The sequence below is a fragment of the Amblyomma mixtum genome, chromosome 3 (assembly GCF_055824585.1).
Source record: "Amblyomma mixtum isolate Tamu chromosome 3, ASM5582458v1, whole genome shotgun sequence".
Lineage (NCBI taxonomy): Eukaryota > Metazoa > Arthropoda > Arachnida > Ixodida > Ixodidae > Amblyomma > Amblyomma mixtum.
In genome coordinates, this window is record NC_143014.1 from 373090418 (window position 1) to 373162327 (window position 71910).

At 51.1% G+C, this 71910-nt stretch overlaps 1 protein-coding gene across 1 annotated transcript; it reads right to left on the reverse strand.

The window, feature by feature from the left end:
• Window positions 1-27374: 27374 nt before the first annotated feature.
• On the reverse strand, window positions 27375-32803 carry LOC149356786 (uncharacterized). Its single transcript, XM_089584321.1, has 2 exons — window positions 31170-32803; window positions 27375-28294 (listed from the first exon to the last, which is right to left on the reverse strand). The coding sequence occupies exons 1-2, from the start codon at window positions 32524-32526 to the stop codon at window positions 27621-27623; spliced, it is 2031 nt and encodes a 676-aa protein (XP_089440447.1). The 5' UTR covers window positions 32527-32803; the 3' UTR covers window positions 27375-27620.
• Window positions 32804-71910: the final 39107 nt, after the last annotated feature.

Below are 71910 nucleotides of genomic sequence, written 5' to 3' on the forward strand. Positions count from 1 at the left end.
TCGTCCCGTCTTTTGCGCTAAAATATGCCTGTGAAGACCGAACCAACATCTCGACAGGAACGTCACGTTGGTGCGTGATGATGCTGATGCGGCCGTTCCCTTTTGTAGCGGGGATCTCAAAGTTCTTCATCAAAACTTCTTTTAGGGCTAGTTGGTGCATTTTGAATCCAAGAAAAATAACAGCGCTTGTGGGAATCCTGGCTTTCCGCCGTTGCCTTTGCGCGGCTGTGCCGGCTTCCCGCGTTGTTTCTCCTCTTTCCCTTGCTCCCGCCTCAGGCGGTGGAGAGGCGGCTAGGTGACTAATCACTGTCATTTGGCCACAGCTCCGCCCCGGCTCCCCAACGGCCTTTGCCATCCTTTTGGCGGGAATTCGGGACCCGCTACGGGCGGCCGCGCACGGCGCGACCGTCCGAGCGGGGCCCAGGGAGAGAGATCCATCGGAGACAGCGTAAGGTGCGTACGCTACTGTTTTGTCCGTGCCGGCCTTTGCCGTTCGGACCAGTGCATACTCGAGCTCGCCCGCACGTGTCCTCTGACCTGCAGCGGCTCGAGCCTGTCTAGCGGGGTCCAGCGACCTCCGACAGGCGTACCTTGCGTTTATTGCCCACTCTCTCTCGCAACCGGCCCAACGGTGACACGAGAGGGAGATCACAGCACTGCCGCGGGGACATTCTCCTGCAGCGGCGTGCTAGCGGCGCGCATTGCTCGAGTCGCTTCGTGCGCGCAGCGGAGCCTTGCTCCTCGCGCGCCCCCGGGACGGGGTGACGATTGAGTGTGTGTGTACTGCTGAAGGACGACGTGAATAAACGTCTCCTTTGTGAACTTGGAGGCCTATTTCTTTGCGGCGAATCGCTCTCCTCCCAGCGGAGGTTGAGTGCGCTGCAGCGGTGTCCCAGTGTGTGTGTGGTGACGGCTGATCGGGGCCCTTGGCTCGCGCGAAGCTCGAACCCGCGGTGGGTGGTGGCCTGCGTCCACTTAGAAACCCATAACTGGCGCCCAACGTGCTAAGTCATTGGCGCTTACGCCTTCGATGGCACATTAGCCGAGCAGGTCGCCTTGACGATCACGCTTGCGCACCATGTCTAACACCCCCAGCGGGGCACTCGGCAGCTACATGTCGGCTCCCTACGGAGTTGTAGCGTCGTTTTATCCGCTGGCTGCTGTTCCTTCGAATAGCTAGACACCATGGTTGGCCGCGGCCCCCATTGGGGTTTACGGCGACACAACCCAAAATGTCGACCACGCGGCTCCCATTGGAGCTGTATCGGAAGCACCCTGCGGTGCATCCGCTGGTCACATGCCTCAGCTGCGCACGCTTTCCGGCCAGTGCGAAAGCAGTTCGTGTCACGCTGCCGCAACCGGCAGTTTCGAACAACAGCAGCCGTGCCCCGCGAGCAGTCAATTCTGCTCTGGGAACGGCGAGGCGCTGGCCCGGTTCCCTGTGGAATTTGCGCCGCTCATCGAACTAGGAGCCTTGCCTCCCTCGTTCGTACAGCCCGTCCAAGCCTCCACTGAGGCCGGGGCGCAGTTGCTGAGGCCGGGGCTCCATTGAGCCAGATGCGGAGAAACTACGAGCCATACTCAAATTTCCCGCGCCCAAGGACGAACGCGGCCTCCGCCGTTGTCTGGGAATGGCCAACTTTAATCGTCCTGTGCCCGCGTGCAGGCACCCTTGACCAAGCTCTTGGGAAAGACTGCAGCGTGGCGATGGGGGCCCGAGCAAGAGCGATCCTTTCGCCTCCTGTCTAGTGCCATTGCCGAGACAGCGCAGCTCAGGCTACCCGACCTGACCAGACAGTTCGTAGTCCAGACTGACGCGAGCGATCTGGGTTTTGGAGCAGTTATCCTACAGGAATTCGATGGCGTGCTGCAACCGTTGGCCTTTGCCAGGAATTATTCCGTGACCGAGAAGGAGTGCCTCGCCATCGTGTTTGCACTACGCAAATTCGACGTCTACCTTGATGGAACGCAATTCGTGGTGCAGACAGACCACAGTACGCTCAGTTGGCTGATGCGGCTCCGCGAGCTTGCGGGTCGGCTGGCGCGCTGGGCTCTCCTGATACAGCATTACGACTTTTCCGTGCAGTATCGAAAGGGGAGCACGAACGTGGTAGCTGACGCGCTATCCCGTGCCCCACTCGCCAGCGGCGCCTTGACGCCTGTAGGCGGAGGGGGCGAAACAGCGGACGAGCCGCCGGGCGGCAAGGAGGGAGAGCCCGCAGACGGGTTAACCCATTCCGCTAACCAGGCAAGCAGCGCTTCGCAAAGAGGACGAGAGGCAAAACTCTTCGTGAGCGCCTCGGAGGTGCCGACGCGAACAGAAATTTTGGCTGCAGACCTGAGTGGGGACGAGACCATGCTCCCCTCTGGGATGACTGGAATCGTTTTCAGCCGTAAAGAGCTACTGAAAGCCCAGCAAAATGACCCCTTTTGTCGCGAGGTGAGCGACGGTCTCAGGGAGACGGAGCGCCGTGACGCTACTAGTATTGTAGCGGGCGCAGGGGGGCAGAAGCCAGCGTGTGTCGCGGCTAACCCCGGGGATTCATATTTGCTGGACCATGACGGGCTCGTGCTGAAGTACATAGCCACCGATGACGAGTCCATCGACCCGTTCAAGGTGGTTATCCCCAAAAGTCTGAGAGGCGCACTTTTGCGATTCTCTCATGACGAACCCCTGGCCGGTCACCTGAGTGGCTCCAAAGTTTTTGCAAAACTGAGTCATTCGGTGACGTGGCCTGGCATGAAGCGTGACATTTTCCGCTATTGCCGTTCCTGCCATGTCTGTCAAGCGGTGAAGTCACGGGGCGGCAAGCCGCCTGGAATGATGAAACCGATTGACAGTGTGCGTCCGTGGCAGATGGCCACCTGCGATTTGATGGGGCCTTTCCCCAGGAGCAAGCAGGGGTTCATAGACCTGAAGGCCTACGCGTCACGGTCTGACGAGCTTGCGCCGATACCCATTGGTATCAAAGGCAAGCGCAAAGGCACAGCTGGTGCTGCGGAACGCAAGCGTACGGAGCACCGGTACAATCTGAGGCGACGGTCACCGGTGTGATTGATGCCGGACGGCGGACTTTTCCGCAACCGAAGGCACGCAGCCTCAGCTAGCTGGCGAGCTTTCTCGTCAGGCCCTACCCAGGCGAAGCACGGTGTGTTATTTTTTTTTTGCGGCATGCTCAGTTCCAGCCTTGTGTGTTTATCTGTTTATTTATTTGTTTGCTTGCGTCAGTTTCTAGCCACTTTCGTTTCCTGCTTGTACGTCTGTTTTTGTTCTAACTTACCGAGATGTACATAGGTAACATGCGTTTGTGTTGGCGTTCAGTTTTTTTTCCCAGACTTGTACATAGGCAAACTTCAGCCCGCTCGGGCTTGCTCTTATCTGCTAGAAGGAAAAGATGGGTGTCGTTTGTACGGCGCGCCTTTTCTCATTTCCGGCCCCGCCGTGGGTGGTTGGCTCGTTAAGGAGCCGTGTGTCGCGGTGCGAGTTTTGTGCGGCCCGTATGGAGGGGAAGTTGGCGGGGCGTTTGGGGCGATGGGGGGCGGAAAGTGCACCCTTTGACCCTCGCCGCGGCGCCTCTGGACGCTTCTGATGAGGGGATCGTTGTCGCCGACCAGCGTCCGCGCACGTGCCGGTGTATGCGTGTTTGTGGCTGTGGCTGTGTGCGCGCGCAACCATGAGCCAAGGCGACGCCTGTGAGTTGTGCCGTTGTGTGCTTCTGCGTGAGCGCGAGGATGAGAAGGACCCCTCGCTGTGGCCAAGGTTACACATCAGGACGCCGCCGAACGTCCTCGCCCGTTTCAGCCGGCGTGAAGGGGGTGCACTAACTGTCTTGTGCCGAACGTGACGTCGTGTCCAGGGGCGCGAGGTTAGTGCTCTGCCGCGGCCCCGTCGTCATCAACGGAAAGAAGACCACCATCAGTCGTCGGCCCTCCCAACCCGTTCAACTTGAAGTCTGCGAGCGATGAGTCGCCGACAGGCCCACTGGGCCGCGCCATCGAACTTTGAGGCTGGCATCCACATGTAACATAGCTGTACAGATGTATTCACATCTCCTTGTGAACCGTGTATAGAATCTGCACGCTGTTTTGATTTCTTGAAGCGTATGCCAGTGTTTGTTTGTTTGCCTTGTTTTTCCTTTGTCTGTGTGTTTTTTTTTACGTTGTTCTGGCTGGAACTGAAGTGTAGCTAGTTTTTTTTGTGTATTCATTTCTTTATTTTGGAACTGAAGTGTAGCTAGTTTTTTTATGTATTCATTTCTTTATTTTGGAACTGAAGTGTAGCTTATTTTTTGTGTATTGATTTCTTTATTTCGGCCGCGTGCTTTGCCGATGGGTAGGAGGGCATTTAAGGAGAGGGGGATGTGGGAATCCTGGCTTTCCGCCGTTGCCTCTGCGCGGCTGTGCCGGCTTCCCGCGTTGTTTCTCCTCTTTCCCTTGCTCCCGCCTCAGGCGGTGGAGAGGCGGCTAGGTGACTAATCACTGTCATTTGGCCACAGCTCCGCCCCGGCTCCACAACGGCCTTTGCCATTGGCGCCTTTTGGCGGGAATTCGGGACCCGCTTTGGGCGGCCGCGCACCGCGCGACCGTCCGAGCGGGGCCCAGAGAGAGATCTCTCCGAGACAGCGTAAGGTGCGTACGCTACTATTTGTCCGTGCCGGCCTTTGCCGTTCGGACCAGTGCATACTCGAGCTCGCCCGCACGTGTCCTCTGACCGGCAGCGGCTCCAGCCTGTCCAGCGGGGTCCAGCGACCTCCGACAGGCGTACCTTGCGTTTATTGCCCACTCTCTCTCGCAACCGGCCCAACGGTCGACACGAGAGAGAGATCACAGCACTGCCGCGGGGACATTCTCCTGCAGCGGCGTGCTAGCGGCGCGCATTGCTCGAGTCGCTTCGTGCGCGCAGCGGAGCCTTGCTCCTCGCGCGCCCCCGGGACGGGGTGACTATTGAGTGTGTGTGTATCAGCTGGAGGATGACGTGAATAAACGTCTCCTTTGTGAACTTGGAGGCCTATTTCCTTGCGGCGAATCGCTCTCCTCCCAGCGGAGGTTGAGTGCGCTGCATCGGTGTCCCAGTGTGTGTGTGGTGACGGCTGATCGGGGCCCTTGGCTCGCGCGAAGCTCGAACCCGCGGTGGGTGGTGGCCTGTGTCCACGTAGAAACCCACACGCTAAAGCATGCAGCTACTTCTGTGGTTGCATGCTTAAGCGCTGGTATTTTTCTTAGACAGAGTTCTGGATCAGACCAAGAAAAAACCCACATAAAAATAGAGAGAAAAAAATATGCAGTGGCTTAGCTCTGGTTAAGCCTGGATATACAAGCGAAAAGCTGCATTTGTGCTTTGTTTGACGTCATGGCTGTCGCAGTTCGCGCACAAGGCACTGGTAGCACCACGATAGCGGTGTAGATTTTGAGCGAACTCCCTCGCTATCACTCCTGGGTCTTCTTTTCTTCCTTCCATGGCGAATGTCTGCGCCTCTTCTACGGCCGCCGCTCACGCGTTATCGCAACGCCTTGCGAAATAACCTCTTGGGACTGCGGCGGAGACCGCGCGGCAGCGGCGAAGGGTAAACCGGTGGCGAGGAGGAGAACGGAGGGGATGGCGAGGAATTAAAGGGCGAACCACGGCGGCGCCCAGGGGTGGCCCACGCGAAACGCGGTGTTGACGAGCCTAGTGAAGCTTTTCGCTTCAAAAAACTCCATACCAAATGCCATGCATTGGCCCAATAGTCAAGAAAAAAGGAGGGGGCTTCTAAACAGGCTTCTAGGCTACGCCACCAGTCCTCAAGGCAGCGCTTTGTCGCCTCCACTGCTCTAGACTCTTCGGGTAATGCCAACCGCAGACCGAGTTCTGTCGAGTCTCCATCGGGGGCGTTGTTGCTGTTGTAGCGGGTGTGTGTGTGCGTGTGTGCGGGGAGGGGGGGGAGGTGCGCAGTTGTGGGCAGTCGATTACAATGTGCTGGATGGTTTCATCGGCTGCGCCGCACTTGGGTGCACTGGGCATCCAAGCCTTCGGTACGTATGGCCTCGGTTGTCTTTGTGCGTAGAAGACCATTCCGTGCCTCGCAGAGCGCGTGGCGCACGCTGATGACGATGTAGACACAATGCGGAATAAGGATCAGGAACGGGCATGGTCAGGGGCTAGTAGTCAAACAGGCCTGCTCGCAAAATATGCGGCACTAATGTGTGTGGGGATTGGGCCTCTTGAGCCACCCATGACGCGCGGCCGTGCTACCGCTGTTATCCCCCGTGGGGTCTTTATGAGCGAGATGCGGGCGGGCGCGGTGCTGGTCTCCATCCGAAGGGTGACCGTTGTCGATCACCCTCCTTTCCTTCCATCCCTCTTCGGCCTCACGTCCCCGCTGGGTGACCTTTGCAGCGTTGTTTCGGCCAGAGGTCGGGAGCCGCAAACGGACGGGGAGACCGCCACTTCCTCGGACAGCAGAAAGGTGCGTAGTTTTCCCTCCCTATGCCCCGGCCTTTGCCTGGGGATCAAGAACGCGTGTGATTTAACGCGCGCACCTAATACGTATGCTAGAGTCCAGGCCCGAATGAAATCCTCTCACCCAGCTGTGCGGCGCCTGCACTCCAGATTCGGCAGTGCCTGATTTGGATGGTTCTCCGTCACCGCCAGCCATTGCCGGTGGCGACGCGCGAGGAGTCATGGACGTGTGACCTGTATCGTCCGAATGAGCTCCGTTCCGTGCATCCTCTTGTGTTGTGCCATGCTTGCGGCCCGCGATCGTCCTGAGCTGTGCCGTCACGCGTGTGTAGTCCTTACTCTGTGCGCAGGGCGCCACGGTCCAGCTGTCGGGTGCTGATGCTGGGCTGTGTGTTGTACTGAGGATTAGCGCATTGTTTTGTAATGCAGCTGACTGTGGGATAAACACTTGTGCTCTCAAATAACAGCGCCTTCCTTCCTTCGGAGCGAGAGCGCAGCCACGCGGTGAATGCCGGCTGCGCCCTCAGCTCGCTCTGGCCGGAACCCGCGTTGTGTGGGTGCAGTGCTACCTAATACACCATCATTGGTCACCCCACATAAATAGCGCCCAACGTGGGGCAGCTTCTGCCTTTGTTGCAAGCGGGAGAGCCACCTAAGTCAGCTTGTTACGCACATTCGTCTCCTTTCTTTCCTCCATTGCGGGTAGCTATAGGATCTGTCATCTAGCCTGCTGCTTCGTAGCTTCGGGTATGTGGATGCGTGAGAAGGGAACCTTTATTCGGAATTGAAGCGTGATGCATGCAGCCAGCCGCCTTTTGCATGGATGCCATCGCGCTGGCGCCGAACGGGACTACGACCATCCCCACGCCGCGCCGAGGAATGGCAGAGAAGCGGCCTGGCTTGGTACGACGCCGTATAAGGGCTGCAAAACTGGTCAAATCCTTGGGAGCAGCTAAGATTATTTCCTAGAGTCTTGATTTGGGCTCGTTGGTCAGAATGCATAATGAAAAGAAGCAGCGCGAATAGATAACGACGAACACAAGAGAACAGGACTGGCGCTTATCATGTCCTGTTCTGTGTTCTTCCTTGTCTCTTTTTATTAAATATTATTTCCAGCCCGAAGAGCTTTTCAGGGTCCAGCGCGGTGACCCCTTTTTCGTTGAGGGTGTATTAAATCCTCATGGGCTCTGGGAAAGTAGAGATCGGGCAGACTGGGCAATGCTTGAATGCGCGCGCCTCAGGAAACACATTGCGTGTGGGAACAGGGAGAAACCTAGCGTTGCATTTCAAGGACTGTATGAATGTTTGCCTTTAATTGTTTCACCGAACGAGAATTAATAGCAGGGGAATTCCAAGCGCGACTTGGAGCATTTTTAATCCGAAATAATGAGTGGTCCCGCATAAATATTTTTGTCAACTGTGCAGCTGGCTCGGACTTGAAGAAAGTAAGGCGTAATTCTATCAGTACATATGTTGTATACCCTGTGATGGTTATAAGTGCTTTCCTCCAGAGTGACGCATTGATCTGCCAGAGCTGTCCAGTTGAATGAGGTGCTTCTAATGCCCTCCACTTCCAGGCCTGCCATCTTAAGGCTGCCTAAATTGGTTTATGTGTCGTTGCCTGCTGATCAAAGCTTAGCCTTGAGGAAATCTGATGTGCAGCCATACCATATCTCGAGTTTTAGAAAATAAGGACAATTTAAGCATTTTTTGTCTTTTACCCTGAGAATCAGGCAATATAAGTCAATTGACAAATTAAAGTACAGTGACTACGTTGCTTTCAAGTGCTAAATGCAGAGGTAACCTCGTGGATAGTTGCATCGACAAAAGGATGATGGAATAAGGGAACAAGACGGTGCACCTTTTCAACCGAGATTGCGAAATTTTTCCGCAAGCTGCGATATTGTTCAGCGGTGAGCTGTCGTCGCAGCTTGTCAAAGCCCATGCCTTGCTTGCCACGCAGCAAGAGGCAGGTTAAAGTTCATTGTGTTGTGCATGACTGTTAAAATACAACACAGTTCGGAAATGAAAGTTTTACACATGTCTTATCTCTATATTATAGAAAAGAGAATTATTTTTTTTTGTTTCATTCAGAAGTATGTAATTATGGCAACAAAATTGTTCCTTGTCATTTTTTGGCTTGGTGTGGCCCTTTTCTGATGCCTCCATATTGCGCAATTTTGCACACATTCTTCATGTATCATCCTTGTATCAAATTTGGCTCTACATTATGTTCCGTTTTTCAGATGCCAGGGTCCATGGATGTTCTTGCGAGGAAGCACCTAAGGCAACAGAGGGAGTTAGCAAGTTTACCGCTTCTTTTTCTATTTCGGCAACTAATAAAGCACTGATGAGCAATAAATGCCTTGAAAAGATACCATTTTTTGTAGCGTCTTTCATAAGACATTGTATAATCCAAACAACTTTGACTTCAGAGTTGAAACAAAAGATAGAAGCGAGCTTGTAGACTACCAGCATTCTGGAAACCCTTGATCAAGGAGCCAGAGAAAATCCAAATGAAAGACAGAAACTACAGTTGAGATCATTTCCAGAACGGTGAACACCAGCTTCTTAGGCTTTTAGTAACATACACAAGTATGGACCATAACTGTAAAGAATTGTATATGGACTGTGAAGAAACGACACCAGGCTGTCTTAATAACCTATTTGTGTTTGAGATTCACAAAGAAAACTTGGAGGATATTGAAATCTTTGCTTGCGTGTTTGCATCTTTATAATAATGGGTAACACATTACAATAAATGGATCACCGCATGGTATTCAGCTACAACCGCTAAATCATTTATAATTCAATTATTACTGTCTTGGTTTCATCAGCCAATTGATTGACTGAGATAGCTTACGATCATCTTCCTGTGTTCCAGAGGCAGGTTCTGCAGCATCTGGTTGGTGATGCCGTCGGTACCTGGTGCGCCTCGACTCCGCATGCCCTGAGCGCTGTCTGAAGCTCTCCAAAAGTGAACGGGGCATACATAACAGATGTCGACGCAGCAGGCAGAGTACAGGAGTGAAGTCCTGAACTTGCACGCACGAACGCATGAGCAAATTCCTCTGCCTTGCATGCGAGAGGTTTCTGCTTTTGCGTTGCGAGCGCTACGAAAGGCTTCGTAGGGCGACAGACACCAGCAAAAATGTCAATAACTCGTCATATTTTCGTCATCGGTGAAAAAACAGTCAAGGTAAGGATGCCCACTGCGACCTGTAGAGGTTGTTCGTATATCGGCGAATGGCAGAGTTAATCCTAATCGCTGCGTGGTTCACTTTTTTTTTCGTTCGCTTCAGTGTGTGCGTGTCGGCCGTAACGTTCAGCGAAATGTTCGACGCCATTTTTTTGTAACTGGTGAAGGTGATATTTTTATTGTTTTGTTTTGTGGTATTTGCTACATGCGCATTTTTTTAAGTACTTGTTCCTAGCCATTTTTTTCTCTTTTTAACTTGTACCTGGCTTCTTAACTTGTTTGTTTCTGTTTTCAGCCGTTTATATTCTGTGTTGTATATATGTTAAGTTTTAATTGATGAGCCCCCCCTCCCCCCCCCCCCCCCCCCATGTATTGCCCGCATTGGGTCTTTATAGTATTGAAATAAATAAATAAGAAGAATGTCGCCTTTAATGCTTTGTCGTCCTTTTTACGTATCAGTTGTCGTTCCGCTCTTGGACGCGCTGCGCAAAGGTTCCTGAGTTTTAAATCCGGAGTCGGGAAATGATGAGAAAACTTGACCGCCGTGGTTTCTGCTGTTTCACTAGAAATCATTTTGTCTATAACATCACGAGAAGAACTTGCTAAGTGCTCCCTGTATTTGTCCCAATTATTAACATGACTGATTTTAGAACCCCACATACGGAAGTCTCTAGTAAACAGAAAGATTATGTAATGGTCACTTAACATGCGGTCAGGTGCCGTGGACCACTTCACACTGACGTCAGGAGAATGCAGAGTTAGGTCTACAGCTGCGGCTTAGGCTGGGGGCCGAAAGAAAGTGCGACTTCCGTCATTGGCCACACACAGCTAGGTCCAAACTGTCGATAACTTCCACAAGTTTGCGTTCGCAGGAATCTGTGTCCCTGTCATCCCAGCCAGAGTGGTGGGCGTTGCACTCACCGCAGATAGTTCTTGGCGCTGGGCAGCGGTCACAAAGCTGCTGTAAAAACAAACCCAATGATACCTTCGTCCACGGAGGCACATATACTAATGCAACAGAGAGATTTCGGGAGCTGAGGCGTATCATAGCAGCCGCTACCGCAATATCCTCAGTGCAAAGATCAGTCGAAGCCACATGAGGAATCTCTCGGCGTATGTAAAGCGCGGCACTTCCTGCAGGAAAAGTCTTGATGCTGCAATTTTTATGGGAGACGTGTCCAGTCAAAGATATCCCACTTGGCAGGCCAGCCTCCGAGAGCGCCAAAATGGGAACACATGTGTCTTTCAAAAATAATTTAAGCTCTGCTAAACGACCTACAATCCCAGCGAAGCTCCGCTGCATAATAAACGGCACTTTTGGTGGCTTTCAGCCGCACGAGGATGAAGACCAGCCATATTAGCGGGTAAAGTTCGCTGCGAAGGTGATAATCATGGGCTCAAAGGAAATTACCAACTGGAGAAAGTTCTTCAGGGTGCCAGGCTGCATCGCTCGGACATGTGACCGCCGGGCTTGAAACAAAACGTGCAGAAGATCGGACACAACCCGACTTTTGAGCTCCTCATTTTGCGCGACGCACTGACTCGCAACTTCGACAAAAGATGCGGACTGAGACGCGCTGTTGTCCACTGCAGCTGTTTTCTCGTCTCTTTTAGCACATTTTAATTTTGTTTCCTTTCCAGCTCCATTGCCTAACAGCTAAACTCACATTCTAGGCGCTGACAATAGCAACTCTACATTATGCCTATGCACTAATACCAGTAATTAAAACAAATAGTAAAATTAAAAATAATTGCGCTCACCGTGGAGCGACTTTGATGGAGGTACGGTTTCAGCAACATGCTGAATATCGATGGCGATATAGATAATTTCAGGAACGGTTGTGGTTAATGGTCTCAGGCTATGAGAGACGCCGTAGTGAGGCCTCCAGAAATTTCGTCCATCTGGTGTTGTTTAACATTGACTGACATGGCACAGTACACGGGCCTCTAGAGTTTCGCCTTCATCGAAATTCGACCGCAGCGACCGGGATTTCAGGAACATTACGCCTTTTAGGACGCACGTATTGTCAGTCTAAATGCCGAATACATGGTGTCGGCGTCAATCATGAATAAAAAGAAAAGAAAGCGTCTTAAGAGCTCAGTCTGTACATGGCTGAGCCGGGAGACACCCGCAGTGTGCTGCAATACCCCAGTGGCGAGACCAAGTGCATGAGAGGGACATACGCTATGCCTGTAGACAGTGTAGCCAGATGTAGCGATTCTGTTGGAGATCCCCATTTTAAGTTGTTGTGACATTAATAACTTGTAGCTTTTGAGGAAAGGAAATGGCGCAGTAATTGTCTCACTCCTCGGTGGACGTCTAAGCCGCGCAGTCAGGGAACTGAGGAATCAGAGCGAGATGGGCCGTAGTGGAGGGGTACGCATTAATTTCGACCACCCAGGGATCTTTAATGTGCACTGCCATCGCAAAGCACACGGGCGTCTTCTGCGTTTCTCGTTCATGCAAACGCGGCTGCCGCGGCGAGTCCACACACCCCAAAGCAGAAGCAGACGCCGGGACCCAAAAAGGCCCAGACGCCCACGGCCGGACCCAAGCAGGCCCCGGGGCCCAAGCCCGAACCCAAGAAGGCCCAGTCCGGGCCGCCAAAATTTGTGAAGTCCGGGAACCCGACGAGGCCACCGGTCCTGAAAGCCGAGGATTTCCCACCTCTGGTACCGCGCCAAAATCAGGTGAGCAGTTGGAGTGGGTTAGTCTCTGGGCCCACCCCCCCTCCCTCCTCCCCCACCGAATCCGCCCTACAGCGGCAGGTAGAGGAGCTCAGGCGCCAAAATCAAATTCTCGCCCGTAAAATTCAAGAATTAGAAGCTAAGCAGGCCGGGCAGTCCGAGCCCATGCAGAATGCTGAGCCCGAGGATAGTGATGACGGATCCTCAGTATCATCTTGCCTAACTAGCGTCTCGCGGCAAACCGCGGACACGGTGGTCGATTCGGCCCCCGCGGACGCCGGCCGCTTCGAGGCCCTGGAGCGTAAAGCCGAGCAGTTGGAGGAGCGGGTGGCAGCGCTCCCGAACCAAATTATGATTGCGGTCCGCGAGTCCTTTCAGGACATGTTCAGTTCCGCATTTGCTACAATGCTTCCCGACATTGCGGCCCAGGTGACTGACTCTGTCCTTAAGGCGGTGCAGCCCTGGGTCAGCTCCCAAATAAAAAATTATCTCTCCTGCGACTCCCCGCAGCTAAAACGTAAAATAGCTCCTCGACAGGCAGCGGAAGAAAGCGGTTCCGGGCCGATAGCCGCGGCGTTGATGCAACCCCTACCTGGGGCTGCGCCGGCCTCCGAACCGAGTGGCTGCCCAGCACTGTAAAATAAACACATCAATATGGCTGGCAAACCTTCTCAGAAAGCTAAAAAATTAGACCAATTCGAAATCATTCAATGGAACTGCAGGGGTTTCAGAGCCTGCAAAAAACGGTCACATCTCCAGCTCTACCTGCAGTCCCTTGGTGACATGCCGGCGCTTCTTGCTTTGCAAGAGCCCGGCAATGATGCTAAATTCTCTGGGTATAGCTCGTTTCAGGGGGGCCCCTCGACCTGCATCCTGGTGCATAAAGCATACACCGCGATTCAGGTCGATCTTGATCTGGAGACTGAGCAAGAATACACCATGGTGAGGGTTCTGCCTCTCAGGCGCCGCGACCCGTCAATACATGTGCTTAATGTGTATTGCCCCCCGCATAAGCCGCGTGTTACTTTCAGCGCAATTTTCTATCGTGCTCTCAAGTCGGCTGACAATGAACCCCTGGTGATCATTGGGGATTTCAACGCACCCAGTCTACATTGGGGCTATCACTTCGAGAAATCCAGGGGACGCAAGCTGGCGGAGCTCATCTCCACCCTTCGTCTTACGTTGCTCACGGATCCGTCTTGCCCCACACGTGTGGGCAACTCGGTCACCCGTGACACGTGTCCTGACTTATCTCTGGTTAGGAACACTACAAACGCCACATGGGAGAACCTGGGGGATACCCTGGGCAGCGACCACTGCCTTCTCCGCATCACGCTTTTGGCGAAGGCAGCCCGTAAAAAATGGGGCCAGGCGAAAATAACCAATTGGCACCAATTTCGAATTCAGGACGTCCCTCCGGTACTATTCTCTGACGGCTATGCGGAGTGGGCAACACAGGTCACCAACATACAGAAACAACACACGCAAACACTTCACACCACCGACGAGATCCCCGCAGTGGACAATCACCTCCTGCATCTGTGGGAGGCGCGCCGGAGCTTAACAAAACGATGGAAGAAACACAAGACGAATCGCAAGCTTAGAGCTCGTATTGCACAACTTACGGAGCAGGCTGCGGCATATGCCGCCCAGCTCACAGACACCAATTGGATAGAACGCTGCAACTCGGCAGCGCGTCAGATGAGCTCGAAGGGGACTTGGCGTCTCTTGCGCAGCCTCATCGACCCTTCTCAAACGAAAGGGGAGACGCAAAAACAGCTCCGGCGGGCTCTGCACGGGTACCAAGGTACGACGGCGCAACTTGCGGACACTTTGTGTGACAGGTATCTCTGCCGCACAAACGACCCGGTTGGGCCCGAGTACACGTACTCCGGCAAGCCAAATCAGGATTTAGACGCCCCTTTTGAGTTGCATGACCTTAAGGCGGCCCTGGCTAAAATGCGCCGAGGTGGGGCACCGGGTCGGGATCGCATAACAGTGAAACTGTTGGCGAACCTCTCCGACTGTGCATATCTCCATTTGCTACAATACATAAATCAGATCTGGGATGGGTGTCCGCTCCCACTCGAATGGAAAACATCCCTTGTAACGTTCATCCCCAAAGCAGGTAAAGCCGTGACTACGGACAACTTGAGACCCATCTCATTAACCTCGTGTGTGGGAAAGCTCATGGAGACGATGGTTCGGGATCGCCTCTCTCCATACATGGAGGGTAAGGGCCTCTTTGCAGACACTATGTTCGGGTTCCGCCCGCACATGTCTGCACAGGATGTCCTACTCCAACTACACAGGGACATAATACGACCCACAGCCATGCAACAAAACGACAAGGCCATTCTCGCCCTCGATCTTAAGGGGGCGTTTGACAATGTTAAACATGCCACCATACTCTCTAACTTGAACACCACTAACTGCGGGGCGAAGGTCTTCGCCTATGTCAGAGACTTCCTCTCTGCGCGTCAGGCACTCCTCCGGATCGAGGACGAGGAGTACGGCCCGTACTCTATGAGTACACGAGGTACACCACAAGGGGCGGTGTTATCACCGCTCCTTTTCAACATCGCCATGATGCACCTGCCCGGCCGACTGGCTCAGGTAGATGGCATAAAACACGCACTCTACGCAGACGACATTACAATCTGGACCACCGAGGGGAGCCTTGGGGAGATAGAGGACCGCCTTCAGCAGGCCGCCACCATAGTCGAAGCATATGCTGCCGACTGTGGTCTCCAATGTGCTCCCGCCAAATCAGAGCTTCTACACGTCAGGACAAACCACAAGGACAACACGTCTCTACACATATCTCTGTCAGGCGGTCCCATCAGAGAAGTGGCGGAGCTCCGGATCCTGGGTCTGTTCATCAATAACAAACTTAGGCCGGACTCTACTATAGCGAAACTCAAGAGCATAGGTGAACAGGTAGGGCGCATGATCCGCCGTGTTTCCAACAAGCGGGGTGGTCTGCGGGGCAGGGACGCGCTACGGCTCGCCTATGCCTTCGTGACCAGCCGGATCCTCTACGCCGTGCCGTACCTACGCACCACCAAACAACAAGACGAGCGCATTGACGCCATCATCAGGAAGGCAACAAAGCGAGCACTGGACCTTCCGGTGGCTACCTCCAACGCCAAACTGAAGGCGTTGGGAGTGGTAAACTCCTATCAGGAGTTGCGGGAGGCCCACCTCGTGAACCAATATACGCGGCTATCGCAGACGGTGCCTGGGCGCCGCCTGCTAAACCGCTTACACATCCAACACACATGCATACCAGAGGGGACGGAGAACATCCCGGTGCTGTGGCGCTACATGCTCTTGGTCGCTCCGCTCCCGCGTAACATGGACATGGCTTCACATGAAGGCAGACGACAAGCGCGGGTTCGCACGCTTGAGAGGCAATATGGGTATAAAGAGGGCGTCTATTACGTGGACATCACAGGGCCGTCGCCCGCGGGATTCTTCACGGCTGCCGTAGTCCACCGGGGAATGAATATCGATGGGCTATCTTTTCGGGCCCCAAATTCAACACGAGCGGAGGAAGTCGCAATAGCTCTCGCTGCCGCCGATCCAAAATCGAAAACGGTTATTACAGACTCTCGCCGGGCCTGTGAACATTATCTTGCAGGCGAAATATCACCTCTGGCCTCGCAAATTCTAAGACGCGCTCTCGCCGATCCAACTCGCACAAAAGTGATCTGGGCTCCTGGCCACCAGGGTCTACGAGGCAATGAGGCCGCTGATGCGGCCGCCCGAGCGCTCACACACCGGGCTCCTCATCCTAGCTCTCATGGCTCAGAAGCTCATAAACCGCTTCTGCGGTTCCGCGAAATCCTAATTTATTATTGCGACAGCCACCGTCTCTACCCGGCACCTGCCAAGGGGCTGAGTAAGGCGGAGGAGCGAACTCTGCGGCGCCTGCAGACAGGAACCCTTCTCTGTCCTGCAATAGCAAAACACTTCGATCCGAACACAGATGGGCGCTGCCCGCACTGCGGAGAGATCTGCGATATCTTTCACATGGTGTGGGCATGTACTCAGAATCCTCACCTTCCCCCCTCCCCCACCCCCACCCGAGAGGCATGGGAGACTGCCCTCCTCAACTGCTCCACACTGGAGTCCCAAAGGGCTCTGGTCAAGCGGGCGCGAGACGGGGCCTCGTCATGCGGTGTCCCGGACTAAGGATACCGACCATGCAGCAGGGTTATTTATTTTTTTTTTAACCCTCAAGCTCTCTTTGATTAAAGTTTTTCACCACCACCACCACCGCGGCGAGTTGTAGACGTTTTGCGAAGGGATCAAGGAAGGAGGCAAAGAAGGAAGAGCGTGCACTGACATCGCACACGGGCGTCTTTTGTGTTCTAGCTCCACCGAAACGCAGCACTGAGCAGGGACACCGTTCCCGTCGCTATATCGACCTTCGCGCTGTATATACAGACGCATTTCGTTTTCTTTTTTTTCTTTTCTCTATAATTGCCTATATTTAATTAACTAATCACTCTACAGTCATGAAACTCGGCGTCGGGGTTACATTTTGTCCCCTCTACCTGATGATACCTTTCGTTTTCTCCTATCCTCATTATTGCCGCGTTATTCGTGGAAGACAGCGTTACACCGGACGTGACCTTTAGCGCGATTATGAGTCATAAAAGGCTTTCGCCTTAAAAAAAATGCCGACGTTTACGTTACTTCCTAATGCGAAATTTGAGCTCAGCTCATGAGCTTTTTCAGCTTTTCGGTAGGTTGAGGCAAAGAATTCGAGCAAGACATGTATGTACTATTACCGACAGCTTGTCATTTTTCGCTCATTTTCCTTCTTCAAGAAACACTCCACTAACAGTTCTTGATTATCATGAAGGAAGCTTTGTGGTCGGAGAAATAGATGGATATATGCTGGACTTGCTGCGCCAATGCCTGGTTCTCAAAGAGGAGGTCTATGCAAGTATTTCGCGAGGTGATCACAGCCGTCGGAGGCGTTATGAGCGAGAGGAACGGGATTTTCTCCCGAATAAGTGGTAAGAAATTCCTGTTTGTCTTTATATCTACATTAAAGTACCCGCCCAACCTGCCCCCCTGCCAGGTGGCAGTTAATGATCGCGAGAGTTCGCTCAGACTTGTCAGCACTAACGCATACAGCGCACATCTCTCTCTTATCATCCCACGTACCTGTAAGCGCGATTCAGGCGTCCGCGGACCCCAGGAGCCAGTTATGCACACTTCCTTAGCTTCAAATGATCGGAGTGCAAAACGTTGTCAACGCCAGCGCCAATGAACACAATGAACGCAGACGGAATATGGCTTGAGCGCCGCGTTTCTGGCACAACGTTGCCAATGCCTGCAGCCTCCATCTCTCTCTCATCACCCCACGTATACCTATAAGCGCGATTCAGGCGTCCACTGACCAAGAGGGGGATGGGGGGGGGGGGGCAATTATGCGCACTTCCTTTCCTTAAAATGGCACAGCTTTGTCAGTGGCAACGCGTGCAGCGCACATCTGTCTCTCCTGCCACTTAGGTTAAAGGGACACTGAGGAGATCACTATTAATATATTTTTTATAGCAAAATCCGATAGTTCGGCATGTCATGGCTTTGTTGCAACTTGGCCGGCAGCGAAAAATGCATTTATTTCTAAGAAATTTGGATTCGAAGTTGAAAAGGTTTTTCCCGCCGCTGTGATTCAAACTTGGGATTCGGCTATGACGACAGAGGACTAAGTGACGTGAAACATGACGTGACATGACGTGATGCAGACTCCGTGATTTCTGGCGGCCAGCAGTGCGGCCTAGCAGCAGCCGAAAAGAAACCTACCGCCGGCCGCACGTTGAAGGCATCTATTGGCTATTGCGGCCGTCGCTACAGTCGCTTCGCTTACGTTTGCACCGGCGTTTTGCGAGCGTTACGATGGATCTCGTTCTAGAAGTCGTCAACGAAGTTCTCGCAAATAGACACCTTTAGCATACCGTGTACCTTGATACCGCTAGCGGAATACCGGGAGCCCGCCTAACGCCGGCGAGCAGGCGCTGATTGGTCCCGATGCTTCAGGCGAGCGCGTAGCTGCCCGGCACGTGGCGCCATCTGGCGACGTCAAGGAGATTTGCGCATGCATTGGCTGCGCCTCAGTGATTTGTGCTTTTCGTGTTCTAGCGTTGCTAGAACCATTAGTTCTAGCAACACTGTATTGTTATATGACGTCATAACGCTTGCACTTGCGAGTTTGGCCTGTGGCGGCGATACCTGTATTTTGGTTCTTGCTCTTTTCTACGTTACAAGAGCTTTGTTGTCAGTATGTGTGGCGTTTTTGTAATCAGGAGCTGGTATTCTGTCGATACAAGCCAACTTCAATTTCTCCTCAGTGTCCCTTTAAAGCACAACTGAGGTATCCACTGTTCCAAGAGGGCAGTTATGCGCCTTTGCTTTGTTTTCCAAGCTCCCGCTCCATTGATTTCGCAGCTTAAAGCGCGACTAAGGTGTCCACTGCTGGTTACAACGGCGACGCCGCGAAACGCAGAAACGGGCGCCAAAGAGCTGCGCTCTGAAAAATGGCCTGAGAAGACGAAAACAACTACACCTGCACAAACCGACCGCAGTAAAACTACACGAGGAGGCCAAAAACACTTCGCATGCCGAGTTCGAGTGGCGCCAAACGCTACGGCCTCGCGATAGGTCATCGGTAGTTTGACGTTTGCAAACGGCAGCCAATCAGAGGGCCGCGCATTTTTTTTTTTTTTTGCTCCTTAATACTCTATCCTCTCCCCCTAATTCACGCCGAAGGCAACTCTTCTCCGAATGACGCTGAGGCACCGTCAAAATTGACAAAAGGACGACCGTCAAACCCGGGTACGAACCCGAACGCGGCGGCCGCGTTTCGATGGAGGCGAAACGCAAGAGGCGCCCGTGTGCTGTGCGATATGTCATTGCAGGTTAGAGATCCCCAGTTGGTCGAACTTATTACGGAGGCCTCCATTACAGCACCTCTTTCTCTCTTTCTTCTTTCACTCCCACTTTCCTCCCTTTCCTTACGGATGTCCGCCGAGATATGAAAGAGAGATAGTGCGCCATTTCCTTTCCTCAAAAAACCAATTTGCCAATTTCACCGTCAAAGTTGTGCTGGGATCGTTTGTTCATGCTTGCGTGGCGTCAGCAGGCATCGTCAGCTGCGACTGCGATAGTGGATCTGTGGTCATGTGACGCGAGTGTATAAAAGCTGAGTGCAATAATAAAAACGGCTTCTTTCATCGCCTGGGTACACGGTGTCTGGACTGCTTCCTCGGACAGCCCTCAGGCGCGCGTTCGGCTACGCCCCCCCCCCCCCCCGGCTTAACACGATAAAAGTGACGGCTATAGTAAAACGTGGTGCTGGTCTAGTTGGTTATACATTCTCTGAGATAGGTAAGTCCCCCAAAAAAAACACAAACACAAGGCGAGAGGGCCTTGTGTTCGTATTTTCTTTTGACGCTTACCTATCTCAAAGAAAAGAAAAATTCAGGGGGCACTTTGTTGACCTAAAGTGCGGTGAGGCGAAATCCTTAAGCGCGGGGTTGCTGCTTCTGTCACTGATAACGCGACAGCGTCTTGCAACGCTGCCAGGGAGTCCATGGAACGCCATCGCCCGTTCGGCTCTACGCCTCGCTCGTCGGTAAATTGGTTTTTGAGGAAAGGAAATGTATCTGTCTCGCATACCTCGGTGGACACCTGAACCACCCCGTAACGGGAAGGGAGGAAGATGGGAGTGAACGAAGACACCGTATTCACTAGACGCGCCTTTGTTCATTTGGAACCATCGAGCTGGCATGGCGCCAAGTTAGTTGGGCCGCATCAAACCTGCGGCATCAAAGGTCTCAGCATTGCCGCAAATATACATGTTGCACGAAGCGTATTAGAATGCGTTGACGCGCTTGGCAGTCAAGTAGCTATGATGCAGCTAGATTTAGCAAATGCTTTCGACCGTGTTTCTCATGACATTCTTTTCTCCATTCTAGAGCATGCCAACCTGGGTAGCGTAATAGTAGAAGGGGTAAAAATGGCTTACGCAAATTGTAGGACGCGAATTATAGTTAACGGCGAACTTACCAACACTCTCATGGTACGCTCGTCGGTGAGACAAGGATGCCCGCTCTCTCCCCTGCTTTTTGCAGTATATCTCGAGCCGTTGTGCTTGGCCATTCTTAACAGTGGCTGCATTTCTGGATTCAAGCTTCAGGCAGCCGAAGTGAAAATCCTTGCATACGCGGACGACATAGCGGTATTTTGCACAAACAGAGATAGCATTCGTGAAGCTACGAATGTGGTCGAAAAGTTTTGCGACCAAACTGGATGTCAGGTAAACTGGGAAAAAAGCTCCGGGTATTGACATGGGGAATGGGATGTTTCACGAGATTTTTTTTCTCGACTGCAATGGACTGACTTGCCGACGCGGTACCTTGGGGTGCCCCTAAAAAGTTATCGCGATCCCAGCACACACTGGAACGAAGAGACGTTAAGGGCAAGAGAGAAAGCGGACGCGTGGCAAGGAAGGCAGCTGTCAATCTTTCCACGTGCCTTTGTGTGCAATGTTTTCTTGATTTCTAAGATATGGTACGTGATGAATGTGCTCTGTGCGTCGCGCAGCAATATTCAAAAAAATACATCGAGTGTTTGCAGTTTTTCTTTGGGCGTCGACCTGGGAGAAAACCAGGCGAACAAACTTGTTTATTTCAGTCAAAAGTGGTGGCGTTGGACTGGTTCATTTGTTTTTGCGTCAAGTGGTGTCGCGCTTTATTTTCCTTCGTGATCAAAATGACATATTTTTGAGAACTGTTATGCAAATGCGGTTGCAAAAGCTGCTCCCCGGAATCATAGTGTCATCGTGTGAAAACATGTGTGGTGCTGTAAACGGATATTTGCGTGAGGTTGTCCGTACCTTCAGGTTGTTGGAAGTACGTTTTTCGCTAGAATACCTGTATAACGTTCCCAAAAAGAAGCTGTATAAGGATCTGGTTGATATTATGCTGCCGCCACATTTGTATCGTGCACCTTACCGTGGAGGCCCAGGGTAGCATATTTTAAAACGGGTGAAAAAGATGCCGGTCCGGCCGACAGTGAAAACATCCTTTTTCAAATTGCACTCTAATACACTACCCGTTAAAACCTGGCTCCATGAAAAAGGAATCTTTGTCCCATGGACAACAAATTGCCTGTTATGTAAGCAGCCGGAGACAATTGAACATGTTTTCCTAGACTGCTGGGACGCCATACTTTTCTGGGATGTCCTGCAGAGAACCATCAAGAAAGAACAACCACTGCACCCTTATGGTATCAGATTTCTACCATGCAGTTGATCGCAAAGAGGTACCCTATGACTTATTGTCGTGTCCGGTCGCTGTGTTGAATGCAGCGAAAGACGCACACGGTACTTTAAGACTTCGTTTATTTAAAGCCGATGAGGGTGCGACCAGCGTCGACCGAGGCAGGAGCCGAACTGGCCGCCCGAAGAAAGGAGGGAGCGGAGAAGCGTCCACGGGAGGGAGTGGCTTCCCAAAACAGGAGGAGGGTGCGGGGGCGCACCATGGGGGGGCATCTGGCGACAGCGTGCGACGAAGGGCAAGTGGTCGTTAGGAGGAGGATGCGAGTGGTCGTTAGGAGGAGGACGCGGGGGCGCACACACACAAAAGCAATAAGGGGACACAACACTTCCTTCCCCCTTAGAAAGTTGCCTGGTATCGTGCAGGGGGTCGGCGCTCACGCGTGGAGGCGCGCTGGCTTTGTGCGCTCGGGGGAGAAACACTTGTAGGCTGGCTGTTGTTCGCTGTGTCTCCTAGGTCTGTCCTGGGCGAAGTCTCTTCTTCCGGGAAGAGGTGCCAGGCTATGTGGGAAGATGGTGCACGTGCTCTCTCCGCTGGCGGACAGCTCTCAGACGGCGTCGTAAATCTACGCAGCTGGTTGAGATGTCGGCGTGCTACTGTGCCATGTATGTTGACGAGCCAAGAGCGCAGGCCTATGCGTCTGACAATTGTAGCTTCCTCCCAGCGTGGCTTTTTCAGAAACTGTCGGGCGAGGACGCGCTGCCCCTCATTAAGCGTGCCGCAGCGCTGAATTGCTTTTTCTTCCCGGAACGTCTCTGCCTTTGGCTCGGGGAGGATGGCTGTGAGCTGGGTTCGCATTTCACGCTCGAACATCATTTTCGAGGGGGTCTCGCCTGTTGTGCTCTGAACCGTCGTGTGCTGCTTGAAGAGAAAGCGCGCAAGGCGGCGCTGCAGCGAGCCTGTCTGATCTCTTTCAAGGGCGCGTTTTAGCTCGGCTACGTAGCGCTCGGCTTGTCCGTTTGTCGCTGGGTGGTAGGGGGCCGATGTAACTGATGAGATCCCGTTGTCGCGATAAAACTTGAGGATCTCCGCAGACACAAACGGTGTTCCGTTGTCCGACACTACCTTGCGCGGCAGGCCGAACGTTGCAAATAGTGATCGGAGGTTGTCAATGACTGCTGCCGAAGTCGTCTGTCCCATTTGCCTTATCTCAAGCCACTTTGTGTAGGCATCTACGACCACAAGGAAAGTGCAGCCCTCAATTGGTCCTGCAAAATCAATGTGCAGTGTGTGCCATGGTGTGTCTGGCTTTTCCCATTCTGGGACAGGAGCTTTCGGCGGGGCGCTCCGGCTGCTCTGGCAAGGCTTGCATTCTCGCACCACTGTTTCGATGTCGTTGTCAATGCCAGGCCACCACATGTAGCTTCTGGCACACTTTTTCATTGCAACGATGCCCCGATGTCCGGCGTGGATGAGAGACATAGCTTGTGCGCGTAGTTCTCTCGGCATCACAACTCGGGACCCAAATATGATGCAGCCGCGATGGGTGCTCAACTCTGTAGCTCGCCTGCGGTAAGCGTCGAAGTTGTCCTCTTTGAGTTTATGCACGTTGCCTTGTTGAACAGCTGTGTAAACTAGCCGGAGAGCTGCGCACTTCTGCGTAGATGCTGCAACTGTGCCTGCTGTAAGCGGAGGTTCTGGCAGTGCTTCGAACATCAGAACGTGTCCTGGTGGAAATGGTTCGTCAACAGTTGCGTCTAGTGGCAGACGGCTTAGCGCATCGGCGTTTTGATGTTTACTCCCATTGCGGTAGACCAGAGCGTAGTCGTACGCTGAGAGTTTGATGCACCAACGTGTCATTCGCGGAGACAAAGTTGGTGGCATAGGCCTTTGTGGTCCCAGAATGCCCAATAGCGGTCGGTGATCGGTTATAAAGGTCACCTTCCGGCCGGCAATGTACTGGTGAAAATGTGTCGCCGCGTAGACGATGGCTAGCCCTTCTTTGTCAAGTTGCGCGTAGTTGCGTTCTGCTTGCGACAACGTACGTGAGGCGAAGGCGATGGGAGCTTCCCTTCCTTGCTCGTCAGTTTGCGATAGAACCGCGCCGACTCCGTACGGTGATGCGTCGCAAGCCAAAAGCAGAGGCTTCCTTTCGTCGTAGTGGCGGAGGACTGTACATCTTCGAATCAGGTCTTTCAGGGCATCGAATGACTGCTGATGGCGTGGCGACCATGTCCATGTCACATCTTTCCGAAGGAGTTGGTATAAGTCGTTGGCCACGGTAGCTCTTTGTTCCAAGAACCGGTCGTAGAACGTCAAGAGTCCGAGAAAAGCATGTAGCTCCTGCTTGTTTGTTGGAGCTCGTGCTTCTGTGATCGCTCGCACTTTGTCCTCGGTAGGGTGAATGCCTTCCGCATCAATTCGGTGTCCCAGAAATTGCACCTCTGGCACCGCAAAACAGCACTTCGATTTGCTTATGCACAAATTAGCGTTTGCTAGCCTTTCGAGAACGAGCTCTAGGCGCACTGCATGCTCTTCAGTGGAAGTGCCACTGATGATGACATCGTCAAGGTAGACACAAACTCCTGGGATGCCCTGAAGCACTGTCTCCATGAATTTTTGAAATATGGCCGGGGCTGCAGCTACGCCAAAAGGCAGTCGCTTGACTTTGTACAAGCCTTTCAGTGTGTTAATTGCCAATAATTCAGCAGTTGACTCGCTCACCTTCAGCTGCTGATACGCCTGGGTGAGGTCCAATGTGCTGAAGACTCTTGCGCCACGTAGTACACTGAATACTTCTTCAGGTGTCGGTAGCGGGTAAGAGGACGCTTTAGTCGCAAGATTGACGGTGCTCCGGTAGTCTCCGCAGAGGCGTATGGTTCCGTTCTTCTTGCGAACTACGACAAGTGGTGTGGCCCATTCTGAATGCTGCGTCGGCTCGATGACACCTTGCTGCTCCAGTTTGTCCAACTCTTTTTCAACTGAATCTCGGAGAGCAAACGGCACCGGCCTGGCCTTCAGAAATTTGGGTTGCGCGTTGTCCAACAACTCCAGTGTGACCGGGGGCCCTTCGTTTCCTGGAATCTCTTCCGAGAATACTCTTTCGTATTTCTCTTGCAGTTGCTCAACCATGTTCTGGCTCGGCGTCTGGTGTATGCCGCATATCATCACGCCTAGTGGAGAAAACCAGTTTCTCCCTAGAAGGCTTGATCCTGTGCCCTTCACAACAAGCAGAGGTAGCGTATGGGTCTGGCCGTTGTAGTTAACCTGCACGTTGGCAGAGCCCAATAGTGGCAGATTCTGTCCTGACCACGTTCGCAGGTGCGTGTCGTCTTGTTGCAGGGCGGGTGCGTCAGATGGCCATGAAGTTCGGAACGTGTCCTCACTGATCAGAGTACAGGCTGCGCCGGAGTCCACCTCGAACTTAATCAGCTGGTGATGTACGCTTACTTCTGTAAAAATCTTCGGTCGCGTGCCGAGATTCATGGTGTTCAGGTCGTACAACACAGATGGTGTTGCTGATGTTGTTCCATGGAGATCAGATAGCGGCGTATTCTCTGAGACGTTGACGCTGTGATTAGGCTGGGAAGGTGACTTTATCTTGGCAAGTCTCCGTTTCGTAATGCATGCTCTTTCGATATGCCCTCGCTTGTGGCAAAAATTACACGTGGCTGACTGGAATCGACATCCCTGGGGGTTGTGTTGGTCGTCACACCGCCAGCAGCGTTGTGCCTTTTTGACCGATTTTACAACAACAGAAGGCTTGCGCACCTGGTTGCTTGTCTGGTGTACCGGCTCGGTGTTCCGGCGAATCCCTCTCTGCTGGTGACCGGCGCTCTCCGCTCGAACGGCGATGTCGTAAGCTTTGCTGAATGTGAGGTCCTTCTCAGCGAACAGGCGCTGCTGCAGTGACTCGTCACTCAGTCCGCACACAAATCTGTCGCGTAACATCACGTCCAAGGGAAGCATGGTGGTGTTAGCAGAAGAAGCTGCGTCTCCCTCCTGCCCGGTAGCTGTTGTCGACAGCGTTCCAAAATTGCAGTCGGCAGCGAGCTTCTTGAGCGCGGCTACGTAGGCGCTCACAGTTTCTCCTCCCAGTTGATCTCGTCGTTGGAAGCGAGCCCGGCTGTAGACCTCGGATGGCCTTGGGTCGTAGTGCTTTTGCAGCGCTTTTACGATGTCGTCGTAAGACACTGCCGCTGGTGTGCTTGGCTGAATAAGGGCGCAGACAGTATCGTAGGTCTGCTCCCCGCACAGCGTCAGCAGGTTGGCCCTCTTCAAGGCTGTGTCTGTGATGTTGTTAGCTTCAAAGTAGAACTGAAGGCGTCCAACCCACGATGACCACGATGAGCCGTTGAACTCTGGTATCTGATTGGGAAACCCTCGCGTAGCCATGGCTTGTCAATAGCGTTGCGTAGCGCGGGTCGAATCCACTTTCTCGTCGCCACTGTCGTGTCCGGTCGCTGTGTTGAATGCAGCGAAAGACGCACACGGTACTTTAAGACTTCGTTTATTTAAAGCCGATGAGGGTGCGACCAGCGTCGACCGAGGCAGGAGCCGAACTGGCCGCCCGAAGAAAGGAGGGAGCGGAGAAGCGTCCACGGGAGGGAGTGGCTTCCCAAAACAGGAGGAGGGTGCGGGGGCGCACCATGGGGGGGCATCTGGCGACAGCGTGCGACGAAGGGCAAGTGGTCGTTAGGAGGAGGATGCGAGTGGTCGTTAGGAGGAGGACGCGGGGGCGCACACACACAAAAGCAATAAGGGGACACAACACTTATTAATGCTTCTTGGCCTCCACAGCTTGTGGAAAACGCGAATGCAAGTAAGGCATGCGGATATAAACACTCGTAGTACACGTGAGAACTTTGTTGAAAGTGCTGTTTATCTGCGGGAATGTTACCAGGCGCAGCGTGGCCCACCCCAGTGGGTAACACTACTAGATAATCTAGTGAAACTTAAGAAATTTTAACTTCACCCGTATCAGCTCAGCCGCCGCGGTGGCTCAGCGGTTATGGTGCTCGGCTGCTGGCCCGAAAGACGCGGGTTCGATCCCGGCCGCGGCGGCTAGAATTTCTTTGGAGGAGAAATTCTAGAGGCCCGTGTACTGTGCGATGTCAGAGCACGTTAAAGAACCCCAGGTGGTCGAAATTTCCGGAGCCCTTCACTACGGCGTCTCTCATAGCCTTAGTCGCTTTGGGACGTTAAACCCCATAAACCAAACCAAACCGTATCAGCTCAAGTGTAGCTGAAGTGGTCTTATTGTTTTCATGTCAATCTCGAAAATAAAGAGAAAAAGAAAAGCTGGCATGGCGAAGTGGTTAGCATGCTCGTGTCGCACTCCGGAGACCGGGGTTCGATTCCCGAACTCGACCGATTTCCTTCTCGGTTTTATTTATGTGGTCTCACTAGCAAGGTTAATTAGGCTAATTGGGTAACTAACCAATTAACTAAACTCAGTCCCACTTACTTGGAGCATCACTATACCATCCCTTTAACTGGTTGCATGGTTTCTAGCCAAAGTACAACTGGGCCGTTTGAAATTCGCGCACTGTGACGTCACCGCCATTTCGGCCAATTGAAAAGCGTGACATTTCTGTCGACAACTGCCGCTTACAACGATGAGGCATTAAAGGCTTCCTCCTTAATATTTTACACTGTGCACGCTGCTGAACTTTACAACGTCATTTCATCCGATTCTGAAACAACGTGTTATTTTGAAGCACTGATCTAGTCACTACATTGAAGAGAAGTTTATTGGACTGATTATTCATACAAAGGGACCATAGTCCCTCACAAAGACAAAAACAACAAGGCAGCGACTAGTGTCGCTCGGTACAAACAAGCTATGAAACAAGAACACGACGGCGACTGCTGTCGCCGTTCACACAAAATCATTCACAGCAGAGAATGTTCAAAGGGTCCATAATGTCCAGGCATCGCGGGGGGAAGCACGCTCACTAAATACGATGAACGCGCACCGACACCGCGCACCACACACTCAATACGGCAGGAGCCGCACCGTCACGCGGCCCCCGCTGGCGGCGATGAAGCGGGTGCTCCACCGCCGCAGGAACTCGTCTTCTGGGAGGGTCACATGATCTAAACACGCCTGTTGAAACAGGCGCGCCCGAACCCTCTGCAGCATGGGGAACATGGCGCGTTGAGGCCGGCCCTGCAAGGAAGCGACGCCTCTCTGGCGCCACAAAACAAAGGCCCCGACACACAGCAAGAGCCTCACAAATGCGTCGCGCGGCCTGGTGTGTGAGTCGAGGCTAACAAAAAACATGCGCGACATGAGCCTCCAAAAAGTGCGCGCTACGACGCACTCAAAAATCGCGTGTTCGAGGGTCTCTGTCGCACCGCACTGCGGACACCGAGAAGAAGGAGCGATGCCCCACGCGGCGATGCGGACCCCCGTTGGGAGGACTCTCCAGCCTCGCAGCCAGCCGAAGTCGCGGACGTCTGGTGGTATCGAGTGCGACGTCAAGTCTCGGCACCGTACCCGCCTGCTCCGCTCTAGCTGTTCAGGTGTAGCCTCCTGGATGGCAAGGAGCTCGCAAACGCGGGAGGCCTGCGTCTGAGAGACGTCGACTTCGGGCAGGGTGGCGGTGAGAGACTCGGCCGTCCGACAGACATACCGGAAGAACGCCGGCTGCCGTTCGGCTGAAGGACCTACGAGTTCACCAAAAAAGAGGCGCCGCGAAGTCCCGAGAAGGTAGGCGAGAAGCCCTCTTCCCGGGTAGTCGGTGGCGTCGACCAGGTCGCGGACGCCTCTAACAGCAAGCACGCTGCACATTGTGCGCAGGTTGGGCAGGCTGAACCCGCCCATGCGCGTGGGAAGACGGAGGAGCGCGCGAGCGACGGTCTCCGTTTTTCCCGCCCAGAAAAAACTGCCACAGAGAGTGGCCAAGCGGCGCGTAAAGGTTCGCGGCGGACAAGCGACGCGAGCTATATAATAGAGCGGCGCGCACACCGATGACCTGATGATAAACGCGCGTTCCGACAGCGACAGGCGGAAACGCGCTGCCACTGTCAGGCGTCGCTCAGCGGTCGCTCTCAACTCGGTCCACGAGTCGCGGGCTACCTCCCCCGAGGAGAGGAACACGACTCCAAGCACCTTACAAGCCGGGACCCACTCCACCTCGCCCAGCAGGTCCGACGCGAAGGCCCCGAAACGCAGAGCCTTGCTCTTGCCCCTGTAGAGGAGGGCGCCGGACAGCTCGCTGTAACTGGAAAAAAGCCGTACAAACGCTACGAAGCTGTCCGCGTCCCTCAGAAACAAGGACACGTCGTCAGCGTACGCTGACACCTTCACCTGGCCCTGGCCAGGCAAAGGGAAACCGCGAATCGATGGAGACTCTGCTACGCGACGCAAGAGCGGGTCTAAACATAACACGAAGAGCATAGGTGACAGGGGACAACCCTGGCGAATACCGCGCTCTATCCCGAAACGTGCGGACAACGCCCCGTTGAAGAGCAAGCAAGCTGTAAGATCGGAGTACAGCCGCTCCAACCGCTCTACGAACTCCGGCGGAAAGCCGAAAGCCCCGAGAACTCCAAAAAGGTATCGGTGCTCGACCCGATCGAAGGCTTTAGCCTGATCGAGAAAGACAAAACAACCCGGAATTCCTGTTCTCGAGGTGAACGTGAACAAGTCACGCGTTAGTGCGAGAGACGAGAACACCGAGCGTCCAGGCACGCTGCAGGTCTGCGCAGGGCTTACGAGCACCGATAAAACCTTACTCAACCTTTTAGCCAGCAGTGACGCCACGATCTTGTAGTCTGCGTTTAGCAGAGTGATCGGGCGCCACGCCTGCGGGTCAGATCGACACCCGCCGGGCTTCAGGATGAGCACTACGCGGCTCTCTCGAAAAGACTCCGGCCTCTCGCCGTCCCTGACGAAGGCGTTCACCATCCGGAGGAGGTGATCCTCCAGGACGGTGTAAAACCTAGCATAAAAGCTGATGGGGATGCCGTCAGGGCCTGGAGCTGAGGCGGCGTTCATGCCCTTAACGGTGGCGAAGAGCTCTTCCGCGCCTACGGGAGCGCTCAGCTGCGCGCCGAGATCGCTCGGGACCTGCGGTAGCGTAGCGCAGAAACTACGGAGGGAGTCCGTGAAAGAGGCGTCGTCCCGCCTTTCGGCCTCGGAAGCAAACAGCTGCGAAAAGTGACGCGTAAATGCGTCAGAGATGTCAGCCGCGCTGCTGCTCCTGGTACCGTCCGGCAAAACTACCTCCTCCACGCGGGCCTGTCGCTCCTCGTCATGGCTACCTGCCCGTACTTGGCGTAATACGGTCGAATCGGAAACCGGTCGGCCCTGTACGAGCGCCCTACTTGCTGTCCGCGATGACTGACGCAGGAGTGTGTGGTAGCGCGCCTTCAAGATGTTCAAGTAATCGCGCATGGCGAAAGTAAGCGGCGCGCCACGCTGCACGGCGCGTATACGAGCGAGAGTGATGTTAATTTCGCCCGTTATTCGCCTGCGGCGTTGGCGCCCTTCGGTGATAAGGAGCGCGCGCCATGCCGCTTTTCGCTCGTCCCAGGTAATGCGCGTCGCGTCGCGTCCACCCGGGTTCCCCAGCGCATGTTCAAGGGCTATCACGCTCGACCAATCTGTCAGCAGACATGGGTCCATACGCCACGCTTCCAAACGTGGGGCGCGCTCGCCCATGTCCAGTACTGCTGACAGTGGTCGATGGTCGCTAATGCGCGGTGTACCCGGGGGGAACGCGAGCACATTGCAGGCCACTAATAAACACTCGAGCTCTCGAGGGAACAAGAACTTGTCAATTCTGCTCGCTGAGCTGCCCCGCTCCCAAGTTCCACCAAAACAACCATCGTGAAGCTTAACCCACGCGTCGGTCAAACCAAACTGAATACAAATATCCCGCAGAGACCGGGCCCCGGCGTAGGGTCGCCCCTGGCCTCGACCGCGAACGTCTCGTACGGGATCCAGAACACAGTTAAAATCGCCAACAAGAAAGCAAGGGTAACAATCTAACATAAAAGAATCTAGCGAATCAAAGAAGCTAGAAGAGTCGGAGTGGCGGGCTGGAGCGTAAACCACCAACGCTCTGACGCGCATGCCACCGAGGAAGAAGTCGACCGCGAGGGTGCGGCCATCCACGCCGTAGGTGCAATGCGCGCCAGAGCGAAGGGAACTATTGACAAAAACGACGCCAACACCGCACGAAACAGAACAGGTTAACGAAAAAAAAGCTTCAACACAAAAACGCGACTTAAAATCAGTGACCTCGCGTGGGCAGCGTAAGTTACACTCTTGCAAAAACAGGATGTCGACGCCCTGTGCGCGGGCGAAGTGCATCACCTCTCTCTGCTTGTCCGGCGATCGAAATCCCTGAACATTCAGGGAGAGGAGATGCACTAACGCCATTATGGTAAGACAGGGTGCCGACGTAGTGGTGACACGTCTAAGTAGCCCCGCCATGAGCGGAGCTGGGTGTGGACTTTTTTGCGTGGGGCGGGGCAGCGCCATCTAAGTTATCATCAGAGCTTTCCTGCCTGGCGTGCTTCCCCGCGAGCTTACCCGTGTCCATATCCTCAACGGGGGGCGCGCGCAGGTCAAGTGGCTGGCTCATCGACACTGAAGCGAGCGGTGTTCCGGATGCCGACTCCGACGCGTCGGGGGCGTTCGAGGCGGCCAGGCTGGCGGTTCGTCGCCCGTCCTCCTCCCCGGGCGGTGGTCGACGGGGCGTACGACGGGGCAGGCCCTGGTCGGTCGACGTGGTGAGGGCCGCGCGCTGCTCACAGGTGAGGTCCCCCGTGAGGCGCAGCACAGAGCCGCTGTCGATGGGCCCACCCTCCTCGGTCGAGGAGTTGGAGGACTCGGAGTCCCGGCTCAGCTCGTCAGCCGAACCGAAAGGTGCGAGCGACTCGGGAGAGAACGCCCCCGTTGTGTCTGAGACGGTCGGGGACGAGGGCGAGCCGAACGCGAAGAGCTCCAGGGAGCCCTCCGCCTGCGCGCCGGCAGCCGAGGTGGTCGGGCTGTCTGCAGCAGGCACTGCGGCTGGGTCCTCCTCAGGGGTCTCGGCCAGATGGTGTTCGGCCTGGACCTCCTTGGGGGTCTCGGCCGGGGTGGTCTCCACCCGGTCCACCTGGGGGCCGTCGGCAGGGCGGTGCGAAGCGGTGGGCTGCTGCTGGTCGTCGGCAGCTCTCTTGGGCAGCTCGGGCCGGGAGGTCGCTGGTTTCCTGGCGGCAGCCGCGTCTGCGTAGGAACGCGGCCGCAGGCAATCGGCTGCTGCGTGGGGGCCTCCGCATCGCCGGCACGCCGCATGGCAGCCAGCCGTATCGTGGCCAAACGCCTCGCAGCGCGAGCACCGCGGCGTGCGGCATGTCGCGCCAACGTGGCCCTCCTGCCCGCAGCGCGAGCACACTTTCCGCACGCCACGATAATCACACATGGCGCGGTGGCCCAGCACCGAGATGAATTTTGGCACGGGCTTGCGCATTTCCATGCGCACGAGGCGCTGGCCGTTGCCGACGTGCCGCCGGCCCTTGAGAACTGGGTGGCTCACCTCGAGCACTTTCCCGTAGGGGCTGAGTGCCGAGGCGAGCGAGGCGTCACCAACGAAGAGCGGCAGCCGGAAGACGGTGATGTTGACCACGGCTGGACCCACGCAGGCGACCGGGACAGGGGTGCCGTTGATGTGAAAGGCCCCCTCTGCAATCAGCTTCTGAGCCGCCGCAGCCGAGGCTACGGCGACGCAAAACTTGAAACCCCCTTGGTGCTGGAGGGACTCCAGCCCCTTGGGGCCAACGACGGCCTCGATGCCGTCGACAATGTCGTCGGCCGAAGCCTCGGTTTTCACCTCGAAGTTGAAGCAGTGCGCCTTCGGGGGAGGCGCTCGAAAAGTCGGTCCTCCGGGGGGACCGGTTGACGCCATGCTTGTGCCGGGCACGGGACCGGGTTCGGTAAGCGGGACGCTGGTGGGGGGTGGGGGGCCGCTGACAGCACCTCCACCAGGCTCCTGGGACGGCAGGGGGGCGGCAGGAATTCCCGGGCAGCCGGCCGTTAGCCGGGCGTCCGGGCGGCGGTCCTCCAGGGGGGCGACGCCTCCTGCTGGGGGCGGGCTGGCGGCGTCCAGGGGTCCGCTTCGCTTCGGGCTGGGTTGTGCGGCTTAACCTACAAGCACGCTACATGCCAGCGAGAACGCGTGCAGGAACGCAGAAAACGGAGGCAATGCGAAACGTACACGGCCGCATCAAGAAGTGTAGTATAAGCAAGCAGCACTCCATACGTTTAATTTCGTCACTACATGACCAAGCCGATATGCAAAGCACTGCAATGGAATCAAATCACCCCTGTTCGCTTCCAGCACTTGCTTGAAGAGGACACGCGCAGTTGCGCCGCCCTGGTTGCGGTTCGAGCCTCGAGTTTTCGTTTCTCGCGGCTCGCGCAAATATCGGCCCGTGGCGGCACTGATCCGAAGGACGCGTTGCGTTAACCCTTTAATCTGGGGAAATAGATGGCACACACATGCACATGGTTCGCGCAAGCGGGCGAACGAAGGCACAGGAATCCGCGTGCGTGGCACAGAAATTGTTTTGAAGGAAAGGAGCCTGTAGGGGGACGTCAGAAAAAGAGATCAACAACCCGCCGAGCTGGCACAGTGGTTAAGCCGCTCGTTTACTGAGCCCGGTTTCAAACCCCACCGGTGCGGTCCCGTTTCCATGGGGGCGAAACGCAAAAGGTGCCCGTGTGCTGTGTGATGTCAGTGCACGATGAAGATCCCCAGGCGGTCGAAAGTATTCCGGAACCCTCCGCAACAGCCCCTATTTCTTCCTTTGTTCTTTCACTCTCACCCTTTTCCCTTCCCTTACGGTTTACGGAGCGGTTCGGGTGTCCACCGATATGTTTCAGATAGTTACTGCGTCATTTCCTTTCCTCAAAACCAATTTTACAGAATGGACGCTACGAGCGCGAGGCAAATGCTACCGGCAGTGTGCGTCCACCTGGTTCGCGCGTGAGAATTGTTGCAACACAAGCCGAGGTGTCGCGCAACGGTTGGAGATAAGGCGTGCATAAAGCGAACAAAGCAAAACCCCGCAGCTCCAAGTAACGTGGAAAACCATGGCACAATTTTATTTTGTTTGCTTTTCAGCTCCTCTGCTCAACAGCTAAATCTACAGACTAAACATCGTGAAATAGTAACCTGTATAACACCTATGCGGTAATATTGTAATATAAATAAATTGTGCAGTGAAGGAGTAGTTACGCTCACAGTGGAGCTACATTGTTTATTCCTGGGAACGCGGGGGAGAGACGGTTGCATTAGGGAGGTGTATTTCATTATTAGCGGTACAGATCATTTAATTTCTCTGTACCTTTGTATTGCCCCTTCTGGTATGGTTTAGGTGTACTTATAGGGCAACTTGGACGTGGTCAGCCTTCCCGCATTAGTAATTTATAGCAACACATGCACTCCGTAATTTTCTGTCTATTTGGCCTGTAAGTGACCAGCACTCCTGTCACCACTCTTTTGTCCTGATCGTTTGGAAGTCAATAAACTTCTCTGTGTGTACCTTTTACGACGCACGTTTTGTAGCTATTAACGCCGAATACATGTCGCCGTGTATAATGAATGGAAAGAAAAGAACGCCCCTTGTAAGCTGAGTCTGTATATGGCTGTGTCGGGCAGCTTTTGGTGAGCTCCGTCACAAGGTTAGAGCACAAGTGAATCAGAAGAGAGAGAGAGAGAGAGAAACATTATTACATGAAAGAAGTGCTTATGTTCATAAGGCCCATAACACTGGCAGTTCGGCCGATGGCGATTGTCTGCACGACCGGGTCCTCCGAGCGCAGCATGGTCTCCCAGGTCTAGAGAACTTACGCAATTCCTGCTTTTTACCTTCAACGACCTTCAGCCGTTTCGCAGCTGCGCCGAAAGGGATGAAGAGCGGGAGATTCAAAAGCAAAGGAAAAGCGCATAACTCGCCTTGGACACCTCAGTCGCGTTTTAAGCTGCGCGGCGGTAGCGACAGATGTGCGCTGCATGCGTTGGCATTGACAACGTTGTGGCTGAAACGCGGCACTCGAGCTATAGACCGTCGCCGTTGATTGAGGTAATTGGCGTTGTCGGTGACAACGTTCTAGACACCGATGATTTTGAGGAAAGGAAGGGCGCATAGCTGCCTCTCTGGGTCAGGGGACCATTCTCAGGGGACGATTCTCCCGTCCGTCCGTACGGCGTTACATCCAGCGTCTGGGGTGACTCATCGACGAGCGCAGCTGATAGAAGAAAACGAATAGTAGCCTCAAATAGAGGGGACAGAATGCAACCCCGACCCCAAGTTTGATGACTGTAGAGTGAATAGTTGATAATTTAAAGCCAATTATAGCGAAAAAAACAAAAAAAAACCAACGAAATGCGTCATATAGCACGGACGTCGTTATAGCGACGGGAACGATGGGACGAGCACAGTGAAAATTCTCAGAATGGGCGGAAAAACGCCGGATTTGAGTCAAATTAGGTTGAAAATTGCGTAATTAAGCCTGATTAGTATTTAAGATCACCGAAACATCTATAATTTGGGTAAAAATTGCTCAAAAACGAGGAAAACTGGATGATGACGTCATATCAGAAAAAAGGATGTCGAAGCAGTGTGATCCGCCGCCAAGCAACAACTGCCGACGGGCTGCGCATGCGCAGCGTGACGTCACCGCTTCCTCTCGCTACCCTCCTCTCCTCTGTCGTGAAATAAATTCAAGGGGGGCAAATTCAAATCAGTGCAATGAGTCGCAAACGGCTTTCGCCTTCCCGCACTTGAGAGATATATTAGTGCCTCCAACGAATTGTTATGCGCACGCGGTAATATTAGTAATTAAAACAAATAGTGAAATTAAGAAGTTATTACGCTCACACTGGAGCGACTTCGCTAGCTTAAGAAGGAGGTACAGTTCCATCAACATGCTGAATATAGTTTATGGTTAATGGTTTATGGCGGCTTAACGTCCCAAAGCGACTCAGGCTACGAGAGACGCCGTAGTGAAGGGCTCCGGAAATTTCGCCCAACTGGGGTGACACCACAACCCCAACTGGGGTGACTGACACCACACAGTATACACGAGCCTCTAGAATTTCGCCTTCATCGAACTTCGAACGACCGCAGCGGCCAGGATTTCAGGAACATTATGCCTTTTAGGACTCACATATTTCCCTCTAGATGCCGAATGCATGTTGTGGGCGTTAATCATGAATAAAAAGAAAAGAAAGCGTCTCACGAGCTCAGTCTGTACACGGCTGCGTCGGGAGGCGCACCCGCAGTGTGCAGGCTTATTGTGAGCTGCACCACTGTGCTACAGTGACCTAGAATATTGGACTGTGCCGAGACCAAGTGCATGAGAGGGACATACGCCACGTCCGTAGACAGTGTAGCCACGCGTAGCGATTCTTAAGTGTAGAGACCCCCATTGTGTTGTGACATTAATAATGTGTAGTTTTTGAGGAAAGGAAATGGCGCAGGAATTGTCTCACTCCTCGGTGGACGTCTAATCCGAGCCGTCAGGGAACGGAGGAATCAGCGAGATGGGCCGTAGTGGAGGGGTAGGCATTAATTTCGACCACCCAGGGATCTTTAACGTGCACTGCCATCGCAAAGCACACGGGCGCCTTTTGCGTTTCTCGTTCATCGAAACGCGGCGGCCGCGGCGAGTTGTAGCCGTTTTCTGAACGGATCAAGGAAAGAGGCAAAGACGGAAGAGCGTGCACTGACATCGCACACCACACGGGCGTCTTTTGTATTTCAGCTCCACCGAAACGCAGCCTACTGAGTTGACAGCGTGTTGTAGTCGTCAGCGGCCGAAAGCCATAATTTGTGGTTTTTAAGGAAAGCAAATGACGCGGGAGCTGTTTCATTTCTCAGTGGACACCTTAAATGCGCCGTGAGGGAAGGAATTGGTAGGTGGGAGTGGAAGAAGGAGCAAGGGGGAAGAAGTGTCGTAGTGGAGGGCTCCGGAATGATTCGACCACCTGGATTGTTCCGTTCTGCCCAAAATAAAACGCGGCCGCTGCGGAAGGAACTGAACCGGGTTTTCCGGTTCGATAGCCGAGCGCCTCAACCACAGAGCCACCAAAAAAAAAGAAACCAGAGAGACAAGGAATCAAAGCAGTTCAAAAAAAGCAAGAAGAAAAGATATAAAACGCGAAAAATTGGCAAACGTTACATTCATGAATGCAGAATATTGCGCGAAAGCACTGTTTTTTTCAGCTGTAATTCAAAGCCACGAATCTCCAAGCGATATTGAGGTGTCCACTGACCCAGGGAGAGTTATGAACCTTTCCTTTCCTCAAAATCCATGGAGTCTACAACATTATTGTCAACTCCAACACTAATGAGCGACGGCTGCAGGCAATTGCAAGTGAAATGAAAATTGGTTTTTGAGGAAACAAAATGGGGGAGTAACTGCCTCACATATCTATGTCGACACCTGACCCTGCTGTAAGGGAACACTGCTTAAAAAAAGTTAGTAAAAAGGTTGTAAGTGCCGCAGTTACTAACTCTCAATTCGTTTTACAACTTTTTATCTGCTATCTGCTACCTTCTTCAAGGTATAGGTAGTAAAAGTAGCCCTTGCTACCTCTTTACTAACTATGGTCGCTAGTTACTACCTAGTTTGTAAGCGTTCCTTTAACCCTAAAATAAAGTCAAAGAATAAAAATGACACAGACTGTCGTGCCAATAAACTGGTTTCATAATTACACATTTCTGCACGGGCACATAAAGGTAGACTAGCTGCTTCTACAATCTCAACTTCATAATTAATGCTGGTATCTTAGCGCAACCGGTAAGATTCACTAGCCGGTAAATGAGAGTCTGAGTTACGGTGTATATAAGAATGAGAAAGATCTACCTGTGCACGCGCAGTGCGCGAGTGTGACTCTTTCTCATTTGTGCTTTTCCTGCATTCTGAACCATTGCGTGCGCACGGTAAGCTTGTTGATGCCATCACCTCCCATAATTTGTACATGCAATGCGCGATAGGCTTAAACCTAAGTGTGTGATTTACGGCCAGCGCGCTCTCATAGCTCTGTCTGGTTTTGGGTATTAGATTGATTATAAAGCTTTTTTTATTTTTCGAGCAAGCATAAATTTGACAAACCACGCCAGCACACCGTACAATGAATCTAGCATCGTATACGAGTTTCTGCTCCTTTTCTTAGTAAATACTACTGACTTACCATTACTAACTCAATGGGTTATAGTGATTGTTACTAACCCTCCCGTTACTAACTGCTGTTACTAACACGATAGTAACATATGTGAACTCCAGTTACTACCCCAACCGAAAGTGTTGTTTATTATGCAGTGGAACTGCGATGGGATTATAGGTTGTTTAGCAGAGCTGAAATTTATTAAAGACACATGTATTCCCATTTTGGAGCGCTCGTAGGCTGGCCTGCCAAGTGGGAGATCTTTGACTGGATATATCGCCCATAAAAATAGAAGGATCAAACCTTTTCCTGCAGGAAGTGCCGTGCTTTACATACGCAGAGAGATTCCTCATGTGGCTTTGAACGTCGCTGAACTTTGCAGTGACAATATTCCGGTAGCGGCTGTGAGGACACGCATCGGATCCCGAAATATCTCTGTTGCATCAGTGTATGTCTCTCTGCGGAGGAAGGAATCATTGGATTTGTTTCTACAGGAGCTTTGTGACCGCTGCCCAGCGCCAAGAATTATCTGCGGTGACTTCAACGTTCGTCACTCTGTGTGGAGTGATAGAAACACAGATTCCCGTGGACGCAAACTTGTAGAAATTTTCGACAGTTTGGACCTAGCTGTGCGTGGCCAATGACGAAAGTCGCAGTTTCTTTCGGCCCCCAGCCTCAATCACAGCTGTAGACCTAACTCTGTATTAATCTGACATCTGTGTGAAGTGGATCACGGCACATGCCCGCATGGGGAGTGACCATTATCCAATATTCGTATTTACTGCAGACTTCCGAATGCGTGGTTCTAAAATAAGTCAGGTTATTAATTCAGTCAAATACAGGGAGCATCTAGCAAGTGCTATACGTGCAATTATAGGCAAAATGATTTATAGTAAAATGGCAGAAACCATGGCAGTCAAGTTGTTTGATCATTTCCCGAGTCTGGAACGACAACTGATACGCAAAGAGGACAACAAAGCTTTGAAGACGACATTCTTCTTATTTATTTATTTCAATACATTTAAGGCCCAACTCGGGCATTGCATAGGGGGGGACTCATCAAATAAAATTTAACACGTATACAACACAGAATATAAACTGCTGAAAACAGAAATAAACAAGTTAAGAAGCCAGGTACAAGTTAAAAAGAGAAAGGGAAAAAATGGCTAGGAAGTGGTAATTGAAAAAATGCACAGGTAGCAAATCCCACCCACAAAACAAAACAACAAAAATCCCACTTTCAGAAGTTACAAAGCATGGCATCGAACATTTCGCGGAATGTTACGGCCAACACGCATACACTGACGCAAACGAAAAAAAAAAGTGAAGCACACAGCGTTTAGGATTAACCCTCCAATTCGACGATATACGAACAAGCTATACATGTCGCAATGGGAATCCTTATCTTGGTTGTTTTTTCACCGATGACGAAAATATGGCGAGTTATTGGCAGTTTTGCTGGAGTCTCTCGCCCTACGAAGCCTTTCGAAACGCTCGCAATGCGCAAGCAGAAACCTTTTTGCTGATGCGTTTGTTGGTGCAACTTCAGGACTTCACTCCTGTACTCTGCCTGCTGCGTCGACATCTGTTATGTATGCCCCGTTCACTTTTGGAGAGCTTCAGACAGCGCTCAGTGGCCTGCGGAGTCGAGGCGCACCAGGTACCGACGGCATCACCAACCAGATGCTGCAGAACCTGCCTCTGGAACACAGGAAGATGCTCCTAAGTTATCTCAATTAATAAATTGACTGATGACAAAAACAGTAATAATTGAATTATAAACGACTTAGTGGTTCCAGCTGAGTGCCATGTGGTGATCCATTTATTGTAATGGGTTAAACATTGTTATCAAGATGCAAACACGTAAGCAAAAATTTAGCTATCCTTCAAGTTTTCTTTGTCAATCTCAAACACATATAGGTTAATAAGACAGCCAGGTGCCTTTTCTGTACAGCCCATCTATAATTCTGTACAGTTACAGTCCGTAGTTGTGTATGTTTCTCACCCAGACTTCGCGCACTTTTACGTGGGAAGCTCCCAGACACCCTTAGAGCGTGTGGGGGTAGCGGTCTCGGACACGAAGGAGATACCCTCGACTCAGCGTGGCAAACTCAGCGGAGACCAGCCACCAAGTGACAAGAGGTTTTTGGGCGTTCGGTGCCCAGCTTTCGCTGGTCGCAAGCCAGAGAATGGGTCGGAGCCAAAGGTTCACAAACAAAACAAGGTTTATACAGCAAAGAGACGATACAGAGGATTTCACAATCACTAGTACAGACACATACAAAGTGATTAACAGAACAATGCAGCTCGTGCAAAGTTAAACTCGAGAGAGGATACAATACACAGGCAATATTGCACCTAAAGTGCACTAACACAAGAGAGAGAGGTAAACAAACAAAACACAATTTGTTCACCGGGCACTGCGGCAGTCCGACGACCAGAGTTCCACGACGATGCCGTCCCGCAGACTGGCGAACGTTGCCTCGTTGGTCCGATACTGGCCGAGTGGTGTTTTCCCGGGAGTCGAACGGGCGCGCTTCGATGAAGCTTAAACGGCGGTCCGGACTGACTGATAGCGATCAACGTCCTTCTTTATAGGCTCGCTTTCCCGTCTGTTTGTTGTTCGCGCCCGAGTAGGCGCGCACATACACGCAGCATTGGCAGTGCTGTCTCCCTTTCCTCTTCTCACCGGCCGCGCGTCCCCATTGGTCAGAGGTCGGGGGTCGCATCTCGAAGTTTCGAGCGTGTTCTTGAGTGGCGCCGACGCCGACGGGCGAGGGGGACGTGTCTTAGTGCACGCAAGGCTACGCCCTTTCCCCCCGTCAGCTGTAGAACCGACTCGCATGTTCGAGAATCTTCGGCGTGGATGACTCATTCCTTCGGCGCACGCCGTGGCGATGGAGAGAGAGGCACGCGCTCGGCGGGGGCTTTCTCTCTCTCCCGTTGGGCTCGCGCCGGCGAGACGCCGTGCGCGCGGCGGTTTTTCTTTGTTTGTTTCTAAAATGCGCCGAATTTTGTGACAATGTTATTAAAAGCCTAAGAAGCTGGCATTCATTGTTCTGGAAATGATCACAACTGTAGTTTCTGTCCTTCATTTGAATTTTCTCTGGCTCCTTGATCAAGAGTTTCCAGAATACTGGAAGTCTACAAGCTCGCTTCTATCTTTTGTAATAATTCTGAAGTCAAAGTTGTTTGGATTATGAAACGTCTTATGAAAGAGTCTGCAAAAACTGGTATCTTTACAAGGCATTTATTGCTCATAAGTGCTTTGTTAGTTGCCGAAATGGAAAAAGAAGCGTTAAACATGCAGCTCCCTGTGTTGCCTTAGGTGCTTCCTCACAGGAACATCCGGGACCCTGGCATCTGAAAAACAACATAATGTAGAGCCAGATTTGATACAAGGATGATAGGTGAAGAATGTGTGCAAAATTGCGCAATATGAAGGCATCAGAAAAGCGCCACACCAAGCCAAAAAATGACAAGGAACAATTTTGTTGCCATAATTACATACTTCTGAATGAAACAAAAAAATAATTCTCTTTTCTATAATAGAGAGATAACACATGTGTAAAACTTTCATTTACGAAATGTGTTGTATTTTAACTGTCATGCACAACACAATGAACTTTAACCTGCCTCTTGCTGCGTGGCATGCAAGGCATGGGCTTCCCCAAGTTGCGACAACAGGTCACCGCTGAACAATATCACAGCTTGCGGAAAAATTTCACAATCTCAGTTCAAAAGGTGCACTGTCTTGTTCCCTCATTCCATCATCCTTTCGTCGATGTAACCTATATCCGCGAGGTTGCCTCTACATTTACCACTTGAAAGCAATGTAGGCATTGTACTTTAATTTGTCAGCTGACTCACGTTACCTGATAATCAGGGTAAAAGACAAAAATACTTAAAGTTGTCCTTATTTTCTAAAACTTCAGATATGGTATGGCTGCCTCGAGGGAGTTACACATCAGATTTCCTCAAGGCAAAGCTTTGATCAGCAGGCAACGCCATATAAACCAATTTAGGCAGTCTTAAAGGGGCCCAGAAACACAATCTTAGTTGACAGTTTTGCCTGTTGATCGCATACAGTGAGTTACAATGGTGCTATTAGCGTCAGTAATATCGTGTATATTCCGTCTCTTAATATTTTAATGTCCTCCCAAAAACAAATTCATGGCTCTGATGGTGTCACGACACAGTGGCGGGTTTTAGCAGCGGATATGACATCACCTGGCGCGAGCTTGATGATTGAACAAACTGTAAATATACTGCAAATTGTGTGAATAAATAGAGACACATTTTGTCACCTGTCGGTGTTTTATATTATAGATCAACAAAAACAACTTGTTCGTCTTAGACAAAAGCCCTGCAAAGCAAGTAAAATAGAAGTACACCACCAGGGGCTCTGGCATGGAAACGACGCTGCCAGTCTCAGCAAGAACGAGTTGCAAAGAGCAGGCAACCATGGAGTGCAAACTTCCGCGACGTGCTCTGGCAGGCTGTTTTGATTGGTTGCGCCAGGTGCCATCATTGGGAGAGCGAAATAGGAGTGAGAAGCCCCTCCAAAATCGAGTTAAGGGCAGCGTTTTGTTTGCTTGTATTTTGAAATTTCTACATTGAATAACTCCCGTTCCTGTGCATCGATTCCTGTAATTCTTTTTAAGTCAGCATCTGTGTGACATAAAGAATCCACCTGAAGTATAGCCGGTATCCCGCCAAGCAGTGTTTCGCAGCCCCTTTAAGAGGGCAGGTCAAGAAGTAGAAGGCATTAGAAGCAGCTCATTCAACTGGACAACTCTGGCAGATCACTGCGTTACTCTGGAGGAAAGCACTCATAACCATCACATGGTATACAACATATGTACTGATAGATTTACGTCTTACTTTCTTCAAGTCTGAGCGAGCTGCATAGATGACAAAAATATTTTGAATTTACATAAATAACTATACCAGGTGTTTTCCGCAGTACGCTGTTACACCCACAGCTTTGCAGATATTTTGCAGTGCTTCAGAGCACTGTGAAATATTTAATAGTAGCATGGCTTGAAAGTCTTCAATTAACACCATATCTCACATGTTGCCTAGAGTTCAGTAAACAAGAGTATTAGATCTCACATTCCGAAATTCGGTGCCTTTGGATCCGCAAACAGAATAAAAGGCACCTGGTTTGATAACAGCACTAGCATGAATAATAAATGTTCAAAAATGTTCAGGCATTGGAAAATCCATGAAGCATATCAACTGAAATGTGAATTGCTGAGCAAGCTGGTTATTCAAGTTACAGCAAAATAAAAATACCTGCGAAAACCGAGACACAGGACCAGAAGAAGTCGCATACCTTTGCTGGACTTACAAATGACTTATTTTTGGCTCATCCACGCACTTGAAGCCATTTTCTCGCACAAGTGGACATGCAAATGAAAAATCAAATGCGGTCCTCTTTTTATCCCAGGTAAAAAGCGCCACTCTTTCCCTACGCTAAGGAGAGATAGCTCGCTTATGCAGCACCGCTCATTATTTCCGATTAAAAATGTTTCAAGTAGTTCTTGCTCGTGCCTGGACTTCACCCTGCTAGTAATGCTCGTGCTGTGAAACAGAGGCAATCATTTGCTAAAGTCCTGAAATGCAACGCATGGTTGCTACTTGTGCCTGCTTGCAACTTCTTTTCTTTTTTTGTCAATATCAAACTCATATAGGTTAATAAAACAGCCTGGTGTCTTTTGTGTACAGTCCATCTATAATTCTGTACAGTTACGGCCCATACTTGTGTATGTTACTAAAAGCCTAAGAAGTTGGCATTCATTGTTCTGGAAATGATCTCTACTGTAGATTCTGTCGGTCATTTGGATTATCTCTAGCCCCTTGATCAAGGGTTTCCAGAATACCGGAAATCTACAAGCTCGCTTTTATCTTTTGCTATAATTCTTAATTCAAAGTTGTTCGGATTATGCATTATCTTATGAAAGACGCTACAAAAAATGATATCTTTACAAGGCATTTATTGCTCATATGTGCTTTGTTAGTTGCCGAAATGGAAAAAGAAGCGTTAAACATGCAGCTCCCTCTGTTGCCTTAGGTGCTTCCTCACAGGAACATCCATGAACCCTGGCATCTGAAAAACAACATAATGTAGAGCCAGATTTGATACAAGGATGATACATGAAGAATGTGTGCAAAATTGCGCAATATGAAGGCATCAGAAAAGGGCCACACGAAGCCAAAAAATGACAAGGAACAATTTTGTTGCCATAAAAACATACTTCTAAATGAAATGAAAACATAATTCACTTTTCTCTAAAAGAGAGATAACACATCTGTAAAACTTTCATTTACGAAATGTGTTGCATTCTAAGTGTCATGCACGACATAAGGAATTTTAACCTGCCTCTTGCTACGTGGCATGCAAGGCATGGGCTTTGTCAAGCTGCGACGACAGCTCACCGTTGGAGTATATCGCAGCTTGAGGAAAAATTTGACAATGTCAGTTCAAAACGTGCACTGTCTTGTTCCCTTATTCCATCATCCTTTTGCCGATGTAACCATTCAGGTTATATCCATGATGTTACCTCTACATTTACCACTTGAAAGCAACGTAGTCACTGTACTTTAATTTGTTCATTGATTTATCTTACTTGATCCTAAGGGTCAAAGACAAAAAATGCTTCGTTGTTCTTATTTTTAAAAACTTCAGATGTGGTATGGCTGCCTCGAGGGAGGTACACATAAGATTTCCTCCAGGCATAGCTGTGATGAGGAAGCAGCGGCACATAAAGCAATTTAGGCAGTCTTAAGTCTTAAGAGTCTTTTAAGACTGCCTTAAAAGGCAGTCTTAAAAGTCTTAAGCCAGCAGGTCTGGAAGTGGAATGCATTAGAAGCAGCTCATTCAACTGGACATCTCCGGCAGATCCATGCGTCACTCTGGAGGAAAGAACTTGCGACCATCACACGGTGTACAACACATGTGGTGATAGATTTACGCCTTACTTTCTTCAAGTCTGAGCGAGCTGCACAGTTGACAAAAATATTTTTAATTTACATAAATAACTATACCAGGTGTTTTCTCCAGTACACTGTTACAACCACTGCTTTGCAGATATTCGCAGTGCTTCAGAACAATGTGAAATATTTAATGCCAGCATGGCTTGAAAATCTTTTCAATTAACACCATATCTCACTATCTCACAACATTGCTTAGAGTTCAGAAATTCGGTGCCTTTGGATCTGCAAACAGAATAAAAGGCACCTGGTTTGATAACAGCACTAGCATGAATAATAAATGTTCAAAAATGTTCAGCCATTGAAAAATCTATGAAGCATATCAACTAAAATGTGAATTGCTGAGCAAGCTAGTTATCCAAGTTCTAGCAAAAAAAAAAACCCTGCGAAAACCGAGACACAGGACCAAAAGAAGTTGCACACACTTTTGCTGGACTTACAAATGATTTATTTTTGGCTCATCCACGTATTTGAAGCCATTTTCTTGCACAAGCGCACATGCAAATGAAAAATCAAATGCTGTCGTCTTTCCATGCCCTGTAAAAAGTGCCACTCTTTTCCTATGCTAAGGAGAGATTGCTCGCTTAGGCAGGACCGCTCATTGCTTGCGATTAAAAATGCTTCAAGCAGTTCTCGCTCGTGCTTGCACTTCCCCCTACTAGTAATGCTCGTGCCGTGAAACAGAGGCAAACGTTTGCTAAATTCCTGAAATGCAACACAAGGCTGCTCCCTGTGCCGTCACGCAATGTGTTTCCTGTGGCGTTCATTCAAGCATAGCCCAGTCTGCCCGATGTCTACTTTCCCACAGCACATGAGCATTTGTACACAAACCTCGCCAAACGCTTTGAGAACTTCGTTTGGTGATTCGTCTTGCGGACATGTTCTCTTTCACAGCCAGAGATGCGGCCGCAAAGACCAGACAGCTCATGAGGGGCTGAAAACACCATGTAGACATCAAATTTTCTAACACTGTTTTTCAGCCGATGGAAAACTTTATGGAAGTACGCGATCACCTCAATGTTTCTAGTCCCATACTTCAATACAAACATCTTGAGTATATTTACCGATGTGTCAGAGCAATAAATTTCAGTTGTTATTCAGTGTCTGTGTCTCGTCTCCTCTTTCTGCGTCCTTCGGGAAGTTTGCGCTGTTTTCGTGTGTGCTATTAACATTTCCAGGGGTTGAAAACAGTGTCACGAAATTTTGGCATCAACTTGGTGTTTTCAGCCACCTCCAAGCTATCTGGTCTTTGCACGCGCATCTCGGACTCTGCAAGAGAACGAGCCTGCAAGAACAACCACCAAATGAAGTTCACAATGTGTGCAATGTGGGTCTTGTATTCAATCCCCATGTCCAGTGGGAAACAGTACATCAGGCAGACTGGGCAATGCCAGAATGAACGCCTCAGAGAACACGGTAACAAGTTGCAAGCAGGCACAGGTAGCAACCTTGCTTTGCATGTGAAGGACTATAGCAAATGCCCGCCTCTGTTTCACTATGCGAGCATTACTCGCAGGGGGAAGTCCAGGCACGAGCAAAACTGCTTGAGGCCCTTCTAAAAATTATTTTAATAAATGACAGCAGTCCAGGATAAGCAACACTTGTCTTTCCTTATCAGAAAAGAGTGGTGCGTTTTATCGGGAATGAAATGATGACTGGACTGTAAGTCTGGCAGTAGGGTGTGAGAACCCTCTTGCCGACTTGAGTGCCACTATTCGCTGGTTTTTTTGCTGGAACACGAACAGAAATGTAACAAATTTGGTACGCATCGTAAGTGATGATGCATATGAATAGCGCCATCTTTCTGTGCTAAGAGCTGCCAGGTTATCAGATTACTCACTACTGCATAAACCAGAAATCACTGAAAGAAAAGATTCCAGTCCTGTACCTTGTATTGAGGAACCCTATCCAAACCCACATAACCAAGGAAGTTGTCCAGAGGTCAGGTTATCTTTTTTTGTATGCAGAAAAAGTACTTGATTTTCAGTAAGGCATACTATTTGAATAAATTTTTTACTGGTCCTAAAATTCCAACCTTTATCGAAAGGGTCCTTCCCATAATTTCCTACTCATTTACCTGTGCAAACATTCCGTAGTGAGAGGGCAGCCGGGTGGATAACAGGTCTCGGAAACAAGAAAGGCTTCGAGAAGGTGTCCCACTGCCTTGTGCAGACTGCGTGGTTCTGCAGATACACTCCTCTCTGTCGACTGCAACGGCGACTAGGTGGATGTCGTCCACACCTGAGCCTGCATGGGAACAAAATTACTAGCACGTAATAGTACTGAGTTAAAATCTTTCTTGCGTAATTTCAAGACTAACTCAGACAATGCATGCGGTAAGCTTGGTGCCGTAGGCTATCAGAGATTACACTCGGTTCGCCCTTAAGGTGACAGGGCAGCGAAGGCTCTCGGCGTGGTCTAGCCTGACCTTTTTGCTTTCAAACATTTATTGGGTTAATATACCGAAATCGTCACATTCTGTTGGTGCATTAATTAACTGCCAATTAATGACGCTTAAGCTTCGCCTTTAGGAGTGGAACGCGGCAGCGTGTTGTAGCACTGCCAGGGAGTCCACAGAACGCTACCACCCGTTCAGCGCGATGCGTTGCCCTTTGAATGCAACGCTTTTTGAGGAAAGGTTCTATGCCTTGCTCGTCGGTAAATTGGTTTTTCAGGAAAGGAAATGTATCTATCCCTCATATCTCGTTGGACACCTCGAGAAGGGAGGAAGATGGGAGTGAACAAAGACACCGTATTCACTAGTATTCACTAGACGTGCCTTTGTTCATTCCAAACCATCCAGCTGGCATGGCGGAGTGGTAGCGTGCTCGTCTTGCACACCGGAGACCGGGGTTCGATTCCCGAGCTCGACCAATTTCCTACTCGGTTTTATTTATTTCTCTGGTCTGACTAGAAAGGTTAATTAGGCTAATTGGTTAAGTAAGTCCCAGTAACTTGGAGCATCACTATACGATCCCTTTAATTGGTTGCATGGTTAGTAGCCAAAGTACAATTGGCCCCGTTTGAAATTCGCGCACTGTGACGTCACGACCGTTTCGACCAATTGAAAAGCGTGACATTTCTGTCGGCAACTTCTGCTTACAACGATGAGGCATTAAAGGTTTCCACCTTAAAATTATCATGTTAAATTATAATCCATTGGTTTCCTCCACACTGAACTACTGCCATTTAATCTGGTCTACTACAACACATGGAAATTTGCTAAGGCTTCGCAAGTTGCAGAAGGGGCTTCTTAGAAGAATTAGGTAATTGTTTTCTTCAATAGCACACGGAACCCATTTTATAGCGCCGTCTACGACCACTGATCACTTCGCGCAATAAAAATACTTCGACATCGGAACGCCTATTTTTAAAAGTTATTTAAAATCTTCCCGGTAACACCCTGTGTGTACACAAAACACACACACACACACACACACACACACACACACACACACACACACACACACACACACACACACACACACACACACACACACACACACACACACACACACACACACACACACACACACACACACACACACACACACACAAACTGAGCCACCGCGACGGAGATGTGTGTGTGTGTGGTTAATGGGGGTTTAACGTCCCAAAGCGACTCGGCTATGAGGGACGCCGTCACACACACACACACACACACACACACACACACACACACACACACACACACACACACACACACACACACACACACACACACACACACACACACACACACACACACACACACACACACACACACACACACACACACACACACACACACACACACACACACACACACACACACACACACACACACACACACACACACACACACACACACAAACACACACACACACACACACACACACACACACACACACACGCACGCACACACACACACACACCTCCGTCGCGGTGGCTCAGTGGTTACGGCGCTCAGGTGCTGACGGCGTCCCTCATAGCCGAGTCGCTTTGGGACGCTAAACCCCCATAAACCATAAAAACACACACACATACACGCACGCACACACACACACACACACACACACGCACGCACGCACACACACACGTGTGTGTTTGTGCGTATGTGTGGAGCACTACGTGACTGGGGATGTCAGCGTCACGTTAAGGAGAAACTGGAGCAATAAATGTGAACATACGTCCGAGAATTGCATCGGCAGTCGGTTTATCTGGCTCAATACGAATATGTATTCCTAGGATTTTTTTTCTTTACCACAGCCGAGATTCAGACTCATGTTTTGAATCACAACAGGAATTTCAACACGAGTTCAACAAGAAAGCAATGCAGAAATTCTGATGATAAGGCCCAACTCTAGCAAGGTGGCCATTTTTCCGTTGAGTTTCAACTCGGCTTCAATAATTCACCGACACTAGGCCATCCTAGTGACAACACAATTTCAACACGGCATGTTGAGTCTGCTCGTGAGAACTCCTACACTGTCTCCAGAAGCATTTTGTAAGGGGACCAAGCATAGGCTGTATCGAAGACACATGTATTTGCGATACTATCTTGCGATACATTTTGTGTATCGGAATTAAGCAACGCTTCCCAAAAATAAAAGCATCGGAGTATTGGCACCGAAAATACATTTTTAGAGTATCGTGTATTTTTAAACGATACTCGATGCCCCCCAAAAAAAGCGACAGAGACATCTAGGGCTGCTTTCGTGTGGGAATGCGAAACCTTTACTCTCCGTGGGTGCATTGTTTACCCGTAATGTTTGCACATGCTTTACAGTTGTTTTCTACGAATTTCCCTCAAGGCTCAGTAATAGGTAAGCCTTTATTTTAATATATATTAATGACATAGGACTAAATATTAATTCGGCTATTCGCCTTTTTGCACCGATCATGCCTACAAAGTTAACCCTATCTTCGCTCGGTCGGAAAAGTACAAGAATTCGCCTTTCACCTTGTGAATAAAAGAATGGAATGAGTTGCCCTCCGGTATTGCTACTATAACCCAGTTTTCCTCATTGCAGTCCGAACTGCTAACTTACTTGGAATCCCAGCTCGTTCAGTAACAAGATTTGCTTTCTATATCACTTGCTCGCAAACCAGTACGTTCTCTTTCTTTGCTGTTTGTGCATTTTTTGTAACAGTGTTTTAGTTGTTCTGTTGTTTCTCAACTTGCCGTATTAACCTCCTGAAATGGTGTTTCGTCTTTGAAAAATTGTGCTCTGATTTATGCCCCCCCCCCCCCCATCCTTATGTAATGCCCCAGTGGGCCCTTGGGGCATTTGAATAAATGAATGGATAAATTTGTGTTTGCGTATTGGGTGCGCACCAGACCGCGAGCGTTCGCACCTCTCTCTGCACGGCGATGAAGTTGGCCGAGTTCGCATGCCGTGGACACAAGACGTGGACGTTTGGTTGCGGTTTTCGAGCTGAGTTTATTTCGGGCAATGAGTTCTTCGACACCACACGCAAATGACACCACCCTTAGCTCTGTACGACAAACGGCTGCGCCACAATTTTGGTACAAATGTCGGGAAAACCGACGCCACAAGGAGGTCGGCCAATGGCGAATATATACGGACGAACGACATTAGGAGGATTGTCTGAAGTGGCGGCGTTGGGATTGCTGTGAGCGTCATACGGCCGCTTGATAAAGTGCCACCCTACTTTAGAGCGTTAAGATCTACTTCTCGCATTGCGGGTCTCAGCGTTATGCGTTATGACATGAATACTAGTCCAGTGGTTGCCATCTTAACCGTTTGAGGGTCGAATTTAAAAAAAAAAACTTTCAAAGATGGTCAAATTACATTATTGCGGATTTTTAACTCACAGAGTACTTGAAAAAGCAACTTTATTTTTCTGTTGTACAGTCTCGTGTGCAGTGCTGCTGGTTGGTATGGGAAGCTGGTACAAAAACAAGCATGGAGAAAGGTCTTCGTTTCATTTTTCAACTTCTCTAGATATGATTCTGTTTATACTTTAAAAAGCTCACACATTAAGCATTACAGCCCTCTAAAATCAACGACTATCCGAATTTGTATGCGGACTATTCAAAACTCATTCTACTGCGCTTCTACACACATTCCTTAACACAGGTCCTCGCTACGTTTTCCGAAATGTGAATTTTCTGAAACCTCGAATAAGGACCGGGTATGGGGTACAGTTAATAAACTGGCGAATCCCTAACTTTTTGAACAGTTACCCTGACATACTTGATCTTCTAGAAAGATCAACCTCATTGTCAAACTTCAGAGGAAAGTCACAGTTGTACTTATTGGAACATTTGTGATTATTGCCCTAAGTTCGCGCAGTGTTCTCTCCCTACATCTTCTTGAATCTGTTCGATTGTTTCATGCAAATGGTTGCATTTTCTGTGTTACTGCTCTTCGTTTATCGAAGTATTATATCAGCGACCTGTTGACCGACTTCTTTTTGTGTGTGTGCTGCTCTGTGTCTCCTGTTCTGTGTTGCACGGCTGGGTCGAATTCCCAGTCAGGGGACTTGTACGCAGTGCTGCCAACCTCCAGCGCCGGTTCTCCCTAATTTCCCAAAACAATATTTCCTAGATTTCCCTAGATACGAAAAATAGCGTTCAATTGAGAGAAAAATATATTTATGCGTAGTTCAGTAGCACGTTTTATCATGCAGCTACACTATTACCAGTCGTTGATAAGCAAATTAGCTCTAAATTCGAAATGAAGGATCTAAAATGAAGAACTTCTAAATGAAGCTACAAGATAAACCGTATAGCGCTCTTTGGATATTACAAATCAACGGCTCTATATCGTGTATGTGTTTTTTTTTCACTGTACGCAAGATATTAGTAAACATGCATCGGCATGTGAAATTAACTGAATTTTTTTCCTCACGTTGTGCAGGTTTCGACTTCAGCCGAAGGATACCATGTGCAAAATGACTGGCGGTCGCTTGAGGAATGTCAGGAAACTGCGACATAAAAGCTGCTTGTCCATCTGCTTCGACTGCTCTAGACGGTGGCGGACTTAGCATGCTGCAATTTGAGTCAGTTAAAACAATGATTAAACAATGTGTCAATTAAACAACGACTGTTTCAACTTTTGTGCGCCTCAACTCACTTTGTTCGTCGTGGTGTAACTAGGAATTATGGTTTTGGGGCGTCTAACGTCCCAAAGCGACCCAGGCTATGAAGGATGAAATAGTGAAGGGCTCCGGAAATTTCGACCACCTGGTGTTCTTTGACGTGCACTCACAACACACAGTACACGGACCTCTAGAATTTTGCCTCCATCAAAATTCGACCGCCGAGGCCCGGGATCGAACCCGCGTCTTCCTGGTCAGCAGCCGAGCACCATAGCCACTGAGCCAACGCGGCGGCAGAACTAGGAATGGTTCCCCTAGTTGGACCAGCTAGGCGCTCCTTTCTCAAACAAAAATGACGCCCTTGTTATTTCCTAGTTATTACAATAAACATGCAGATATGCTTGCTAAATAGGAATTTCACGTCGTGCAGCGAGCTCCAAACACAGCGTGAGGAAGGGGCGCGCCTGTTGAGGGAAGGCGGTGGCCCGCCAGATCACAGCAGCGGGTGCCACTGGCCGCGTCATGGACCATACACGTCCGATTACCTACGTGTAAAGGCTGGTTAGCATGCAAGCGACTGAGAACTGAGCAGTGCAGTGCTGCAAAAAATTTATAACTTGCTGGAAGAATCGCCGCTCTGACTGCTGGAGCCGCCGCGATGGCTCTAAACAGCTTTTGCGCCGCAGCAACAAAGCGTTTTCACTTGCATGTGAAACAGGCTGGAGCGCGCGGCGGTGTTGTGCGAGCCTCCGTCAGTTGTAGAGAAAAAACAACGAAAGGCTTGTACTGTCTTCCCAATTTGAGAGAGAGAAAAAAAAAACGCTCCGAGCAAATTAAATTTCCCTGGATTATACAAAAAACCCTTTTCCCCCTAAACAACGTCCAAATTCTCTAGATCTAGGGAAAAATCCCTAGTGTTGGCAGCACTGTTTGTATGTCACCTTTAGCCTCGACTCCACGGCAAAATTGTATTTTGCTACAAATTTCTCAATAAGAAATAAAAAAAATCCGAGTCGGAAGAATCATCGCTGTCGGTGTCAAGGGAAGCGGTTATGCGTTCGGTGGTATCGCCGCTTTTCCGTGCATCTGAAGAGCTGGAAGGAAACTCGGTAAAAAGGAAAGCGAGAATACATCGTGAGCGTCGGTGATAAATAGGCTAAGCAAAGCGCCAATGAAGATAGAAATCAACTTTGGCGGTCCCCGCCAAGGAAGAAGTTGGTGTGCAAAGGTCAAGCCTCGCACTCCTCCGTTCCAAACACCCGCCGAGGCCGAAACCTCAAAGAAGACGCAGCCGCCGCCATGAAGACGGCGTCGCCGAGGTGGTACATCTCCGAGTCAGCAGCCATCACACTATGATGGCGCGAAATTTCAAGCGGAGTGTTCACTGCAAACACCGGCGGTGCTCGCGTAGCGTGAACGGCGCGATAAATCGCAACCGGACATACACGCCAAATCCCGCAAGGGAATGGCAGGAAGCTGCAGGTGACTGCGGGAGGTTTGGTCTACACATACCCACACCAAACTATGTCGATCCGGTTCATATACTCCTGCCTGGCTGGTGTCAAAGTAGCGCCAATTTCTTCCGAGATTCGTGCAAAATACTTGGGCCAACTGTTCGCCGCAGATTGTTTCAGATGATGCATTAAGATTCAGCGTTCTACGCAACATAAACCTACTAATTAAACACTTTTAGTTGCTGCGTACGTAGGGACATTACGTACGCAACGCTCACTACGTTTCGTACGCTGTAAAGGGCACCCCCGTCACGCTTATAGTTGGCCGTACCGCCGCAGAGCAGTCGCGTAGTGCGTTGTGTTTTGTCGCCATATGGTGACAAACACTGAAAGCGCTGTAGCGCTCGGCTCACGACAGCGCCTTTCCCGCAGGCGATGTTGTCGACCGTCGGCTCGTGTTTGCTGGGAGCGTCGTGAGATGGCGCTAGCAGATTAGGGGGTCAGCGGGCGTGTGGGCGGCGTGTGTGCCGGCGACTGCATTTGGAGGAGAGGTAGTGATCGCTGCGCTTGTTTTTGTGCCACGTGTCTTTTTTTGGCTATTATATTTTCCGTCATACACTCCTGTGTATTGTGTGATGGGTAAAAGATGTTTCGTTCCTCCCTGTTGATGACAAGCGTAGCATATTTGCCTTTTCTGATGCTGAGCATCTTATGAAGTGTGTGCTCAACCGTCTGCATTCCCAAAAGGTTCTAAAGTTTCCTGGTGGCCGTGTCCAATGGGCACACTATGATAAGCTTTTTGTTCAAGACCAAAAGCAGCCTGGACACTTCCGTGTTTGCCACAAGCTCACATATGCCCATATTAATCCGTCGAACACGGAGAAGATGCGCGTAAAACTCGCTACCCAGCTGTTCAGTCGAAGTGTGGCCAGCGGGCTGGAGTTTTACTCGCAAAGGAAAACAGTGGGACTGGAGAATGTTAAAGGCACGGCAGAATTCACCTTGAAATTTAACGATCTGTTTTGCGCACTCAATCGCAATCATCCCCAAGAAGGCATCAGTGCAGGCAGCAAAGATCTCAGAGTTCTCGCCTCTTTCGTGTACTGGCTGTTACGTTTCGCCTTCATCGCGAGAAGAAAATCGGCGCGGTTGCAGCGGAATGCCGATGAGTCACGAAAGGCATGCGGGGTCAACGCCTGAATTAGCCACGGAAGCGGCGTCAGTCATCCACCCCGCATTTGGCCAGCCAGCTCTGCAGTACAGAAAGAAGTTAGCTGCCACGGTTCGCATTACTAGACATTCCAAGGGGCACATCAAGTTGACAGCAGCAGCCGTCTTCCAGGGAGAAGTGGTCATCGACCGTTTCCCCTACCCCGAGCACGTGCGACCACATGAAAGGCGCAGGAATGCTGTTCGAGAGCATTCCAGAATCTGCGCGACGCAGAGTGCATCCTTCTCTCCCAACACGTGACGGGGACGTGTTCCCTATTGAGTGTGTGTGTGTGTGGGTGCCACAGTGAACTTTCAGGACCCTCCTTTCCCGACAAGCCCGCCCCCATCTAGGGAGCCCAGGGACAAGGAAGGATATAAAACTCGGCGCCTTGGACGGCCGAGTAGCTCCTGACCATCTGAGCTCATCGACATGTAGCTTTGCTCCTTGTTTGCGAGACTTTCTGAGAGTTCTCTCAGTTGCTGTTTGTATATATGTAAATTCCCTTGTATAAAGTTCTTCTCCTTGTCTTTCCCCGTCTTAAACCTCGCCTCCGACCTCCCTCATCCCCTCTTCGACCCGACCATGCTACGAGAGCCGCAACAACTGGTTGGCAGCGGTGTGATGAACCGGGTGACATGGTGCTGCATCTGCGGGTGAGTGTTTGGTTTTTGCTTTGGATCCTCCAGGCTTCAAATTCTGGGTTAACAATTTGAACTGCTGGTTGATCGGGTGTTTGTATGTCTAGCACAGGGGTAGTTGCTCAGAATCACCATGAGCGAGCAAAGCCAATATTTAAAAGCAGCGACCGTGGACCTGACGAGGTTGTCGAGGACAGAACTGTTGTTCTTGTGCGATGAGTTAGGAGTGGATGTGGAGGAAAGAGCGAAAGATTCAGATATTGTCCAGGCAATCCAAAAGTTGGAAACGGAAGAAGAGGATGATTTTGAAATTGCTTGGAATATTACCCACGAGTGGATAAAAGAAGAGCAGCTTAAAAGAGCTGAGGAAGCGGAAAGACAGGAGCGTAAAAGAGCTGAGGAAGCGGAAAGACAGGAGCGTAAAAGAGCTGAGGAAGCGGAAAGAGAGGAACGAGAGGCACAGCACCAGGAGCGTATGGAGAAACTAGCAGCGGAGATAAAAGAAATTAAACTCGAGGCTGAGAAATGGCGGCTCGCAAACCTCAACGGGCTTAATGGGAACGAAGTAGCAGTGAGCGACGCTATCTCCGTCCAGACAGGGCCCTTAACGTTCCAGTCCATCGCCGAGTTGGAGAGACGTGACGCCGTAATACAGGATTACGAAATGGCGCACTACCGGCATGGATGGTACGCGACAGAGCGCGGCCAAAGTAGAGAGGCTACAGAGACAGTTTCAGAGTTGGCTAGTTGTAACTCCGCTAGAGCTCGTTCAGAAAACGAGTGCAGAGGGCACGGATGGCGTCGGACAAAGCCGAGCCAAAAGAGACCTCCCAAGCTAGCCATACAGCCCGTCGCCCTGCTCGATAGTCGGAAACCTGCGATTAAGGGCAGAGAAACGGAGTCTAACCGGCACCCGCGGTTTAGAAAAGAGAGAGCTCCGAATCGAGGCTGTGCAGTGACAGTAGGAGCCGTCGCCGATTTGGTTAAGCGCGAGGACGCTAGAAAGGGGCCTGTACAGGCGACTAACCGGCGCAGATGTGAAAGGGATAACTTCCCCAAAGGCAGAGGTTTCAAAAGGGAAACAAAGGGGAGCCCTTTAGAAATTGCGAATCGTGGCAACTCCGATTTGAGGCGTCACCGCGGTGCCAGTGACCAAGCCAGGGTTGTGGCTACCTCGGCAAAGCTGGCGTATAAAGAATGTGAAGCTGCTGTTGAGTTAGAACACAGTATTGAACGCCATGCTGAGACAAAGGACGAGAGCCCGATTGTAGAAGAGCAGTGCGTTTCAGAGGAAAGCACTGTGAGTGATAAGCCAGCTGCGGAGGACTACCTTCAGGGGAGCGAACTGCTCATTTCCGGGGCAGCTGAAGGTCCGTCTGTCAGCTCTGTAGAGATGACCACCTGTTGCGAAGGCAATGAGGTCAATTTGCCGCCTAAGGAAGGATCAGGCGAGTCATGTCAAGGACTGGAGGAGACAGTCTTGTTTCAGGCGGTGCACGCGGAAAGTCCACAGCGAAAAAGGAAGAGGGCAATATTTACGTCAATGACGTGACCAATCTTCCGTTAAGCTCTCAGATTTTTTTATATGCCGATGACACTGCTCTGGTGGTACCAAGTGAAACTTATGAAGAAGCATGCGGCAGGATGCAACAGGATGTTCATTTTTTGATAGAATGGCTCAACGCTAATCAGATTTATACTAATATCTCAAAAACCTGCCTTCTTTGTTTTCATAGTCCATACAAACAACTTCGTACATGCTCTAATATATATCTTCATGATAAGAATTGTACAAGCTGTTCATGCACGCCGTTGGAACTTAAATCTAGTTTCAAGTATCTTGGCATGACATTTGACGAAACTCTGTCATGGAACATTCATATTCAGGAGCTAGCCAAACGTTTGCGCTTGGTGTGTGTTTATATGTATGCCCTGCGATCTATTTGCGATGTGTCGGTTAGAAAAATGGTTTATAAAGGTTTAGGAGAATCCATATTGCGATATGGAATAACCATTTACGGAACTGCATCACTGTATAAACTAAACATACTAAGCCGCATACTGTACAGAATTGCATCTAATCTCGCCTACGGAACTAGCTGTCATGATAAAGCGGTAAAAGCTAGTATGGAACATTTTGAGATGCTACCTGTACACAAGCAATTTATCTTTGAAATATTGCGCAAAAATTTCTTCCACAGCGTCTTTAAAACCGACAACATTAAAGCACGGCCTCTCCGTCAGTCGGAAAAATACGTCATACCACGGATTTACACCAACTATGGGAAAAAGACCCGCAGTCATTATGTTCCTTATTACTTCAATAAGATACAAACAACCCCGAGCATTAATGGATTAAAACAACTTAATAAGTTTCTTCGATCGTGGTTGAATAGTAATACTGAATGATAAATTTTTAATCTATTTTTTTTTTTTTTTTCTTTCCATGTTCTCAGCGTTGTCATTTCGTGCATGAAAACGGTGGATGCTTTCTTGTATTCGATGTTTTTTGTTCATGTATTCGCCTTGCACCGCGGGAGCAGTATCTGAGTCTGTCTGGTTTCAGCTCTTTAGTGTTTTTATGTTTTATTGCATTGCGGAAGCAATTTCTGAGTCTGTCTTGTTCGAGCTCTTTTTTTTTTTTGTGTGTGTGTGTGTTTTATTCACCGCTGATCATGTACTTCACACTCCGGCTGCCCAGCCACGCACACAAGCGATAACGCTTACGCGGGCTGGAGCATGTACTTGCGAATTGAAGTGAATAAAAGATATTATTATTATTATTATTATGAAATGTCATGCCCTTAATTCAGGCGCGCGGACAGGTGATAATGTTATCACAGTTGGAAATGCGGCAGAAGGGGAAGAAAAGCCTTCCCGCATTAGAGCTCGTAAGTTTGCGGCTAAAGTTAATGGTCAGGCGACACGTGTAGATTGTTCTAAACCTGACCGCCGTAACAGAAAGGAGAGACCGCATCTTCGAGGCAGAACAGGAGCGACGTTTTTCAAAGGTCATCGGCCTACTGGAAGACCACACCGACTTGACAAGGCGGTAAGGAAAAGGGCAAAGCGGCCCGAGAGACCGGAAGACGCTAAGTTGCGTGACCCTCAGAGCATGCGAGCGCGGGGATCAAACAGAAGAGGCGACGCAGGCAGGCATGTTAAGCGCGCGCCATTGAAAAAAAAGATGCGTCCTTCACTTTCGGCACTGGATTCGGGGAAGCGCGCAGGGCGAAAGGATAGCCGAGCCTCGTGGTGGGGGCGAGAACAAAGAACAGCTTCTCGCGCTGGTCGCTGCTCGTCGCCAAGAGCCGGTTCTCGACTTTGCATGCCCTACCAATGCTTTCTGAGCGCCTCGAGGGGGCGCGGAGACGACAGTGAGGGTAGGATATGGCTTTTTTCAGGGGCCTTTTGTAACGAAATGACAGCAGTGTCATCAGCCAGAGCGCGACCCCAGCGGGCGCGTCTGAAGGGCTAATCTCTTCAACGCGGCGGAGGTGAGTCAGTTTTCACCCCCGCGTAGCCATTCGAAGTAGCTGTTTTTTTTTGTTCCTTTTTTTGTGTGTGCCAAATCAAAAAGGGAAAGACTACTTCGTTTTGGGCTGAAGATTTATAGTTGATCGGATAGGGTTGTACTCCCTCATATCTTCAGCAAAGATTATCGTCTCGCTGAGTTAAAAATGAGTGTCAGTTTGCCATGCTACCGAGAAATAAGGGCACTTAAAGAAGTGTAGCTAATACCTTGCGAAGGCAAAGAAAGTGCGTGTATTTCTGCCCATTTGCGTACTCGTGTTTACTAGCACGTGGTTAGTTATCTGATGGCGGTATTTGCAGACTAACCAAATGAAGTGAGTGCGGAATTTTGTAGAGAACAGCTGTGGCAGCTTTGTGTCTGGATGGTGAGGTGTAGTACTGACGCAGTGAGTTTAAGAGAAGCCTTTGGAGTGAGTAGGGACTCTGATGCGCAGTCGCATCTGTGAGGTTAACTGGAGCAGTTGATTCTCAGTCTTGAGTGATCAAGGTTCTTTGAGAAGAGCCAGTGGATTAAACTGAGCATGGGCCAAATTTTAAGCAGACTTTCGATATCCGGGTGGTATTGGGGATCAGAGCTTGATTGATAAGGAATGGAGTTTCTATTCAAAATTTGTAGGCTTTGACACACCACCGCTTATCGTACCACGTGGCAGTCTGTCTCTGACGACCTCAGATGTGACGCGGACGCTCGCTTTGACCCTAAATTGGAGCAAAATTGAGGGGTCAGTATTCTGGAGCAGGATTTTGTTTGGTACAAAAAGGAAGCCTGGTGGGTCTTGAGTGAATTCCGAACGCTTGCGCGTGGAGCGGTGTTTTGTTGTTTGGAACGTCCCATCTGTGCTTTCCTTTGTTGGTGGTTTGGTGTTTTGGGTTTGCCTTGGAAGTTGATGTTGCAAGCCAAGATATCAACGTGGACGCGAGCCCATCTCTTCCTGCCCAGCGGTGGGGAACGCTGGCCCTTCGAGATTTTCCGGGCCGCGAAGGAAGCCTTCAAGGTTCGCTGGACTCAAGAAGCGCCGAGAGACGACCGACTACGGTTAAGAGCAGCCTCGAGCGACATCCCTCCGGACAGCGGATGCAGTCCCCTGTCCATCGGGATCTCCTTCTCCCGGCGGGGCAGTCTGTTACGTTTCGCCTTCATCGCGAGAAGAAAATCGGCGCGGTTGCAGCGGAATGCCGATGAGTCACGAAAGGCATGCGGGGTCAACGCCTGAATTAGCCACGGAAGCGGCGTCAGTCATCCACCCCGCATTTGGCCAGCCAGCTCTGCAGTACAGAAAGAAGTTAGCTGCCACGGTTCGCATTACTAGACATTCCAAGGGGCACATCAAGTTGACAGCAGCAGCCGTCTTCCAGGGAGAAGTGGTCATCGACCGTTTCCCCTACCCCGAGCACGTGCGACCACATGAAAGGCGCAGGAATGCTGTTCGAGAGCATTCCAGAATCTGCGCGACGCAGAGTGCATCCTTCTCTCCCAACACGTGACGGGGACGTGTTCCCTATTGAGTGTGTGTGTGTGTGGGTGCCACAGTGAACTTTCAGGACCCTCCTTTCCCGACAAGCCCGCCCCCATCTAGGGAGCCCAGGGACAAGGAAGGATATAAAACTCGGCGCCTTGGACGGCCGAGTAGCTCCTGACCATCTGAGCTCATCGACATGTAGCTTTGCTCCTTGTTTGCGAGACTTTCTGAGAGTTCTCTCAGTTGCTGTTTGTATATATGTAAATTCCCTTGTATAAAGTTCTTCTCCTTGTCTTTCCCCGTCTTAAACCTCGCCTCCGACCTCCCTCATCCCCTCTTCGACCCGACCATGCTACGAGAGCCGCAACATGGCTCAACAAGTGGGAGGGGGAAGTGGTGGCCGGAAGGATATCTCGCGATCATTTTGTGACAGAGCAGACTGTAGCAGGCTTGCGTGTCACAGTTTTGTCAGCTTTAGAGCTGACAAGATTGCTCAAACAGTGTGGCTTCAAGTACGTACTGAATGGAAAATTTAACCAGGATGTATTAGAGCGTTTTTTGGGACAATCCGTCATGCAGGCGGTCAGAATGACCATCCCTCCTTACCCACATTTCTTCAGCTATATAACATGCATTCAGTGTATAGCCTGATCAAGCCACCAAAGCTTGGGAACTGCGAGGTAGAGCAAGCTCGGGAAACACATATGCTTACGTTGGCTGATCTAAAGCTTGCGTTCCAAATGGACGGAAAACAAGAGAGTAAATTTCACGGGTTCTCCTCCTTTCTTGCACCAGAGGTGCTCCGCCCGAGACGGTTGGTTTAACTCGAAGACTGAAGCGTTCCTTCGCACCAGGGGTGCCCCGTCGGAGACGGTCTCGTGATGAGTTGAGACGCAGGGGTAAGGCGAATACTTGAACTTTAATCTACAGATATTTACAGCATATACAAGTTAAGGCACCAGAGACAAATTAAACGGCACAAAGATACAAAACAACAAAAAGGCGGAACTGGCTAACACTAAGGGAGGCCCCTACTCGGCATAGCCGAAGATGCATAGCATCTCACCTTAGCGCAGAACCCCGCTTCCAGTTTCGGGGCCCGGTTTTAAAGCCCTAAAGGCCCGGCCCACATTTCGTGGCTTCCAATCATGTTACAATGTTCACATGATTGGTTTAGGGAGAGCCTGACCAGCCCTCCAGCTCCCGTAAGGTGAAGAACCCTCTCCACCACAAAATAAAAACAAACACTAATACACATTCGTGCCAGCATGTGCGCGAATCGGTACCGCGGGGCGGGGGGACACCCGAATTTCCCGGCGTGTTCGCAAGCGGCCGCGTTCCGAGAAAGGAGACGCTCCGCTTTGAGCGCCCCCAGCCGCGTTCCATTGACCCCGCGTACACTACCGACCCCTTACACGCCCTTCCCAAGATTCTACAAAGGGCTCAAATGCCACTTTTAGAATTATAACAAGAAGCGATCGGTACGGGTCACAAAACCACCCTGTGGGTGACATACCGCAGCTACACAAGTACTGGCAGCGACAAAACCAAAAGAAAAATAATGCACACGCGCACCAACACATTACAGAAAATGCTTACGGGCACCAAGAAAACAAGCAAATTGCACACTAAAATACACCCAGTGGCATGCCTGCCGTGCGCCGTAACACAGCGTCCAAGTTGGTGGTTTGCACCCAGTTCACCACCTCCAAGTAGACACCCCCGTCCTGCTCGCGAACGAGCGCGCGCGCGCGCGCGCGCACGCACACACACACACACACACACACACACACACACACACACACACACACACACACACACACACACACACACACACACACACACACACACGCACGCACGCACGCACACACACTCGCAACTTGAGCGTTCAGTAGCACTCGCACGACGTCCGTAAGTGGCCACGTGAGCCTCCTTAGTCGCACCGAGCGTCCTTGTGTGCGTTCGAGCCACTACGCGTCTCAACACAATTAACGCCTAACTGCCAGTCGGCTCATTAGGCTGGTGCCACAGCGGGGCAAGAACTCAACAGCTGGTGCCCTCCAGGATCAAACACATCCCGGCCCTCGATGGGTCCAAATCCCTGACCACACGACGCCCCCGAGGGCACGCTCTCTCCGGCGCGCCAGCACGGGCCGCGCCCTGCGCAAGGGGCATATCCCCTTCTCAGTCTAACCGTACCAGTGAGGCAGGTTTTACTACACTTGATCTGGCGTACTGCAGTACGGAACGAACTGTTCCACGCGCCGACTTTCAAGGTGAAAGCCACGCACCTGCCTCCTGCCACTCCACCTCGCCCGGGGCCATCTGCACCTTTACTGCACGAGCAAACTTTGAAACCGCCGCTCCGTGCTTGATTAGCGCCCGCTGGTCCTGTGGCATAATCTGAGGCTGCATGAGCTCCCTCGCAGTCGCCCGACCCCAATTTGCCCCGTGGCAAGTCGCCGTGCATCTCCCCGTCCTCGAATGAACTGATCGGGCACCCGTTGGGTGCGTTTGACAGCCGCGCGGCGCTCGGTCTGATCGGCCCAACAGGCCTACCTCCGCTCTCTGCCTCGGATGGGATGCTCCTGCCACCACCAACGCTATGGGGCACTTCATACCCTATGCCCGACGCAGTGTGCGGTTGCAGCAACGCCAGACTTCCTCCTTTCACTCGCTCTTCGATCTGACGTCTGTCCTTACCGACCGCCCCCTGCTGAACGAAATGCTCTTTTTCGCAGCCCGCTTGAGACCGCGTTTTTGGAATTAGAGTGATTTCCAACAATCCTGAACTCGCGTCCGCGTCCCTGGTGTCATTTGGGGTAGAGCTAACCTGGGCGGCCGTATCCTCGGAGTGCGCGTTCACCGCCTCTAATACCGCGACGCTGCGTTTCGTCACGATACTTTCTTCAACTGCGATTCCAGCTTCGCAGAAATCTGGCTCACTTCTTACTTCTGCCTGGCTGTTTTCTTGACCTTTACTTGACAGGCCTTTGCCTTCCAGAACTGGCGTCCTCTCCGCTCAGGACTCGGAGCAGTTCTCCCTGGCTAGTTGACTAGCTCTCCTAGACTCTTTGAGCTTAGCCAACTCGAGCTCTAGCTGCTGGCGCCTTGCTTCTAACGCCTGCAAATCCAGAGGTTTTTCCTCGCATAGCGGCGCCTTTCCTCCATTCACTTTTGCAAGCTCAGACTGATAGTAAGCTAAGCGCGCCTTCGCCAATTCCACTCGATACCTCACATCAGGTGAGGGCCGGCATGGATAACCCTCCATACCGCCGTATGTACCCCTCAACTGTCCTACCGGCTCGAACACACGCACAGGGACGTGAGCAATGCGACCAAGGAAACTCACGGTTTCGATGCGTCGATCCGCATTGCCAGCTTCCTGGTGTCGGAGTCCACCGCCACTTTCACCGGACGCTGCGATGAGCTGTCGCACGCCGCTGGTCCTGTGCCCGTTGTCGTCACTTGCTGCGACCCGCCGGTGACCGTCGACTTCTCGACGCGCTGCCTTCCTTGACCGGACGCAGTCCCGCGTCGCTTGACTACTGCCGTGGTCCTTGCGTCTTTGCCGCCTTCTCTCCACAGGTCCTTTCTCGAACGCTGCTGTTGCCTGATCGCCGCCTTTCTCTCTGCTTTCAATCTTCTTCCTGCGCCGTCTTCCGATGGCCGCAGGATCCTGTCGACTGCGCCAGTAAAGATCACAGGTTCTCCTCCTTCCTAGCACCAGAGGTGCTCCGCCCGAGACGGTTGGTTTAACTCGAAGACTGAAGCGTTCCTTCGCACCAGGGGTGCCCCGTCGGAGACGGTCTCGTGATGAGTTGAGACGCAGGGGTAAGGCGAATACTTGAACTTTAATCTACAGATATTTACAGCATATACAAGTTAAGGCACCAGAGACAAATTAAACGGCACAAAGATACAAAACAACAAAAAGGCGGAACTGGCTAACACTAGGGGAGGCCCCTACTCGGCATAGCCGAAGATGCATAGCACCTGGCTGGGTTTATGTGCAGAAAAATGTTGAAGGGCTCAACCTTCCCCGCATGCCGACAGAGCCTCGTTGAAAACTACATTTCCCTGAGAGGTACTCATACCAGAGTTCAGCGCACACCCCCGCACGTGATCATCCGTGTTTGATTGTGCGTTGTGCTTTTGATGTGATGTAATTTCTTTTTATTTAGTATACCTTGGAATCCTTAACCACCTGTCCATCCACACACAGCGTGTAGTCAGTGTCATCAGTTTGTCCCTCGGAAATGCGCAAGACCGATTCTGACAAGTGCCGAGAGCCTAAGCAACTTTTCGCAAATAAGACGTGCGTGTCGAGTGAAGCCTGAAACATGATTTAACGTTACACACTTCTGATGCAATAGCATTTAGGTTGTGGCCTCACAAAAAAAATTAGCTGTGGTTCAACTACCGGTGAACCTGGTTACAGAGCGAAAGCTGTGGCGCATCGGGCAACTGTATGAGGCTTGGCGTCTGTAACGTTGAGTGCGTTCCGGACACTGGATAGGCAGCGCGCCCACCCTGCCCCTCTGGCAGGTGACAGTTAATGGCTGACCGCGTGAGTTTGCCCTCCCAGTGAACGCTGCGGCCTATTGCTGCAGTGCCGCATGTCTGCTACAACATTGTCAGCGCTAACGCTTGCAGCCTACATCTCTCCCTGACCACCCCACGTAATATAAAATAATTGTTTTTTTTGGGAAAGCAAATGGCGCAGTATTTCACATCTCGGTGGATACGTGAACCGCGCCGTAAGGGAAGGGATAAAAGAGGGACTGACAGAAAAAAGGAAGGAAGAGGTGCCGTAGTGGAGGGCTCCGGAATAATTTCGACCACCTGGTGATCTTTAATGTACTCTGACATTGCACAGCACACGGGCGCCTTCTGCGTTTCGCCTCCATCGAAGCGCTGCCGCCGCGGTCGGGTTCGAACCCGGGTACTCCGACTCAGTAGCCGAGCGCCCCAACCACTGAGCCACCGTGGCAGGCCCACCCCCGTACCTCAAAGCGCGATTCAGGCGTCCACTGACCCAGGGAGCCAGTTATGCGCACCTTTCCTTCAAATCATCGCAGTTTTATACGTTGCTAAACGCCAGTGAACGAAATGAACGCCGACCGCCTATGGCTTCAGTGCCGCGTTTCTGCCACAACGTTGTCATTGCCGAGCCGTGCAGCGCACATCTGTCACTACCGCCACGCAGCTTAACGCACGACTGAGGTGTCCACTGTTCCGGAAGGGGGGGGGGGGGGGCAGTTATGCGCCTTTCGTTTGCTTTCGAAGCTCCGGCTCTTGATCGGTTTCGTAGCATAAAGCGCGAGTAAGGTGTCGACTGTCCGAGGGGACAGTTATGCACCTTTCCTTTCCTTTGATTTATCTGTTTGGGCGCAGCTCTGGAGCAACCGAAGGTCGCTCAAGGTGAAAGCGACGTGGTCTGTGAAACTTGCGGAACATGCCGTAGGAAAGCTTTCGCTTTAAAACCCACCTTTGCTTTATCTGAAGGTCAAATGAAGGTGAAATCCGCAAGCACGGTGCCCTTGGCTTTACCCAGCGCAGTGAAGCTTTCGCTTCAAAAGTTCCGGCTTCTCGGTCCCAAAATTCTCCGATTGGTCGAGAGAAGTCACGTGACCTTGCGACGTCATGACAATATACCTGGCCACCATGGCACGTGGCAACCTGCCTATGGAGTTGTGAGCTACCTCACCCCTCCCCCCCTTTTCCCTTGGTAAGTGGAAATTCATTTAAATAAACTCAGTGCAGTTGCCACCTGCCCACCGTGGCGCTGTGCATGAGCCCCACGAGAGCTCGGGATGAGCGACCTGGGTCTCCGAAGCCGCACCGATGGTCGAGTTTGAATTAAGCAGCCGCCTGCTGGGCGGTGGAGCATCGCTTAACATCTGCACCGCTGCGTCAGTAGCGGTATAAGGATTCCCCGCGAATTAGAAACACGATCGGGAGGGTCGTGACGTCATCAACGCCGTGGACCAATCATAGGGCACCGCGAAATTTGAAAATCTGAGGAGCCGTATGTTTGAAAGTGGTCCCGCCCGAGAAAATGAATTAAGGGTCTACTCCGTGGTTTTTTTTGAAGATTTTGGATTAACATAATCACATCGCATTCTGTAGAGTGGCCTTGCTTCAGTGCAAAATACAGTTTTTAAAAATACCAAGCAGAAGTATTTAAAGAAGCTGAAACCAGGAAGCCGAAGCCGAAACTCGGTATCCACAAACGATGACGTTACGACAGACCGTCCTATTATTTCACGGACCCTGTCGCAAAATCTATTGTGTGCGCGTTGATTGCCCAAACTGGCGGTCGTACGGGAAAGCTTTGTTCATTATTTGTCTGAAATAACGAAAAGGCAGCTCAAAATTCTGCCCCTGTAAAACCCATATTCTTAACCAAAAAAGCCTGTTGCTGAAAATTTTTTATTGTCTTTCTTGAAACACAGGGTATATATCGCAAAGATGTACACTACGGTCCATTGTTAAAGGGAACAGGCGATCGCGTGCCCTCCGCGCTTCACGAAGCCCTGCCGCCTAGATGCGGCGAGAATAAGCGGCATCAGGCGCATGCGCGGAATGACCAGCCACTATGCTTACTGCGCATGCATCTTGTGCCGACAATTCCCACAAGTTCTCGGAGGCAGCGCTTCGCGAAGTGCGGAGGTCGCGCGATCGCCTGTTCCCTTTAACAGTGGAACGTACTGTACATATACACCTTTGCTTTCTAGCTTCTGTTTTTGTTTTTCGCTCGCCATTAAGAATGACATTGTCCTTGCGTCGACGAGTCAGTTTCTAAAGCACACTCTAAAATTAGGATACGGCGTGCACCGCGAACGGCTTTGAAGGTATTAAAGGGACACTGAGGAGAGCACTATTAATATATTTTTTATAGCAAAATCCGATAGTTCGGCATGTCATGGCTTTGTTGCCACTTGGCCGGCAGCGAAAAATGCATTTATTTCTAAGAAATTTGGATTCGAAGTTGAAAAGGTTTTTCCCGCCGCTGTGATTCAAACTTGGGATTCGGCTATGACGACAGAGGACTAAGTGACGTGAAACATGACGTGACATGACGTGATGCAGACTCCGTGATTTCTGGCGGCCAGCAGTGCGGCCTAGCAGCAGCCGAAAAGAAAGCTACCGCCGGCCGCACGTTGAAGGCATCTATCGGCTATTGCGGCCGTCGCTACAGTCGCTTCGCTTACGTTTTCACCGGCGTTTTGCGAGCGTTACGATGGATCTCGTTCTCGAAGTCGTCAACGAAGTTCTCGCAAATAGACACCTTTAGCATACCGTGTACCTTGATACCGCTAGCGGAATACCGGGAGCCCGCCTAACGCCGGCGAGCAGGCGCTGATTGGTCCCGATGCTTCAGGCGAGCGCGTAGCTGCCCGGCACGTGGCGCCATCTGGCGACGTCAAGGAGATTTGCGCATGCATTGGCTGCGCCTCAGTGATTTGTGCTTCTCATGTCCTAGCGTTGCTAGAACCATTGGTTCTAGCAACACTGTTTTGTTATATGACGTCATGACGCTTGTACTTGCGAGTTTGGCCTGTGGCGGCGATACCTGTATTTTGGCTCTTGCTCTTTTCTACGTTACAAGAGCTTTGTTGTCAGTATGAGTGGCGTTTTTGTAATCAGGAGCTGGTATTCTGTCGATACAAGCCAACTTCAATTTCTCCTCAGTGTCCCTTTAAAGACACTGAAGCAAATATATTATTACGACAAAAAAAAAAAAAACCCAACACGGAGCGCGTGGCTCGCGGCACAATTAGCACGACGAAATCAGAAAGCGCCGACCAAAAGAAAAGATGAGATGACGTTTCGGCTCCCCCACGGGAGCCTTGTTCACAATGAGGCAGAACGTAGCTGCGTTGTCCATTTTATACACGGCGTAAGAGCGAACCCAGGCACCTGGCGTAGATTGGGGGCAAGTTCTCGTCATTCCGATTAAGCGTATGCGCTGTCGTCTGAATAATCAGCGATTCCAGATAGAGGCGTGATATCTTGTCCTTTTCTTTTTCGATCACACGTGCCTCTGCCCAGTCTATGTTGCGTTTGGCGGATACTGAGTGCTCGGCAAGCGCATTTTGATCTGCGCGCCGGTTTTTGACGTCATTCGTGTGGTCACGCAGTCTCCGCTCAAAGTCACCCGACTCGCCAATGTACACAGACGGGCAGTCCGCACATGGGATCAAATAAATAACACCTGGGAACTTTTCCTCCTTCAGTTTATCTTTGACGTGCACAAGCTGACTCCTCAGCTTTCGAGCGGGTGCATGCGCGGTCTTCACATCGTATGACCGTAATATGCGCGCCAAAGGTTCGCTGATGCCAGGGACATAGGGAATCGCGGCTTGTTTCTGGGTTGCGGCATTTGCCTGCAGCCTGGGACGTTCCAATTGACGCTGTACAGAGTCCATGACGTGTACAGGATAGCCACAGGTGGACAAGTCTCGCCGTACACGTACATCTTCAGCAATCCGGTCTTCTCCTCTGGTACAGCCTCCGGGCACAGCCTCTAACCGCTCTAGTCCGAGATTCATAGCGCCACTCTGCCGATTAATTTCGACATCCAAAACATAATCGAAATTCAATGCGAATCATCGGCTACGGCCGCTAAGAACTGTGCGAGCAGGTGGTCGCATTGCTCTACCACCAACTACGAGGCATACAAAGAGTACAGAGTTATTTTCCAAAGCTACTTATCCAGCGCGCTGTGCTGGAGGAGAGAGGCTGAGTGCCATGCTCTTCGCAAATAAATGCATGGAAGCAAAATACATGCTAGCGCAGCGGCGCTGAGAAACGGGGAGGACTCGGCGTAGACCTTCGTCACTGCTGTTGTGTTTGATCAGGCAACGCTCACTTCCTATGCATATTCGTTGATGCCGGCGTGGAATCTGATGCCTCCACACCATAGAGTAATATAGAAGTAAAGAGCGGACACTCCCGTAGGCCCCAGCGGCCGACTTTTGTGCACAGCGCACCTAGCGGACCCGGGGAAACGCACTGGCCTCAGAGATGATAGGCTTAAACAGGAATCTTGGAGGCTCTACTGTCAAAACCTGGTGGTGGGCATCTGCCCTTGACGCAGCTTTGTTGCCTCTTTGGAAGTGCTTAGGAAGAGCCGCCGCCGCCGCCTTTAAGGCCGACAGCTGCAGCTTCTTGTTGGACAGTTCACGGGGTGGAAGAAACAACCGTCGCAGCACCACAGCAGTACACAAAACGGACGTGCCCACGAAGCTTGCAGACGCCGCAAAAAAATACAGCCCCTCACACCGTCGGTCCGTCGCACACTGCCGCCTGGGCGTGGTTGCCCGTTCTTGACGCACTTAAAAAACGCCGCTGTTGCTGACGTAACTGCGGCCGTAGGCGCGCAGCGCACGTCACTGCAAGCCAAGATATGCCAAGACCATACTCTTTTTCTTTTTTTTATTTGCACGTTCAGTGCCATCTGGCGGAAACGGGGAAGCGCCGAACTCGGCCGCGAAAGGGCCCGAGTGTCCGCTCTTTACTTTTATGTTACTCTATGTCCACACCGCGAATGGCTTTGGGGCCGCGGCTGCCGCGGCGCCCAGGGAAGCAGACGACGGGCCGCGCTGCGTCACAGTCGCGCATGCGCAAGGAGCAGCGAGGGTGAGATCCGAGTGGTGAAAGCCTCTCCCAGCAACGCGAAGCTTGTGATTCAGAGCTCTCGGCGCTCTGCGTTTTTTCTTCGCCCGCGCTAGCCTCTCAATTATCGAAAAAAAAAAACAGTTCTCGTACTATCTCCTTTTTCTTTCTGAACAAGTCTTCTTGTCCTGTCCTGCGCGTACACAGTGGATTCGCGGCCATGCTCACGATACGCAAAATATTGATGTGTTTACAATGAGACACTGAGAAATCAGACATCCTGCCACCTTCCCCTCTTCCCACAGATCAGTTCCTATACCATGTTTCCGGGAAGCAGGCTTGGCGTCAGCGAACACGCGCTCTAATTCCTCCGTGCTCGTATCCTCTCCCCCGTAGTCTCATTCGGAATGAGAAGGTATCTGTGCGCCGCCGGATTCGGGCAGGAGCGGCACTGACACCTTCTGTACATCATCGGTGGCGTGACAAACGTTCAGAAGAGACTGACAAGTGTCCGCATTGGGGTTCTGTGCCAGACCAGTGTGATGAAAAAAATTGGCTGCGGTTTAGCTCTGGTTAAACCTGGAGTGACGCGATAGCTACTCCTGGCCGAGTGGAACTCGCTGAGTCGAAATGCACAGTCAGTCTTTCGCCGCTATATGTTTCGCTGGGCGTTCCTTCTTCATCTTCGTCCCTGGACTGCGTAATTTCCTTTCCTCAATTTCATTTTCTTCATTACTGCCCCTCTTTCTGTTTCTTCTTTCACCCCCACTTCCTCCACTCCCCTACAAACGGCTCACGGGTGTCCACCGAGATATGCGAGACAGTTACTGCGTAATTTCCTTTCCTCCAATACAATTTTCAGTTTCTTCATTACGGCTACCCTTTCTCTTTCTTCTTTCACTTCCACTTCCTACGTCCCTGTACGGTGGGTTCGGGTGTCCACCGCGACGGTTGCTAGGCAACGGCTCAAAGGCGGTGCGACCACGGCCGTGATGCAACCACTGCGAAAGTGCGACCATGCTGAAGAGGCGAAGCGGCTGGCGTACGTAGCTACAGTAGTGTATAGATATCGCTACAAAATACATGCTGTGGACTTGCCCGGCTACAGCTTCCTCGAGACGACGCTTTTTAAGGGAGGTAGGCCTGCGATGGGACGTTGCAGGAGACTATCGCAAGTGGACTCATGATAATCGCTTTATCGAGAACTTTTGCCACTTTTTAAGCGAGGCTTGTTTACACAACTTCTAACTTTCTCTCCCTTCCTCATTATGGTTAGGTTATTGGGGTTTAACGTCCCAAACCAAGTCAGGCTATCAGGGACGCCGTAGTGAAGGGCTCCGGAAATTTCGACCACCTGGGGTTCTTTAACGTGCACTGACATCGCACAGCACACCGGCCTCTAGAATTTCGCCTTCACCGAAATTCGGCCGCCGCGGCCGGGTCGAACCCGCGTCTTTCGGGTCAGCAGCCGAGTGCCGTAACCACTGAGCCACCGCGGCGGGGCCTTTCTCATTATGCATACTGGGAAACGTCTGGAATAAAAAAAAATATCTGCCTCTCCCGTAACCGAGAGTAGAGTAAGCATGAAATGTTTACGGGCATAACATATTGTGTAAAATCTCTGCCTCTCCCGTAACCGAGAGTAGAGTAAGCATGAAATGCAGGGCGATGCAGAAGCGTACGTGGACACGACGAGACGCAGGCCTGACAAGAATGTATACTTGTCCACTGACCCCGGGGAACCAGTTATGCGCACTTCCTTTCCTTAAAATTATCGCAGAGCGTAAAACGTCAACGCCAACGCCAATGAACACAATGAACGCCGAGGGCCTATCTCTTCAGCGCCGCGTTTTTGGCACAAATTTGTCAATGCCTGCAGCCCACATCTCTTTCTCATCGCCCCACGTACCTATAAGCGCGATTCAGGCGTCCGCTGACCCAGGGAGCAAGGTATGTGCACTTCCTTTCCTCAAATGGCCGCCGCGGTGGCTCAGTGGTTATGGTGCTCGGCTGCTGTCCCGAAAGACGCGGGTTCTCTTTCTCTAAGCGGCCTTCTCTCGAGGCCCCTAACAGATCACGTATGACAACGAAGTGTATTGTGGCATGTATGTGCTTTTTGCACGTGTTATTAGAAATCAGAAATCATAATT

What these genes read in the sequence shown, in the direction of transcription:
- LOC149356786 (XM_089584321.1), bottom strand. Translation starts at nt 32,526, where the DNA reads ATGGCGTCAACCGGTCCCCCCGGAGGACCGACTTTTCGAGCGCCTCCC. An exon ending in CGTTGAGGATATGGACACGG is followed by an intron (nt 28,295 to 31,169) that starts GTAAGCTCGCGG and finishes GTGAACTCGTAG; the next exon opens with GTCCTTCAGCCGAACGGCAG.